The 72,089-nt window shown below is 44.9% G+C and overlaps 3 protein-coding genes across 4 annotated transcripts; 1 reads left to right on the forward strand and 2 right to left on the reverse strand.

Moving 5' to 3' along the window:
• The first annotated feature begins 14,750 nt into the window (after positions 1-14,750).
• Positions 14,751-21,180, forward strand: LOC123158979 (protein tesmin/TSO1-like CXC 5). Its single transcript, XM_044576787.1, has 8 exons — positions 14,751-15,264; positions 15,936-16,019; positions 16,769-16,946; positions 18,354-18,662; positions 18,887-18,975; positions 19,320-19,423; positions 19,924-20,301; positions 20,741-21,180. The coding sequence occupies exons 1-8, from the start codon at positions 15,134-15,136 to the stop codon at positions 20,923-20,925; spliced, it is 1,458 nt and encodes a 485-aa protein (XP_044432722.1). The 5' UTR covers positions 14,751-15,133; the 3' UTR covers positions 20,926-21,180.
• Positions 21,181-21,868: 688 nt separating this feature from the next.
• On the reverse strand, positions 21,869-29,149 carry LOC123158050 (glutamate receptor 2.7). Its single transcript, XM_044576192.1, has 5 exons — positions 29,050-29,149; positions 24,388-25,721; positions 23,711-24,014; positions 22,786-23,192; positions 21,869-22,425 (listed from the first exon to the last, which is right to left on the reverse strand). The coding sequence occupies exons 1-5, from the start codon at positions 29,147-29,149 to the stop codon at positions 22,030-22,032; spliced, it is 2,541 nt and encodes an 846-aa protein (XP_044432127.1). The 3' UTR covers positions 21,869-22,029.
• Positions 29,150-30,066: 917 nt separating this feature from the next.
• LOC123158978 (probable Ufm1-specific protease) lies at positions 30,067-49,841 on the reverse strand. Of its 2 annotated transcripts, XM_044576786.1 has the most exons (14): positions 49,561-49,841; positions 49,108-49,458; positions 42,713-42,966; positions 42,256-42,349; positions 40,842-41,017; positions 39,161-39,251; positions 38,932-39,054; positions 38,784-38,831; positions 38,626-38,702; positions 36,190-36,278; positions 35,951-36,060; positions 35,792-35,793; positions 34,883-34,985; positions 30,067-30,446 (listed from the first exon to the last, which is right to left on the reverse strand). In XM_044576786.1, exons 1-14 carry the CDS (start codon positions 49,769-49,771, stop codon positions 30,217-30,219), a joined length of 1,959 nt encoding a protein of 652 aa, XP_044432721.1. In that variant the 5' UTR covers positions 49,772-49,841; the 3' UTR covers positions 30,067-30,216. The 2 variants fall into 2 exon arrangements, 1 of the variants encoding a protein (XP_044432721.1); XR_006479415.1 differs by lacking the exon at positions 35,792-35,793.
• Between the last annotated feature and the right edge of the window lie 22,248 nt (positions 49,842-72,089).

A 72,089-nucleotide genomic window follows, 5' to 3' on the forward strand; every position in this document is an offset into this window, starting at 1 on the left:
CATTAAGACAGGGCGTTACTGGTAACACCAGCTATAAAGTGTATTCAATGATCTTTAGAGACTACGGAGTGAACGCCTGACCGTTGTCATCCTGAGTGGCTCCTGGTCTTCTATAGGTCGAGTGGTTTCTTCTATAGTCGAATGGCTTCGTCTTGGTTGAGTGAAATTAGGAGGGAGGGGTACCCGAGTGAGATGACTCATCGAGTGGATTTCACTCGACGACTTCAATTGATACTCTCTGCTGTCCTTTGAATGTCTTTGCTTCTAGGGTAGTGACCTTGGGTGGGGCGTATAGGTCAGGCCTATGACCCTACCCTAGGTCTATGGCATTGTCACCGCCCCCCCCCTTCCTTGTCCTATTTGGACTCAGGGGGAGGGGGCGTGCAGCCTGCCCTGGCCGGCCCCTCTCTCTCTCTCCATTAGGGCCCAATAAGGCCCATTCGTTCCCCGCGGGGTTCCGGTAACCCTCCGGCACTTCGGTGTTATCTGAAACTTCTCTGGAACACTTCTGGTGTTCGAATATAGTCGTCCAATATATCAATCTTTATTTCTCGACCATTTTGAGACTCCTCGTCATGTCCGTGATCATATCCGGGACTCTGAAAAATCTTCAGTACAACATATCACATAAACTCATAATACCAATCGTCATCGAACGTTAAGCATGCGGACCCTACGGGTTCGAGAACTATGTAGACATGACCGAGACACATCTCCGGTCAATAACCAATAGCGGAACCTGGATGCTCATATTGGTTCCTACATATTCTTCGAAGATCTTTATCGGTCAAACCGCATAACAACATACGTTGTTCCCTTTGTCATCGGTATGTTACTTGCCCGAGATTCGATCGTCGGTATCTCAATACCTAGTTCAATCTCGTTATCGGCAAGTCTCTTTACTCATTCCATAATACTTCATCCCGCAACTAACTCATTAGTCACAATGCTTGCAAGGCTTATAGTGATGAGTATTACCGAGAGGGCCCAGAGATACCTCTCCGAAACACGGAGTGACAAATCCTAATCTCAATCTATGCCAGCCCAACAAACACCTTCGGAGACACCTATAGAGCACCTTTATAATCCGCCATTTACGTTGTGATGTTTGGTAGCACACAAAGTGTTCCTCCGGTATTTGGGAGTTGCATAATCTCATAGTCTGAGGAACTTGTATAAGTCATGAAGAAAGCAGTAGCAGTGAAACTAACACGATCATAATGCTAAGCTAAGGGATAGGTCATGTCCATCACATCATTCTCCTAATGATGCGATCCCGTTCATCAAATGACAACACATGTCTATGGTTAGGAAACATAACCATCTTTGATTAACGAGCTAGTCAAGTAGAGGCATACTAGGGACTATATGTTTTGTCTATGTATTCACACATGTACTAAGTTTCTGGTTAATACAATTCTAGCATGAATACTAAACATTTATCATGAATTAAGGAAATAAATAATAACTTTATTATTGCCTCTAGGGCATCTTTCCTTCAGTCTCCCGCTTGCACTAGAGTCAATAATCTAGATTACATAGTAATGATTCTAACACCCATGGAGCTTTGGTGCTGATCATGTTTTGCTCGTGAGAGAGGCTTAGTCAACGGGTCTGCAACATTCAGATCCGTGTGTATCTTGCAAATCTCTATGTCCCCTTCCGACACTTGATGATGGATGGAATTGAAACGTCTCTTGATGTGCTTGGTTCTCTTGTGAAATCTGGATTCCTTTGCTAAGGCAATTGCACCAGTATTGTCACAAAAGATTTTCATTGGACCCCATGCACTAGGTATGACACCTAGATCAGATATGAACTCCTTCATCCAAACTCCTTCATTCGTTGCTTCCAAAGCAGCAATGTACTCCGCTTCACATGTAGATCCCGCCACGACGCTCTGCTTGGAACTGCACCAACTGACAGCTCCTCCATTCAATAAAAATACGTATTCGGTTTGCGACTTAGAGTCATCTGGATCAGTGTTAAAGCTTGCATCGACGTAAGTGTTTAGGACAAGCTCTTTTTAACCTCCATAAACAAGAAACATATCCTTAGTCCTTTTCAGGTATTTCAGGATGTTCTTGACCGTTGCCCAATGTTCCACCCCGGGATTACTTTGGTACCTCCCTGTTATGCTTATAGCAATACATACATCAGGTCTGGTACACAATATTGCATACATGATAGAACCTATGGCTGAAGCATAGGGAATGACTTTGATTTTCTCTATATCTTCTCCGGTGGTCGGGCTTTGAGTCTGACTCAACTTCACACCTTGTAACACAGGCAAGAACCCTTTCTTTGACTGATCCATTTTGAACTTCTTCAAAACTTTATCAAGGTATGTGCTTTGTGAAAGTCCAATTAAGCGTCTTGATCTATGTCTATAGATCTTGATGCCCAATATCTAAGCAGCTTCTCCAAGGTCTTTCATAGAAAAACTCTTATTCAGGCATCCCTTTATGTTATCCAAAAATTCTATATCATTTCCAATCAACAATATGTCATCTACATATAAGATTAGAAATGCTACAAAGCTCCCACTCACATTCTTGTAAATACAGGCTTCTCCAAAAGTCTGTATAAAACCATATGCTTTGATCACACTATCAAAACATTTATTCCAACTCCGAGAGGCTTGCACCAGTCCATAAATGGATCGCCGGAGCTTGCACACTTTGTTAGCACCCTTTGGATCGACAAAACCTTCCAGTTGCATCATATACAACTCCTCTTCCAGAAATCCATTTAGGAATGCAGTTTTGACATCCATTTGCCAAATTTCATAATCATAAAATGCAGCAATTGCTAACATGATTCGGACAGACTTAAGCATCGCTACGGGTGAGAAAGTCTCATTGTAGTCAACTCCTTGAACTTGTCGAAAACCTTTTGCAACAAGTCGAGCTTTGTAAATAGTAACATTACCATCTGTGTCGGTCTTCTTCTTTAAGATCCATTTATTTTCTATGGCTTGCCGATCATCGGGCAAGTCCACCAAAGTCCACACTTTGTTCTCATACATGGATCCCATCTCAGATTTCATGGCCTCAAGCCATTTCGCGGAATCTGGGCTCATCATCGCTTCCCAATAGTTTGTAGGTTCATCATGGTCTAGTAACATGACTTCCAGAATAGGATTACCATACCACTCTGGTGCGGATCTTACTCTGGAAGACCTACGAGGTTTGGTAATAACTTGATCTGAAGCTTCATGATCATCATCATTAGCTTCCTCACTAATTGGTGTAGGAATCACGGGAACTGATTTCCATGATGAACTACTTTCCAATAAGGGAGAAGGTACAGTTACCTCATCAAATTCTACTTTCCTCCCACTCACTTCTTTCGAGAGAAACTCCTTCTCTAGGAAGGACCCATTCTTAGGAACAAAGATTTTGACTTCGGATCTATGATAGAAGGTGTACCCAATAGTTTCCTTTGGGTATCCTATGAAGACTCACTTCTCCAATTTGGGTTCGAGCTTATCAGGTTGAAGCTTTTTCACATAAGCATCGCAGCCCCAAACTTTAAGAATCAACAACTTTGGTTTCTTGCCAAACCACAGTTCACAAGGCGTCATCTCAACGGATTTAGATGGTGCCCTATTTAAAGTGAATGCAGCCGTCTCTAAAGCATAACCCCAAAACGATAGCGGTAAATCAGTAAGAGACATCATAGATCGCACCATATCCAATAAAGTACGGTTACGATGTTCGGACACACCATTTCGCTGTGGTGTTCTAGGTGGCGTTAATTGTGAAACTATCCCATGTTGTTACAAATGAAGATCAAACTCGTAACTCAAATATTCTCCTCCACGATCAGATCGTAGAAACTTTATTTTCTTGTTACGATGATTTTCCACTTCACTATGAAATTCTTTGAACTTTTCAAATGTTTCAGACTTATGCTTCATTAAGTAGATATAACCATATCTGCTCAAATCATCTGTGAAGGTAAGAAAATAACGATACCCACCACGAGCATCAATACTCATTGGACCGCATACATCAGTATGTATTATTTCCAACAAGTCAGTAGCTCATTCCATTGTTTCGGAGAACGGATTTTTAGTCATCTTGCCCATAAGGCACGGTTCGCAAGCACCAAGTGATTCATAATCAAGTGATTCCAAAAGTCCATCAGCATGAAGTTTCTTCATGCGCTTTACACCGATATGACCCAAACAGCAGTGCCACAAATAAGTTGCACTATCATTATTAAACTTCAATCTTTTGGCTTCAACACTATGAATATGTGTATCACTACTACCGAGATTCAACAAAAATAGACCACTCAACAGGGGTGCATGACCATAAAAGATATTACTCATATAAATAGAACAACCATTATTCTTTGATTTAAATGAATAACCATCTCGCATTAAGCAAGATCCAGATATAATGTTCATGCTCAACACTGGCACCAAATAACAATTATTCAGGTCTAAAACTAATCCTGATGGTAGATGTAGAGGTAGCGTGCCGACCGTGATCACATCGACTTTGGAACCATTTCCCACGCGCATCATCACCTCGTCCTTACCAATCTTCGCTTAATACGTAGCCCCTGTTTCGAGTTGCAAATATGAGCAACAGAACCAGTACAGATACCTAGGCGCTACTCGAGCATTAGTTAAGTACACATCAATAAGATGTATATCAAATATACCTTTCACTTTGCCATCCTTCTTATCCGCCAAATACTTGGGGTAGTTCCACTTCCAGTGACCAGTCCCTTTGCAGTAGAAGCACTCAGTTTCAGGCTTAGGTCCATACTTGGGTTTCTTCTCTTGAGCAGCAACCTTTTTGCCGTTCTTCTTGAAGTTCCCTTTCTTCCCTTTGCCCTTTTTCTTGAATCTAGTGGTCTTATTGACCATCAACACTTGATGCTCCTTTTTTATTTCTACCTCCGCGGCCTTTAGCATCGCGAAGAGCTCGGGAATAGTCTTGTCCATCCCTTGCATATTATAGTTCATCATGAAGCCTTAAAAGCTTGGTGGTAGTGATTGAAGAACTCTGTCAATGACATAACCAACTGGAAGATCAACTCCCAGCTGAGTCAAGTGATTATGATACCCAGACATTTTGAGTATGTGTTCACTGACAGAACTATTCTCCTCCATTTTGCAGCTGTAGAACTTGTTGGAGACTTCATATCTCTCAACTCGGGCATTTGCTTGAAATATTAACTTCAACTCTTGGAACATCTCATATGCTCCATGACGTTTAAAACGTCTTTGAAGTCCCGATTCTAAGCCGTAAAGCATGGCACACTGAACTATCGAGTAGGCATCAACTTTGCTCTGACAGACGTTCTTAACGTCATTAATAGCATCTGCAGGAGGCCTGGCACCCAACGTTGCTTCCAGGACGTAATTCTTTTGTGCAGCAATGATGATAATCCTCAAGTTATGGACCCAGTCCGTGTAGTTGATGCCACCATCTTTCAACTTAGCTTTCTCTAGGAATGCATTAAAATTCAAAGGAACGGTAGCACGGGCCATTGATCTACAACAACATAGACATGCAAGATACTATTAGGTACTAAGTTCATGATAAATTAAAGTTCAATTAATCATATTTCTTAAGAACTCCCACTTAGATAGACATCCCTCTAATCATCTAAGTGATCACGTGACCCAAATCAACTAAACCATGTCCGATCATCATGTGAGATGGAGTAGTTTTCAATGGTGAACATCACTATGTTGATCATATCTACTATATGATTCACGCTTGACCTTTCGGTCTCAGTGTTTCGAGGCCATATCTACATATGCTAGGCTCGTCAAGTTTAACCCGAGTATTCTGCACGTGCAAAACTGGCTTGCATCCGTTGTATGTGAACGTAGAGCTTATCACACCCGATCATCACGTGGTGTCTCGGCACGACGAACTGTAGCAATGGTGCATACTCAGGGAGAACACTTGTACCTTGAAATTTAGTAAGGGATCATCTTATAATGCTACCGATGTTCTAAGCAAAATAAGATGCATAAAGGGTAAACATCACATGCAATCAAAATATGTGACATGACATGGCCATCATCATCTTGTGGTCATGATCTCCATCACCGAAGCATCGTCATGATCTCCAACGTCACTGATGCGACATCTTGATCTCCATCGTAGCATCGTTGTCGTCTCGCCACCTATTGTTACTACGACTATCGCTACCGCTTAGTGATAAATTAAAACAATTACATGGCGATTGCACTGCATACAATAAAACGACAACCATATGGCTCCCGCCAGTTGCCGATAACTTTGTTACAAAACATGATCATGTCATACAACAATTTATATCATATCATGCTTGACCATATCACATCACAGCAAGCCCTGCAAAAACAAGTTAGACATCCTCTACTTTGTTGTTGCAAGTTTTACGTGGCTTCTACGAGCTTCTAGCAAGAACCGTTCTTACCTACACATCAAAACCACAACGATTTTTCGTCAAAGGTGTTGTTTAAACCTTCAACAAGGACCGGCTGTAGTCAAACTCGATTCAACTAAAGTTGGAGAAACAGACACCCGCCAGCCACCTATGTGCAAAGCACGTCGGTAGAACCAATCTCATGAACGCGGTCATGTAATGTCGGACCGGGCCGCTTCCAACAATACCGCTGAATCAAAGTAAGACATTGGTGGTAAGCAGTATGACTATTATCGCCTACAACTCTTTGTGTTCTACTCGTGCATATCATCTACGCATAGACCTGGCTCAGATGCCACTGTTGGGGAACGTAGCATGCAATTTCAAAAAAGTTCCTACGATCACGCAAGATCTATCTAGGAGATGCATAGCAACGATAGGAGGAGAGTGTGTCCACGTACCCTCATAGACCGAAAGTGGAAGCGTTATGTTAACGCGGTTGATGTAGTCGAACATCTTCATGATCCAACCGATCTAGCATCGAATGTACAACACCTCTGAGTTTAGCACATGTTCAGCTCGATGACGCCCCTCGAACACTTGATCCAGCAGTAGGTCGAGGGAGAGTTTCGTCAGCATCACGGCGTGGTGACGGTGTTGATGATGTTGAAAAATCTTATCAAGCATATTGATCTATCTCTATAGATCTTGATGCCCAATATGTAAGCAGCTTGATCGAGGTCTTTCTTTGAAAATCTCCTTTCAAACTCTCCTTTATGCTTTCCAGAAAATTCTACATCATTTCCGATCAACAATATGTCATTCACATATACTTATTAGAAAGGTTGTAGTGCTCCCACTCACTTTCTTGTAAATACAGGCTTCACCGCAAGTCTGTATAAATCTATATGCTTTGATCAACTCATCAAAGCGTATATTCCAACTCCGAGATGCTTGTACCAGTCCATAGATGGATCGCTAGAGCTTGCACACCTTGTTAGTACCTTTAGGATTGACAAAACCTTCTGGTTGCCTCATATACAACTCTTCTTTAAGAAATATCCATTTAAGGAATGCAGTTTTGACATCCATTTGCCAAATTTCATAAAATATGGCAATTGCTAACATGATTCAGACGGATTTAAGCATCGCTACAGGTGAGAAAATATCATTGTAGTCAACACCTTGAACTTGTCGAAAACCTTTTGCGACAAGTCGAGCTTTGTAGATAGTAATACTACTATCAGCGTTCGTCTTCCTCTTGAAGATCCATTTATTTTCTATGGCTTGCCGATCATCGGGAAAGTCCACCAAAGTCCACACTTTGTTCTCATACATGGATCCCATCTCAGATTTCATGGCCTCAAGCAATTTCGCGGAATCTTGGCTCATCATCACTTCCTCATAGTTCATAGGTTCATCATGGTCTAGTAACATGACTTTCAGAATAGGATTACCGTACCACTCTGGTGCGGACCATACTCTGGTTGACCTACAAGGTTTGGTAGTAATTTGATCTGAAGTTTCATGATCATCATCATTAGCTTCCTCACTAATTGGTGTCGGAATCACTGGAACTGATTTATGTGATAAACTACTTTCCAATTCGGGAGAAGGTACAATTACCTCATCAAGTTCTAGTTTCTTCCCACTCACTTCTTTCAAGAGAAACTCCTTCTCTAAAAAGGATCCATTCTTAGCAACGAAAATCTTGCCTTCGGATCTGTGATAGAAGGTGTACCCAACAGTTTCCTTTGGATATCCTCTGAAGACGCACTTCTCTGATTTGGGTTCGAGCTTATCAGGTTGAAGCTTTTTCACATAAGCATCGCAGCCCCAAACTTTAAGAAACGGCAACTTGGGTTTCTTGCCAAACCACAGTTCATATGGTGTCATCTCAATGGATTTTGATGGTGCCCTATTTAACGTGAATGCAGCTGTCTCTAATGCATAATCCCAAAACAATAGTGGTAAATCGGTAAGAGACATCATAGATCGCACCATATCTAATAAAGTGTGGTTACGACGTTCGGACACACCATTATGTTGTGGTGTTCCAGGTGGCGTGAGCAGTGAAACTATTCCACGTTGTTTTAAATGAAGGCCAAACTCCTAACTCAAATATTCACCTCCACGATTAGATTGTAAAAACTTTATTTTCTTGTTACAATGATTCTCCACTTCACTCTGAAATTCTTTGAACTTTTCAAATGTTTCAGACTTGTGTTTCATTAAGTAGATATACCCATATCTGCTCAAATCATCTGTGAAGGTCAGAAAATAATGATACCTTCCACGAGCCTCAACACTCATCGGACCGCATACATCGGTATGTATTATTTCCAATAAGTCATTAGCTTGTTCCATTGTTCCAGAGAACGGAGTTTTAGTCATCTTGCCCATAAGGCACGGTTTCGCAAGTATCAAATGATTCATAATCAAGTGATTCCAAAAGCCCATCAGCATGGAGTTTCTTCATGCGCTTTACACCAATATGACCTAAACGGCAGTGCCACAAGTATGTTGCACTATCATTATCAATTTTGCATCTTTTGGCATCAATATTATGAATATGTGTATCACTACGATCGAGATTCAATGAACCATCAACATTGGGTGTATGACCATAGAAGGTTTTATTCATGTAAATAGAATAACAATTATTCTCTATCTTAAATGAATAACCTTATTGCAATAAACATGATCTAGTCATATTCATGCTTTAACACAAACACCAAATATCATTTATTTAGGTTCAACTCTAATCCAGAAAGTATAGGGGGTGTGCGATGATGATCATATCAATCTTGGAACCACTTCCAACATACATCATCACTTCACCCTTAACTAGTCTCTATTTATTCTGCAACTCCTATTTCGAGTTACTAATCTTAGCAATTGAACAAGTATCAAATACCCAGGGGTTACTACGAGCACTAGTAAGGTACACATCAATAACATGTATATCAAATATACCTTTGTTCACTTTGACATCCTTCTTATCCACCAAATATTTGGGGTACCTCCGCTTCCAGTGACCATTTCCTTTGTAGTAGAAGCACTTAGTTGTTTAATCATCAACACTTGATGTTTTTTCTTGATTTCTACCTTCGTTGATTTCAGCATCACGAAGAGCTCGGGAATCGCTTATGTCATCCCTTGCATATTATAGTTCATCACGAAGTTCCAGTAACTTGATGATGGTGACTAGAGAACTCTGTCAATCACTATCTTATCTAGAAGATTAACTCCCACTTGATTCAAGCGATTGTAGTGCCCACACATTTTGAGCACATGCTCACTAGCTGAGCTATTCTCGTCCATCCTTTTAGTCGAAGTACTTGTCAGAGGTTTCATACCTCTTGACACGAGCATGAGTCTGAAATACCAATTTCAGCTCTTGGAACATCACATATGCTCCATGGCATTTCAAAATGTTTTTGAAGTCACGGTTCTAAGCCGTAAAGCATGATGCACTAAACTATCAAGTAGTCATCATATTGAGCTAGCCAAACGTTCATAACATCTGCATCTGCTCCTGCAATAGGTCTGTCACCTAGCGGTGCATCAAGGACATAATTCTTCTGTGCAGCAATGAGGATAAACCTCAGATCACGGACGCAGTCCACATCATTGCTACCATCATCTTTCAATTTAATTTTCTCTAGGAACATATCAAAAAACATAGGGAAGCTACAACGCGAGCTATTGATCTACAACATAATTTCCAAATACTATCAGGACTAAGTTCATGATAAATTAAATTTTAATTAATAATATTACTAAAGAACTCCCACTTAGATAGACATCCCTCTAGTCATCTAAATGATCACGTGATCCATATCAACTAAACCATGTTCGATCATCACGTGAGATGGAGTAGTTTTCAATGGTGAACATCTCTATGTTGATTATATCTACTATATGGTTCACGTTCGACCTTTCGATCTCAGTGTTCCGAGGCCATATCTGCATGTGCTAGGCTCGTCAAGTTTAACCCGAGTATTCTACACGTGCAAAATTGTCTTGCACCTGTTGTATGTGAATGTAGAGCTTATCACACCCGATCATCATGTGGTGTCTGGGCACGATGAACTGTAGCAACGGTGCATACTCAGGGAGAACACTTATACCTTGAAATTTAGTGAGGGATCATCTTATAATGCTACTGCTGTACTAAGCAAAATAAGATGCATAAAGGATAAACATCACATGCAATCAAAATATGTGACATGATATGGCCATCATCATCTTGTGCCTTTGATCTCCATCTCCAAAGCACCGTCATGATCTCCATTGTCACCGGCTTGACACCTTGATCTCCATCGTAGCATCATTGTCGTCTCGCCAACTATTGCTTCTATGACTATCGCTATCGCTTAGTGATAAAGTAAAGCAATTACATGGTGATTGCATTTCATACAATAAAGCGACAACTATATGGCTCCTGCCAGTTGCCGATAACTCTGTTACAAAACATGATCATCTCATACAACAGTTTATATCATATCATGTCTTGACCATATCACATCACAACAATCCCTGTAAAAACAAGTTAGGCGTCCTCTACTTTGTTGTTGCAAGTTTTACGTGACTGCTACGGGCTTCTAGCAAGAATCGTTCTTACTTACGCATCAAAACCACAACGATTTTTTGTCAAGTGTGTTGTTTTAACCTTCAACAAGGACCGACTGTAGTCAAACTCGATTCAACTAAAGTTGGAGAAACAGACACCCGCCAGCCACCTGTGTGCAAAGCATGTCGGTAGAACCAGTCTCATGAACGCGGTCATGTAATGTCGGTCCGGGCCGCTTCCAACAATACCGCCGAATCAAAGTAAGACATTGGTGGTAAGCAGTATGACTATTATCGCCCATAACTCTTTGTGTTCTACTCGTGCATATCATCTACGCATAGACCTGGCTCGGATGCCACTGTTGGGGAACGTAGCATGCAATTTCAAAAAAATTCCTACGATCACGCAAGATCTATCTAGGAGATGCATAGCAACGATAGGAGGAGAGTGTGTCCACGTATCCTCATAGACCGAAAGCGGAACCGTTATGTTAACGCGGTTGATGTAGTCGAACATCTTCACGATCCAACCGATCTAGCACCGAACGTACAACACCTTCGAGTTCAGCACATGTTCAGCTCGATGACGCCCCTCGAACACTTGATCCAGCAGAGGGTCGAGGGAGAGTTTCGTCAGCATGACGGAGTGGTGATGGTGTTGATGATGTGATCTGCGCACTACGATGATACTATCGGAGGAGTAAACGATGGAGGGGGGCACCGCACACGGCTAAGACAATGTTGTACCTTTGGGTGCCCCCTGCCCCCGTATATAAAGGAGGGAGGAGGAGGCCAGCCACCAGGGGCGCGCCAAGGGAGGGGGGAGTCCTACTAGGACTCCACTCCTAGTAGGATTCGCCCCCTCCCCTCTTTTTTCCTTCTTACGGAGGTGGAAAGGAGGAAGGAGAGGGAGTAGGAGAAGGAAAGGGGGGTGGCGCCCCTTTCCCCAGTCCAATTCGGCCTCCTCCCTTGTGAGGGGCGCACCAGCTCCTTGTGGGCTGGTTAGCCTCCCTCCCATGGCCCATATGGCCCACTGGGGGGTTTCGGTAACCCTTCTGGTACTCCGGTTTGTACCCGATACACTCCGGAACCCTTCCTATGTACGAATACCACCTTCCAATATATCAATCTTTATATCTCGACCATTTCGACACTCCTCGTCATGTCCATGATCTCATACGGAACTCAGAACAAACTTCGGTCACCAAAACACATAACTCATAATACAAATCATCATCGAACGTTAAGCGTGCGGACCCTACGGGTTCGAGAACTATGTAGACATGATCGAGACACATCTCCGATCAATAACCAATAGCAGAACCTGGATGCTCATATTGGCTCCTACATATTCTATGAAGATCTTTATCGGTCAAACCGCACAACAACATGCGTTGTTCCCTTTGTCATAGGTATGTTACTTGCCCGAGATTCGATCGTCGGTATCTTCATACCTAGTTCAATCTTGTTACCGCAAGTCTCTTTACTCGTTCCATAATGCTTCATCCCGCAACTAACTCATTAGTCACATTGCTTGCAAGGCTTATAGTGATGAGCATTACCGAGAGGGCCTAGAGATACCTCTCCAATACACGGAGTGACAAATCCTAATCCCAATCTATGCCAACCCAACAAACACCTTCGGAGACACCTGTAGAGCATCTTTATAATCACCCAGTTACGTTGTGATGTTTGATAGCACACAAGGTGTTCCTCCGGTATTCGGGAGTTGCATAATCTCATAGTCAGAGGAACATGTATAAGTCATGAAGAAAGCAATAGTAATAAAACTTATCGATCATTATGCTAAGCTAACGGATGGGTCTTGTCCATCACATCATTCTCTAATGATGTGATCTCGTTCATCAAATGACAACACATGTCTATGGCCAGGAAACATAATCATCTTTGATTAACGAGCTAGTCAAGTAGAGGCATACTAGGGACACTTTGTTTTGTCTATGTATTCACACATGTACTAAGTTTCCAGTTAATACAATTCTAGCATGAATAATAAACATTTATCATGATATAAGGAAATATAAATAAGAACTTTATTATTGCCTTTAGGGCATATTTCCTTCACATACACCCACCCCTATGAACGCATGCACGCACGCACCCCCTACACCTACGAGCACCTGCGAGAGACTGAACCGACACATCATCTTGAGATTGACGAAGACCCCACAAACTTTCGTAGTCGACGGGAACGTTTCCTCCCATTGAGTGCATATCGCTGAAAGTCCTGAAATAAATTCAGGAAAATGCGAACAGCGGTATTAAGCTTAGGACTTCAACCCAAATGGGTTGGAAATACCACTGTACTCCTAACCATCCAACCACATAGTAGTTCACCATGGTTATATGTTTACTACTTTTTATACTTTATACTTTGGGCTTTACTATCTGTGCATGTTGACCCGACCTAGCGTCGATATATGAATGTCTGTCAAGGCAGATGAATCAAAGAGTCTTAAAAGTCTCCTATGAAAGAATTAATGTTTCAGTATCTTAGTGGTTACGACAATGGCACTTTTTCGATGTGGAATGAATCGAGCTCGAGATTTTGTGATATAACCTAATTAAGATTATATTTTTGGACTGAGTCTACCGTATCTTTGGACTAAATTTACTATATTTTGCTTGAGCCTACTATTATTACTTATCGATGGAGTGTATTGCGGGTTTTAGAGGGATTGTACGAAATATTTAGGAATGCCAGAAAAACCATGGAATTACCTAAATGGAAACAATAAAGTATATGACATAAAAGGAAGGAAGGAAGAAAAAAACTAATAGTAGTAAGCACTGCCCCAGAGCTCCATTTAGCAATATGTTGGATTTTTTTAGGGTTAACAGTATGTTGGATTATGATAACCTATATTTTGTTATTTTTGTTGTTAGGCTAACAAATTTTTGCATGCTTTGTGGCCATTTTTCTATAAAAAGGTTCTAGCACAACACACTTCAGCAAGCACAAGCGGGCCTATGAGCATATTTACTTGTTTCTTATCTTGTTGTTAGGGAAAAAAACTTGTTTCTTATCTTTCTTTAAGATAACTTGTTTTTTTTCTTATGTAGCAACATTACTGAAAAGACGGTCCGAGATGAAACAACATTTCGGGGCGTTATTAGTTTTTCACCCTAACCTACCGAATTACTCCCTCTGTTCCAAAATAGATGACTCAACTTTATACTAACTTTAGTACAAAGTTAGTACGAAGTTGGGTCATCTATTTTGGAACGGAGGGAGTAGGTAGGTGCGGGAAAAAATGAACAATGATGCATAATGGCAAAAAATGAAGCATGGAATTTGTTGTTCGTTTCTGGGAAATATAGTGAAGTTGAGCTCTATTCGACGTTATTGATGAAAAGCAATTTTCTCTATTCTTACCAAGGATCTAATAATATTTATTTTGAGTAGTATCTATCCGATTATCGATGGATGGGAAATCAATGGCCAAGATCCATATACTACAACGAGATTTGAAAGTTTCAGCGGAAAATTTTAGGGCAATATCAAAACTAAGCGTATATCGGTTATCTCTTGAATAAAGAAAGAACTTCTACCGCTCAAATGCACAAGTAAGTTGAAAAAAGGAAGAAAATTAAAAAAATAAATTTACAGCTGACAATTCATACGTGTAGATAATAAATAAACAAAATAAAGGCCGAAATAAAACCCGCTGGTATAGTAAAAACAGTAAATAAGCAGCATCGGCACGAAAGAAAAAGGAAAGTAAGTCGGAATATAACACATGAGATTCAAAAACTCGGGAGAGACCAAACAGACCTCCTCCTGCCTGCGTTGCCCATCAGCTCTTCCTCCACCCTTTGCCCCCCTCCTCCTCCTCCCCCTCCCGAATCCGCCCGCGGCACGAATTCCTCTCCTCCAAATCCTCCTCGCGCCCCTCCCGGATTCAGCTCCCTGGATTTGATCCCTCCTCTTGGCGCCCTTCATTTCTCCGGCTTCCTCCTCTGCTGTTGAGTCCGGAGTCGCCCAAGAACTCGGGTTCTTGGCTTCTTGATCCAAACCCTGCCAATTCCGCGGGCCAGCGCGCGAGGGCTCGGTTCCGAGGTCCCCTGGGGCTGTTTGGGCGCCTCAATCGGAGAGCCCGCCCGGGGAATCCGTTTCCCTGACCTAAACGGGTGGGAATTTCTTTGATTCGCGATGGAGCCGGAGAAGCAGCACAACGCCCAGCCTCCGGCGCCCCCTGCAGCTGCGCCGCCGCAGCCGAGGGCAGTGGCCCCGGCGCATCCTCTGATGCACTCGGCCAGGTGGCCAGTCTCCTTCACGCCTATGTAAGCAATTACTGTTTTGCTTTCACAATTTGAAATCTGCCTCTGTTCTTTGCTCACGTGGTGGCATGAAGAACTTGGCTCGATTGAGGCGTTTTGAATTTTATTTTGCCAGTGTGATTTTCAAGCAAAAATTGCTGTCTTATGGAGCCAGGAAGGATTTTTTTTTTGAGGTTAGAGAAATTTTGGTAGTTTGAGATTTGATATGTTTGTGGACGTGATGCTAGTCTGCACTGGCCTGTAGTATATTGGACACACTAGCTAGTGACAAGGCTGTGGTTACTGAATTTGCTATCTGACTTTTAGGGTTTGAATTTAAGTACAAAAATGCTACTACTTGAAGTGGTATGCATTGAGAAGAACGTTGGCTATATATCATTCACCATGATGCCATGCTTTGCTTGCTTTTTTTTGCCTTGATGGGTCTTGTACCTAGAAGCGCTGATGGAAAGAATCTGCTAAAATCTCACTGTTATAGTAGAGCCATCTCCGTATCTCCATTCTTAAGGGAAACAAAATTCCGTGATGTTATTGGTACTTGTAGAACCACTTTGTTGCTTGTAACTCATGAGTCACTTTATTGCTTCTTTGGTCAGATATAACAAATGCAAGCACAATACTGCATCTATAAAAAGTTCGTTACTAATGATCTGTTTTTTACTTGTATTTTCCAGAAAGCCAGTGGTTGAAATTAAGAGTGTTACTCCACCAAAGAGAAAGAAGCAGTGCAATTGCAAAAATTCACACTGCCTAAAGCTGTGAGTTTTCTAGCACATGAGTATTTGTCTTTACAATGCACATCAAGTAATAGAAATATTCAGTTTAAGTGAACCTTTGCAAATGCATACTATAACATTCTATTGTCATGCAAGGAAATTAGCGTTGTGTTAGTGATTAACTAAACTGTGTGGTGTCATTTGAAAAAAAAGGAAACGTCCTGTACCTTTTAAGATATCAACTACTCCCTCCGTCCCATAATGTAAGACGTTTTTTGACACTAGTGTAGTGAAAAAACGTCTTACATTATGGGACGGAGGGAGTAGATAGGAATAAGATGATCAATTACAGTAACATAGCTTCCTCCATTTCCCTTGTCCTCATTAATGGAGAATTTGCAGGTAGCATATCACATTGTGATGTGTGTAGAAACTTTGTGTTTCCTTTTGGTCCAAAGTGATGTTCGTAGTCATTGGCAAAAATATGAAGCATAAAATACATTGAGCTTAACTAGTAAGATCAGTTTGTTTTGAAAACAGATTCGTAGGTTCAACTTTCATGCTCTTGTTTTATTTTGGGGGGTCTATGGTAATGTTGTATTCTCAAGTTTATACCAAACTACCACTTTGGCAGTTTTATTGTTTTAACACATTCATGTAAAATTTAAGGTTTCTTGTTCTATATGGTTAGTTGACTAATCCCATCCAATTTATAAATGAACTCATTTATTATCAAATTTAATATCTTTTGAATAGAAGGTGCAATCACTGACTTGATATTTATTTATTAGGTACTGTGAGTGTTTTGCAGCAGGACTTTATTGCGATGGCTGCAATTGTAAACAATGTGGAAATAAAGTTGAGAATGAACATGCTAGGCAGGAGGCTATTAACAGTACTAAGCTACGGAATCCAAAGGCTTTTCAACCTAAGATCGAAAACGTTCCAAGTACTCTTAGTGTTCGGAAGGTACATTCTTTCCCCTTGTAGAATAGTTTAAATGCATCATACAACAGTAGAAGTGAGGTTATATAAAATGGATAACTGAATTTTGACACATAAGAAACATCAGTTCTGCACTTCTACCATCGTTTTTATGATGTTCCTACACGATTAATAATTATGTGTTACAACTTACAAGGTATGCTTCTGTACACGCCTATTAAGCATGCCGTAAGGCTGTAAGTTCGAAGGAATCCTAGAATTGATGCCAAGGACAGTCCATAAACCATACTTAAAGAACCTATTCAAGAACGAGTAACATGAGATTTTTTTTTTTGAACCGAACATGAGCATATTTGTATGAACTGAACTTGATGATTTTGTACTAAACATTGATCAACAAAGCACATTGCATGATTATTTGAAGACTATTCGGTATTAACAGTTAGTTTGTATGAAATGTGTCACAGTAGGCTTCTGAATTACGTGGTATTCATGCAGAAACTCTAGTGGACTATCTGTATCTTAAAGATCATATATTTCCAATTAGCGCGTAATGTTTTTGGTTATACATATAGAACATCCAATCTCTGCCAACTATTAACCAAGTGCAGAAACTGATTTCTCAAGTTTTATGTAAAGATGTATTCGGTTGTTTTTAGTTGCTGCACATGATTTGTTTTTGCCAATCCGATAAAAAGAGGCTGCAGAACAAAATTTATTTATGTGAGGAGAAAAGTACAGAGACTGGAGGCCAGAAGAAGGAATACTATTCTTGGGTTATAATTCAAATCCAAGAATTATCTCACTGTTTTATCTCTCAACTCAATACATCATTATCATTTTGAAAACCGGCTCCACTTCCTCCTTGTTTGGCACATCTGTGCCAGACGTTTTATTCCTAGTGCCACGCAACGGTCTGTTTGATGATCATTCCCGTGCCCAAAGGTGTGTAGGCGACCAGTAGGCAGATTTCATTGCAACAGTCAGTAACAGGGACATGTTCATTTATGCCTTTTGGCTTAATCTTAGGCCATGAGTCACTTTCCATGGACGAACCTTGCGGGTAAAACCTTGGGTATTGGGGCATTATACTCTACCAATTTCTTCATTACCGAAGCCCAACATTATCAGTTCCGCTTCATTGGCTCCGCTTTCATGATTGCTTCCTTTCAGATGGAAACGCCAATAGCTCACATTAATTTTTGCATTATATATTGATGCCTGAACCGGAATCCCGTTTGTCCTGCCCATCTAGTTAAATTGACTATCTTATGTTCCATATTTTAGTCTGACCTGCCTCTCCTTTTGCATTATTTATTTAATTGTCTTATTAATAAATAATAATTAATTTTACTGCATTTAAATAAAATAAAATAAAATATTTTCTTGTGATTCTTTTTCGTGCATTTAACTAATCTTCGCTGCCATCAGGATGCTGGAGCACCTTCAGTTCCAAAACATAATAAAGGTTGTCACTGCAAAAAATCAGGGTGTCTCAAGAAGTACTGTGAATGCTTTCAAGCAAATATCCTTTGTTCCAAGAATTGTAAATGTATGGATTGCAAGAACTTCGAAGGAAGTGAGGAGCTACAGGCTATAATTCAAGGGGATAATGCATCTGATAAAAATAACGTTCAGCAAGCAGCTAACGTCACTCTGAATGGTGCCATTGGATCCTCTGGGTATAAATATTCACCTGTACGCAGAAAAAGACACCCAGAAGACCCCCTTGGTCCAGAGGTAATTTCAAGATTAGCTGGCTGACTGGTTCTGCAACTTCAAATAATCTGACATATTAAATTCTGATCTTGTGTAACACATCTATTTCGTTGGTAGTATCCTTTTATTTCTGCCTGGTTGTGTCAAAATCCAGTTGGGTGTACATCCACTTGATCACTGTTACTGATTTTTATCTAACTTCATCTATAAATTTTGATGGCTGGTAATTGTTTCATGTGTTCTAGGCTAACCACTTGGACGCTTCACAAGTTGCTTCTTCTAGTGGACTTGAAGGCTGTATTGGTTATCAGAGTAGATCTAAAATGGTCTATAGGTAAGTAAAAAATGCTGGACTGGTTAATTTGCATACTGGATAACCTCCTTGCAAAAATAAATAAATGAATAAAACCTTAGAACAAAACTGATCCAACTAAACTCCTAGCCAAATTAATAGCAACAATGTATATGTCTTTCACTAAAATATTGTTTTCATTAGACCAAGCAAGATAGTTTTACTTGTCAATAGTTGAAGTTATTTTTTTTACTGCCCGCTCTATAGCTTATGAAAGTAGGTAGTGCCTTGTAAAATTATCGGTTACGAAAGAACAGATGTCAATGCAGTTATACATTGATGCCTCTTTCGTGCATTGCTTATTAATAAAATATGCACTTTTATAGGTCTCCGCTAGCAAACACTATCCATCCTACGGATGTTAATGATCTTGCAAATCATTTGGTGATTGTATGCAGAAAGGCAACAGAAACATTCCTGACAATAGCTGGTAACTTCTTTTATCCTTTTCATTTGACTTGGTTATTTTCATAAATTCCGTTAGCGAGCACTCAAATTAGGCGAACTATTCAAGTATTCTTGGTGAAAAGATAAAACTACCTTTGTGTTCAGGAACAGAACATCTTTTCGTTTGTATTGATTTTTCTTATAACCAAACCTGGCACCTAAACTAACATGTTAATTGGACATAGATATAGTATTTCAGATTCTTCCATAGTTGTTATAATTAATAAAACAAGAGTATAAATATTATTATCAGAACTTCTGAGATATCATTTGCATTAGTTTGGCTACCTGTTTTCTGGTTTCTCATTAACTAAATGCCTGCATGTAGAAGAATAACTTTGCTTCATCAAAGATATATCTAGTTTGAACGATCACTTTGTTGCAAATTTCAAAGGAATAACATTTTTGTTTAAGCACCTAATGCAGGCAGCAGTGCTGTCGATCCAGATTTATTTTGAGCTATAGTGTCATTCACATTTGCAGACAATAAAGTCGAGATGGAAGTAGAGAGGGGAATTTACACAAATGCTGACCTAAACAATGATAAGATGAAAAACCGTGAAGTTCAGAATGGTGGTGTTAGTCAACCTGATGTTGCAACCCATATAGATCAGCGGACTGCTGGTGATCTCGAATCACCTTGCAATAACACCCAAGAGGATTATAGACCTGCCTCTCCAGGAACACAGGCACTATTGTGTGACGAGCAGGGCACCGCATTTGGATCAGATTATAGGACTTCATTTCCATCAGCATTTTATGATCAGGACACTCCAGAGCTAAGCGCTCTGCAAGAAAAGACGGTGTTGACAGGGTTTCGAGACTACCTCCGGCTGCTTATCACACGCGGGAAGATAAATGGTGAGAATAATTTTGCTAAGATCTTTCTACCCTTCCATATTGATGACTTGACACTGATCTGAGATATCCAGCTTGTTACAGTTGGGTACATTGCAAGTAAATTCACCCTATGCTATTGCACTTGGTTTTCAAATTGGCCATTCTAAAATAAATGACCTTCACAAAGAAAAATCAACATAATGAGTCTCAGTTATGACTTTCCTGATGAAATCAGAACTACACACAGTCTCGATAACAGTTGATAGTGAGCAGATATCATGACTCCAGGTGGTGAGCTCTTGTCGAGTGCAGGCGCAAAGAATAATACTAGTCGAGTAGTTCATATCGACTGTGAACAAAATATTTAGCATCCCATTCTTGTCCAGCATGATGTTTCAGCCCAGACCAGATACACTGTAAACCCTAACGTTTTATTCTGTTGCCTCACATGTACTTGCAGCCAATAATTCAGCCGGGATGACAGAAGCCAACACATCATCCGAGCCCGCTATGGAGCTGGATGCTCGAAGAAACCATGGAGCAACCACCGGCCCCGGTGTGAGTTCCCTTCCATCAGAAGCTGTGGAAAGGCCAAAAGCCCCCGGCGGCCCCGAGAATCCGAGAACAAGTGACCCCTCTGCATAGATTGTTGATTAGAAGGCCAGAGTCAGCGTGACTGCTAAAGCAGTAGGTTCACCCACGAAATTTGTAATAACAAAGCCACCCTATTCATGTGTATATGTGGATAGTTATAGTCTCTGTTGCCGGTTTCCGGCAACCGGCCCGCATTGTAGCATCGGTCAGTCCCGAGGTGTAAAAGTAGGCAAAGATAGATGTGTCCCTTGTGATTGTGTAATTAATTTGATCGATACTAATGATTTTCATATTCTTTTCTTCTTATTTTTGTTACTTGTAACGTTTGGAGTTGGTGGTGAGCACGGTCCTCCGCTCTTGCTAATATGTGGAACCAGTGATTACCACATGCCTTCGACAAGTTTGTTCTTATACCTGTTTCTCTGCTAGAGATATTGGAGTTAATTTTTTCGTGAACACGCAAAAGGCTTGCGTGGGTAGATGATGAAGCTGTTTCGCAAATTAAGTTATCTATACACTAAGATACTGAACGTCTTTTTTTCCTGCTATAAGCTTCTGTTCGATTACTGTTGCATTGACATGTCGGCGTGAACGTTAGCATGTCAAAATAGACCCGGTAGCCTCCAAGCCTCGCACAACACGCCTAACATGTATACTGGCAACATGAGAGCCTGAATTACGCTGGCTTAGCACAAAAATTGCCTGTTTCCACTGCACATCCTATACTCGAGATGCGTTTTCTCTGCTTAAGAAGAGACATGATTTATTTTTGAAAAGAACCATGCATGAACATCATGCTGTAAAAAGTATCCTTCCAAAATTTGGTGCAAAAATATGACCATATACGCGTCCTGCACGAAAAGCCAAGTTGTTACGGTTTGAACGGCATACTAGTACTTATTTCATGCTGCACCGAATTTTTTTCCCTTTTTTTACAGAACATGCACGGTTGTATTTTTGCACCAAATTTTGTATGAATAGTTGTCATAGCAGCATGATGTTAGGCATCTCGAGTATAGGGCGAGAGTGGACTCGGGTGGAGAATATCTGCTTCGGATTTAGCGTGTGCTGCAAAACTGTTGCTTGTCCCCTGAGGTTCAGAATCTGAGCTTGTTTGGACCTCTGAACATGAGCTTGTGTGTTCTGTGGATATTTCTATCTCTTTCTGGCAGGTGTGGTCATCTGAATCATTCGGCGCAGTATGTCGGAATCTGCTGCGCGTTCTTGAATCCGTTTGGTTACGAGCTCAGTTCCATGTCCCCGCTGAACCTGATCACGGCCTATGTTGATCCCCATCTTGTGCTTGTTCTTGTAGAGAAACATCACCAGTGTTATCAGAAGGGCAGAAGTTGAAGCAACTCCTGTGACTAGAAAGAGCCCTAAAAAGCTTTTGAAGTCTAGACTGCTCGGGCTGATGATGGTTTCGTCGTTCTTACAGGCATGTTCATCTCCAATCCATTTCTTTTCTATCTGAATGATAGCATCTCCCTCTGTTATCTTGAGGATCGCCCTTGAGAAGTCGTCAACCACAGGGGATCGCTTGGGGAACGCCTATGCAAAAGTATGACATATTCAAACTAACTGGTTAAGTGATGGCTGTTCATTTTATAAATGAAATGAATATTTCATAGTCTTCATAAATATAAAAATAAAATATGTTCAAGATAAATAAATGCTAACTTTTTGCAAACAAGTGCCTATAGTTTTAACAATATTTCATGATTCATAAAACAAGTGCCTATAGTTTTATGACAGTCGTTCTAATTCCATGGGACTAGCCGTATTCTGAGGGACGGTTGTCATAAAACAGATTGAGAGCAGCTTTCTAGTTTATGATTCCTAGATGTCTGTCCTTAACAGTTGAGAGAGGTATATAATGTGCAAAGTGTATTTTGTATATAGGTTACTTACAAAGCCAAAACCTTCAGACTTGTAAATTGGTCCAACCATCGTGTAACCTTTGCAATGCTTAGCGAGGAATAATTTGATGTATGGTACTTCATGTATGGCGGCTGCGATTCCACCATTTTTGCTCCCTTTATCAAGTGCATCAGCAAAATCATCTGGATTAGTGTACGCCCTGATCTTACTTCTCTCAAAACCAAGTTGTTCTAGTAGTTCCCTTACATAAGAACTAGTACGGTACCCTACATACTCTCCTCTTTTCAGGAGTTCATGAACATCTGTTTCTGTGGGTTGAAGCTTCTGCACTGTCAGCATCGATGACAAATTGGCCGTATAACTTGATGTAATTACGAGAAGTACAAAGACCCATACAACAACAACCAATCTAGCCAAAATACTTTCTACCCTTTCCCCTGCAAAATGATGAACAACCCATTTATCAGCAACTTCAAACAAAACATGAATACTGGATCACTCTTAGTATGACAGTATTTTTCCCATTCATATACTATGAAAAATCAAACAATCCTGGGATAAAATTTATGGTAAAATACTGCAGCTAAGAATATATTCAGGTCTTTCAGACTTATATACCAGTTCCTGCTCACTTTCAATAATATGTAATTCAGGTCTATTTTCTTCTCCTAAATAAGAATCAGTTATTAATTCACAAATTTGTGAAATATCTGGTTATAATCTATCATATACGGCAAATACTCCCTCCGTCCGAAAATACTTGTCATCAAAATGGATAAAAAAAGATGTATCTAAAACTAAAATACGTCTAGAAACATCCCCTTTTATCCATTTTGATGACAAGTATTTCCCGACGGAGGGAGTACAATATTTTAAAAATCTGGCTGGATAATCTGCTGTCATATAAAAATGCAATATTTTGTCTGGAAATGATAAATCTGATATCACCACTCACTGTCTGCAAAGAAGGAGAAATATATTGCTGTCCCAAGCTGGTGGAAGAATGAACCAGTCAATTCTGCATTTCTTATTCGTCTCTCCAATAGCCAGATAACAATTCCTGTGTAGATGAGAAATGCGATGCTTGCAAACCACAAGTCACCAGTTAATGGCTTCAAGAAAATCCATGTGTTCTTATTCGTATCGTCTTTGACTGGCACGATCATTGCTACCCCAGATTCAGTATAAGGTAGTGTAAAGTCAGCATAAGATGTTCTGTTGTGCCTGATGGTTATATCCCCAATTGCTGCGTCATACACCTGCAAGCATGTTGTTTACTGATGTGTGAGTACAAAGCCAAGTTACTTTTAATCAATGACGTATACTACTCATTGCTATATGAGGATTGTGGGAGCCATACTACCAGACAGTGGCTTCAGTTACATGAAGCAATTCTACCATAGCTGAGAAGAAACATTAGTACCAATCACATCTAGTAGGAGTATTTGGTGGAGAAAGTTGTTTAGAGTAAACAAAGGAGGGTTTTCAAACCCTTTTTTTTGCTAAAACATTATCATGTCGTACCAATGGGAAAAATGTGCATGCGCATAAAAAAACTATCACCTTAAAAATCGAGCATATGCAATTTCTTCAACTTAGTAACGTAAGATAGTGAGAAAAAAAAATTCTTACCCCAAGAGGAACTTGGTAGACAAAATCATTATAGCTCCCATAATTTACTCCGAGTGCATCAAATGATACATATTCATAAGGTACTGCATACGGGAGTTTCTTTATCGCCTCTTCAAATACATCTATCGCATATCCTGTTGCCGTTATCGCATTGGTGACAGGGTCCCTCTGCACCTTCATAAACTCAGGATATCCACTTGTCCGTACACCTACTCGGAGCTTCTTCCGATTAGTAGGAATTTGCCATCCTTTAGGCACTATATGTGTTTGTCCTGGCCAAACCACTGGGTTGAGATCAGGCATAGGGTTTAAGTATGTGTGTGCTGATACATCTTGATTCAGGTTCCTGAATATTCCTTGCTTTGCTGTCCAGTAACCTATTTCTTTTGATTCTCTTCTAACCACATTAATTATCTGGAATGTGGAAAACTGGAGCTGTCTGTTTCTGAGGTCAAAATCACCACTCAAGCCTCTGAACTTGCATTGCAAGATTGCATCCAAGAGTTTTGGACCAACTGTAGAAACACCCAAAGTTCCAACACAGGTTGAGTTCTTTCTGTATTTCTGCTTCTGAAATGTGGGACTGGTCATTCTAACTTTCGCTGCTGCTTGTGCCAGGGCCCAAACAGCATCGTAACCCCAGAGGCTGTAAATGCTTAGTTGCGATAGTGAGTCATCTGGGTAGTCTTGTCTGTACCTCTTATTCCATCTTGCAGTGAAATCATCAAGTTCCTTTGATCTAGGTACATGGAACCTCACACCCAATGCACCATCCATTGCATCAAGAACTGAAGGGCTCAGCGAGTTGACGACATTTGCGATTCCATCCGTCAAAATCCACACATAGGCTTCGGTCATCATTCCGATCTCCTTGGCCCTTTTGAAGAGGATGGAACCAGTGGTTGGTAACATATGCACAATGTAGACCCTTGTCTGCATTGTCATTAGCTTGTATAGTTCTTGCTCAACTTGGTCACTGCTTGCTGACTGAGCTATCACACTCCGATACGGCATAGAAGCTCCGAACTCTTGGAGTGCATCCACCAGGTACGGTACGATGCCTCTACCGTAGTCCGTATCTTCGTATATGGGCACAACTTCCCTCCAGCCAAATGCTTTGATGAGAGCAGCAATACTATTCACTTGGGCAGCATCACTTAATGTTGCGCGCAAAAAATATGGCACATTGGCAGATGAAAGGGCGGGGTTCGTTGCCGTGAAGGAGATAACGGGGACTTGACTGTTATTCCCAATATCAGACACAAAAGTGGCCTCCGCGGATTTTTCTGGACCAATGATAGCTTGGACATGGTGATTCTCCAGCAGATCAATAGCTGTGCAATCAATGCAATTACGAGAAATATTAATTATGAAAGCATTTTTCTAGATTACAGTAGCAACATATCAAGTGCAAGTAGAAATGCTAATGTATTGACCTGGGTTGTATTGTCATTTCTTATGGTACCGGTGAATTTAGGGATTGAGCGGCATAAAATCCTTGTATAGATCTGCAACTTGTAATTTTGGGGGGACTCCTTTTATATGCATTTAAAAACCCAGAATGGTTTAAGACTTGCATTGGCAGTACACAATAATAAATGCAAAAGAGACACTAAAGAACAAGGATACTTACATCCAGTATTTGTTTTCTTTACACTAACCCCCAAAGTGTTCTTTACAGTAAATGCAAAAGATCAAATACTACCAGAGATCCAAAGCCGATTTCATTTTGATGGGTGATAATAATACAAGATACTTCCAATTGGTTGCTAATGGGCGGCATAGGAAGAAATGTATTTATAGTCTCCAACAAGATGAGGGGCGGATTGAAGGTCAGGAGGAGCTCAAGAAGTATATCACCACCTACTACAAATCTCTGTTCGGAGCGCCGGCTGAAGGGAATTTCACCCTTGACGAGACCCGAACAGATGACATTCCACAAGTCACGGCAGAAGAAAATGATATCCTGACGGCACCATTCTCGGAAGAGGAGGTGAGAGCTGCAGTGTTCCAAATGGAACATAACAAAGCTCTAGGCCCAGATGGTTTCCCCGCAGAATTCTATCAGAATTTCTGGGATATCATCAAGGCTGACCTTATGGAGTTATCCAATTGTCTTCATGCCGACCAACTTGAGCTATTCAGGACTAATTTTGGCGAGATTGTCTTGTTGTCAAAGATTAAGGAGGTTGAACGGATCCAGCAGTTCAGACCCATATGCCTCCTTAATGTAAACTTCAAGATTTTCACCAAAGTGGCTATGAATAGGCTTAACTCGGTAGCTGACCATGTTGTCCGACCATCTCAAACGGCTTTCATGCAAGGAAGGAATATACTTGATGGCGTAGTAATCCTGCATGAGACCGTCCACGAGATGCACCGGAAAAACCTGAGTGGAGTAATATTCAAAATTGACTTTGAAAAAGCCTATGACAAGGTCAAATGGTCTTTCCTCCAACATGCCCTAAGGATGAAAGGTTTCTCTGAAAAATGATGCCAGTGGATCCAAAATTTTGTAACTCGAGGTAGTGTGACCATCAAAGTTAATGATGATGTAGGTCATTACTTTCGGACAAAAAAAGGACTACGGCAGGGTGACCCCATGTCCCCAATGTTATTTAACATTGTGGTTGACATGTTGGCTATTCTGATTGAGTGCGCCAAGCAGGACAGCCAAATCGCAGGGGTAGTGCCACACCTTGTGGATGGCGGCCTCTCTATTCTGCAATATGCCAATGACACAATTCTTTTTATGGAACATAACTTAGACAAGGCTCGAAACATGAAACTCCTGTTGTCAACGTTTGAGCAAATGTCAGGTCTTAAAATTAACTTTCATAAAAGCGAAGTGTTCTGCTTTGGAGAAGCCGTTGAGGCGGCGGCCGATTATGCAGACCTGTTTGGTTGCGCACTTGGCCAATTCCCGATCAAATATCTGGGAATACCGATTCATTATCGACGTCTCACCATTGCAGAGTGGAAGCATGTAGAGGAGCGGCTAGAGAAACGGTTGAGCAGTTGGAAAGGCAAGTTGCTCTCAATTGGAGGACGACTGGTTTTGATAAACTCTGTCCTCACAAATATGGTTCTCTATATGCTTTCTTTCTTCCAACTCCCAAAAGGGGTCTTGCAAAGATTGGACTATTTTAGGTCCAGATTCTTTTGGCAAGGAGATGGTGAAAAGAAAAAATATCGGCTGACCAAATGGAGCGTGGTTTGTAGGCCGAAAGACCAATGTGGCCTTGGAATTCATGACCTGCAGGTCAAAAATGAGGCCCTACTTAGTAAATGGTTGTTCAAACTTCTTACTGAGGATGGTGTTTGGCAAACCATGCTGCGCAACAAGTATCTAAGCCAAAAGGCGGTGTCTCAGGCATATTGAAAATCTGGCGACTCACACTTTTGGGCTAGCCTAATGGCAGCAAAGAAACAACTCTTCGCTTTGGGTCTTTCGCGATAAAGGATGGGTCGGAGATTCATTTATGGGAAGACATCTGGCTAGGCAATGCCAGTCTCCGAGAACAATATCCAGCTTTGTACAACATTCCTCGCGATAAGAACAATACTATTGCGCAGGTGCTTAGCTCATCCCCGCCGAATATTTCGTTCCGGCGGGATTTGGTTGGCGCCCGACATATGTCATGGCATAATCTCTTATCCCGTCTGGATCTGATTAACCTGACGCAAGGCCGTGATGTGTTTCTCTGGAACCTTACTACATCGGGGTCTTTCACGGTAGACTTTATGTATCGTGCGCTCGTGCATTCTGGGGTACCGATGAGCAATAACAAGAAAAATCTGGAAGGCGAAGATTCCACTAAAAGTTAAAATATTCATGTGGTATCTTCGTAGAGGTGTTGTGCTAACCAAAGACAACCTCGCACGACGCAACTGGCCAGGAAGTAAGAAGTGTTGTTTTTGTACTCATGACGAGACAATCAAACACCTCTTTTTTCAATGCAAGTTTGCGCGTTCTACGTGGTCAGTCATCCAAATAGCGTCAATTTTGTATCCACCCACAAGTGTTGCCAATATTTTTGGTCATTGGTTGGACGGTATTTCAAATAGGTTCAAAACGCTAACAAGTGTGGGAGCGTATGCCTTAGTATGGTCGCTTTGGCTATGTAGAAACGATTTGGTTTTTAATGACAAAAATGCTTCTCCTCTACAGGTTATCTTCCGTTGTACGCACTTGCTTCATATGTGGTTTATGCTACAACGTGCGGAGTACCAACCGCTATTCAAGGCGGTGTGTACGCGGTTGGAGCAGGTGGCTACAGAGGTTTTTACCCAACATGAATGGCAGCATAATCTCCGGATTGGTCCACCAACCGTTTCGATATGGGCATAGTGTCGGTCTATAGGACTCTACTGTTGCCGAATTGTCGTTTTTTTCTTTCCTTTTTATCAGATTTTTGGTGTTTGGCTGTGTGCATCCTAGTTATGCAGAGGCCGAGTGATACTCCAAATGCTTTGTATCGGCTTGATGCTACATTTTGAGATAATAAAAACGCCGTTTATGAAAAAAAAAGTGTTGTGTTATATACTGTATGCTATGAGCCAATATTTGCATGATTTGATTTCACCTCATCATACAGACCCAAATCTTACAGCTGTTTCATATACTTCCTAGTTATATTCAGTGTAAAATCATATACGTACCTGCTGATGCAGCTTGGATATTGCCACCACCATTGGAATCCCTGATGTGGAGAACCAGCTTGGTCGCGTAATCTCTGTGGACAGCATAGAAATCCTCCATGGCCATCAAGATGCTAGTACGCGACATCTTGCCCAGCAAAGACCGCATATTCAGGACCGCACCGACTTTAAGCGTGCCCGCTTCGCCCTCTGCGGCAGTCTGAGCAAAACTCAGACCGAGGAAGAGGAACAAAGACCACCACAAGGTGATCCTTGCCCTTGCTGCCGTGTCCATCATCCTCGGAGTCGGAGCTAAAAAAACGTTGCGCAGAGTGAGCGGTGCCAATGCTTAGCCTTATAGCACTGGCTTTCAGCTCCCGGTGCAGTGGAGATTAAGCCGGGTATTATTCTGAGAAGGTCAAACTGCACTCGGTTCAGTCAGCTCTCAACTAAAATGTCAACCTCCCCGTTCTGGTGTACTTTCTTGTTATACAAGTATATATACTGGGAGATGCCTGTACTTTGAAGTGATGGCAGACGCCAGTGAAAAATCAGGCAAGTTCCCAGTGACAACCACAAGAAGCATGAGCCGTGTGCCAGTGCAAACTCGAGGAAATTCCCGGTGGCAACCCCAAGAAACATGAGCTGGTCATGTCCCTTCATCTGGCTAGTCTCTGGTCCTTGACGAGTGGGGTCCCGAGGAAAAAGTCAGAACTCGCATCTGGCACTGACAGAGGATCGTACTTGTTCTAAGATAACTCTAGTTAGTCAATGGCCATCGGGTATTGCGAAATTGCTATATGGAGCAAGGAGCTTATTTATATGCAAGTAAAGCGGAGTATTTTTCTTCAACACGCATGAGCTCAAATGCACCCGCTACGAAAAGTAAAAAAATAAATTCCAAATGCGTGCTATATACATACGCGAATGCGTGAAAGATGAGAGATTCATGCAGCCTCAATAACGATATTGCTGGATATTTTATTCATGCTGGAATGGAGTCGGCCAATGCCTGTTGTTAGTAATGCACTCCATTCGGAAATAAGTAACGCTGTTTTAGTTCAAAACAGAGGTAACAAGGCACAACCCAATCTCTGTCTGTGAATAATCAGATGATACACGGTTTACTGATCTGTGATCTCCCCCTTGGATCTTACATACACCAACACCACTAAAATTACCTGGTTCTCACACCATATTGGGCCTTTGGGGCAGAAGAAGGTTGTAGAACTTGTCCTTCAAGAAGAAGCTCCGACCCTTGCTGTCGACGGACTTCTTCCACGCGCACCATCCACCATTAACTATCTTCTTGAGGTCATCAGCGCCAGTATAGTGTGGATCGAGGATAAGAAAAGCACAATCACCGCTGGCTTCGTTGTAATCAACTCCCAGAAGGGTATAAGCCAAAACTCCACCACCTGCATTCATTACCAACAATAAAAACAGGATCAGTGTAAGAATAGGTTCTTTTATGCAACCAAGTGTAGCCACTTTGCATGAATTATCCAACTCTGATTAATCTATCTGTGTCTTCCACAATTTTGATTAATCTTGTTGCCATTTCTTGCTTATCAGGAAGTGTTATGCATGGACGGTCTAGAAAATGTAGGTGGCTAAAATAGATGAGAAAACAGTGATTGTCATCAAGATGACCGCACATTTGGAACACATCTATTGTTGGTCAATCAGCACAAACATTGCCACAAGTTGAAAATGAACATTGAAGCAACCATGATCTATGATAAGTTGATAACACTCCATCCATTAGGGGCCATTTGGAACAGAGGGAGAAAAAACTACAGGAATTGGTGAAAGCAAAGAATTGCTGTTGTAAAACCATGGGAATAGAAAACGGAGGACAAAAACTGAAGATGGTGTTCAGATCAGTAGAGAGAAGACCACAGGAAGCTGGCACTTGAGCTGATAATTTTTTTCGAAATAATGCATTGTGGTAGTACTCCCTCCGTTCCTCTATATAGTGCGCCTTGTTTATGGTGTTTATAGCAACACATGTGCTGGCACTTTTATCTCGACTAGAAATGTCTTTGCTTAAACCTGGGACTGGTTTGGACTCAAACTGAAGTTTCAGTTCGGTTTTCCCATCGGTTTGCTTTGGGTTGGATTAAATGGGCTGAGCACCTGTGGTAATTTGGTCTAGTGTGGGCTGTAGCAATTATAGTAGATTGGCTTGGTTTGGTCTGGACAGAGACCGAACGGTCATAGCCTGTTTCAATCCATAGACAAAAACTGGATCAAGCGACCAATTCGACTCTACATCTGTACGAGACCAGCGATTCCATCCGCCCCAGGTTAGGTGCCGTTGTCACCGGCTGTACCCTGTCCTTCCTCCTACACTCTCCCTACTCTTTGGTCCTCCTGGCTGCGTCGACGGCGGGGGCGTCTGGATGACGCCAAGCTTTTGTTGCAGGTGGGTGGGCCCTCTCTCTCACCCACGACCTCTCGCCTTTGTAGGTAGACATGCTACCCGTCACAAATGCCCTGACAGGTCGTCGGTCACTGACTGGTCAAAAAAAAAAACGACCTACCGGACCTCTCAAATTGCGGACAAAAGCCCGGGCCGACCGGCGCCCCTCATATCTAGCCCAAATATAGGGCAGATATGGGGCGGCCCTGGAACGCCCGCGTGCGTCTGCCTGGCTGGCCTGACCCACCACCGACCCCACAACTGTCTCACAAAAACCCCAATTCTGGCGCCTCACTTCGAACCCCAAACTCACTCTCTCTTGCTTCGTCCTCTCCTCTCCCTCTCTAATTCCGTTCTCATCAACTCCGATGTCCAGCTCCTACAGCGACCCCAGCTCCGAGCTCGAATACGAGGAGGAGATGGCCCTCCGCATTGCGTTGGAGCGGTCCAAGGTGGACACATACGGCAGCTCCGGATCTGGAGCGTCGTCGCAGCTCCCACGCCAACGCAACGCGGACACCGGAGTTGGACCCTCCTGGCCCATATGCAACGAAGCCAGGACATGTAGTCCGCACCGCCCTCGCACCGTCTCCTTCCCCCGCCGGCCACTCCATGCGGGCGGCGGTGGGTGCTAGTGCCCGCGCTGTCGGCCCGCACACGCATTCCGGAACCGGAGGTTCGCGCAGCGTGCATGGGAGAGGGACAATGCGGAGAAGTCCGTGCACCGCCACCGCGGGATGCAGGCGGAGCCCGACGAGGACGCGCGGCTCCTCCGATGGGTCTACCGTCGGTCCCTCACGACGGCGAGACGGACGCTCGCCACCTCCGGCGGAACAACGCCAAGGCGCTCCGGCTTGCTATTGAGCAGTCGGAGTGCGAGGCAAAGGATGCAGCGGCAGAGAAGGCTCGGGTCGCCAAGTTGAAGCGGGAGCAAGACACGGCGGTCCGTCGGATGACAGGGCTCATCGTCCTCTCCGACTCCGACGACAACGACGGCGACCGCGACAGCTTCACCTCCTCCTTGGACAACCAAGACCCACCACCAGCCGCGGACGCCTATATATGCACCGGCGACCGAAAGGGCAAAGGCTCGGTGAGGAAGTGGTGAAGCTCCACCGTCTCCGTCTTTAATTTCAAGTTTTTAGTAATCCAGTTTAAACTTGTCCGTCATTTATATGAATTATGTGAACTTTGGCGATCTTTTGGAGAACCGTTGGTGATCTTTTGGTGATTGGAATGTGCATTTCTATGTCCGATTCTATGTGTGTTTGATGATCTACGTTGTTTAGTTCCACGTTGCATGCTTAGTAAGGATATAGGGACCGAATATGAGATGCACGGATATGGACGATAGGATTTGAGAAGTGTGCGGTCAGTGTCCGCGGACGCGCCGGACGCGGCCGTGTGCGTTTGAGGGCCCAGATTTGCAGGTTGCGGCTGTAGATGCTCTTAGCTTGGTCTGGATTGCCCATATCACTTTAGAAATTATTATCCCTGATTGGGCTTGGTCGTTGACTGCTTATGCCCTTTTCACGTTAAGGGCTTTGTCCATAGTTCGAGTTTGTGGTTTCAATCCAAAAATCAGAAACAATCTGGATGTGGTTGGGTTGAAAAAACATACAATTTGGTTTGGTCTGGGTTCTAGCTTATTTGGTTTGGATCGGTTTGGTTTGAATCCTGGGCGTATAGTGCTATGGGCTGGACTAGCTTTGGTTTGGATGTGAAACTATTCCCAGGCTTATCTTTGCTTTTGTCAGACTCATGCATGTGGCTGCAAGCATCTTCGCTGCAGTGGTCCAGCAGAGGGATATCTTCGTCCAAAGATGTTAATGCGCACTACATTCCGGAATTTCATCCAAAACCTTATACGCACTATAATATGGAACTGAGGGAGTAGAACAGACAAGGAAATGATTGTTTATTCACTAGCTTCTCCCTACTTGCCTCGGGCCTACGCGAAAAAAGAGGTGGAAGCAAATGTTTCGGTTCCTTTGGAATCTGACGGATAGGGGTACTTTTCCTCTGGTTTACTATTTTCATTTCCTCTGTTCCGAACGCAGCTAAGGTAAAAAAGACTGCAGGAACTCCATTCCTTCGCTTTCTCCTGTGAACTGAACGGGCCCTTAGTACTTGTATACACTGCGTGTTATGCATAAGGTTTTGGAGTGATTCTTGGCACTCTCCTCTCATAGACTTCAAATTTCAAAGAATACACTCCTTTGACACTCCCATCTTATTTCTGTCAATGAGGTCCTCAACTCCCAGGAGCTTTTTGACCTCTTTCATCTGCCTTTATCGCCCCAAGCCTTTGACTTGTCCCATGAGTTCAGGCAGATCGTTACTCAGCACGCTCCTAATCCTACGGGTGCTGATGTTTGGAGTTCATTTCTGCCACCAAGGTTTACAATCCGTCCTTCACCTCCATCAGTGGCCCTATCTATTCTAGCTGGATTTGGAGTTCCAAATGTCCGTCTAAGAACAAAGCATTCCTTTGGTTACTCCCCTTGATGATCACCACAATACTAAAGACATGCTTGAGAGGAGGAGCTTCCACATTGACGTCTTGACGATGACGTTTAACTGTGTCCTTTGCAATGAGGTGCTACCTGAGTCCAGGGATCACCTCTTCTGGGACTGCACTTTTAGCAAGCCTTGCTAGAGAGTCCTCAACCTCTCCCCCCAAGGTGATGCTGGAATGGAACACTTGATCTCCTCTGCAAGGGTAAGAGGAGAGCATATGAAAAATGTAACCCATTCTTCCGGGTTTTTTAGCTCGCCTCCTTCAATAAGCCTTTCTTCATGAAGACCTTCGTTGTGGCTGCTTGGAATATCTTGGAAGGAAAGGAACTTGAAAGTTCTTTATAACGTTAACCCTAGCCTAGGCTCCTGGTCCTTCTCAAAAAGGATCTTCTCCTTTCTTGGAGGATGAAGGAGTGTAACAGATCCCCTCTTATTTCTTGGTTAGATAGTCTGGGTTAAGTCTCAGTTTCCCCCTCCCTGTCTGTATATTCCCCATATTCTCTCTCTGTAAATATTTTGTTAATAAGGAGCTGCCGATGGAAATAGAAGACAGCGACCGATAGTCTCATTAAGATAGCAGAACAGAAGGTGACTTTTGGGAGCAGACGCGAACCTCCCATGAAGATAGCAGAGAAGATGACTTTTGGGAGCAGACACAAACCAACTCAAGATATGCACCAAGTTTTAAAAAGATCTCAAGATATGCAGTAGGTATGAAATGTCAGTATGAATCTGAAATGCTGACAGAGTGAGGTTAATTGACCAAAAGTCCTCAGGAAGATAGCATCCATGAAACTAGGTTTAAGGGTTTTATAACAACTTGAGATGAATGGAGAACCATGGTTTTCATCTATAATGCTTAATAACTTATTGCTGCTGTAAATAATGGCATCAAACACAAGTACGTACCAATCATTACAGGAGTTCCCTGGGTTTCAAAATGTATCGCGAGTTCTCTGCATTTCTCAGGAAGCTCATCACCAGATCTCACATTAATTATCTTGCAACTAGCCTGCATGACCGAATTCTGTTAAGCGATATTGATACAGGAATAAGACACATGAGTGTACTGAATTAACTATCTCCTCTCATATTTATAACACAACTAATGATAATACAAAAGCACATCAACTACACACTGGTGTATCCCTAAAAATTGCTACGTACTGGTGTAGTCCTGTGTGCAAGAGATATTGGGGTCAAGTCCCAGTCCTTGTGAAAGGACATTTTGATGCTTTTACTATTTTATTCCAATCGAATAGAACAAATGCACAAGAATTCCAACTCAAGATCGTTCACATCCCAAGGCAAGGGCATTTCCAGTGCTATCCACTGGTTTGTGCACCAAACGATTAGGACCAACAAACCTGGAAGACTTAAAAGGTACTCCCTCCGTCCCAAAATTCTTGTCTTAAATTTGTCCAAATACGGATGTATGAAATCACGTTTTAGTATTAGGTACATCCGTATCTAGACAAATTTAAGACAAGAATTTTGGGACGGAGGGAGTACATATTTGGAGAAAAAAATGACCTACTCAGAAATTCAGTTTCTTCCAAAATTATTTTCTGTGGATCAGACACAACATCTGAATTCACAGAGCAAAATGGACCACAAGAACATCTAACAAACGAAAAATGTTCAAAAGCTTGAGTTATAACTCAACTATTCTGTTTCTAGGTTTACAGGCAACACTGCAAACAAGCTTCAGGATATGATATTAGAACTTATACAACCTATAGTCCTGCATTGATGCCCTCCAGCAATTCACAAAAATGTACTTCGAACAATGAACATTGTGAGACCATTTGGTCATACCCCTGGATTGATGATGCTTATGTTAAGATGCTGGTGCTCGGGTTTGGGAGCAAGATGCCAGTAAGTTGCTAACTAACCGTTGCCATTCTTAGAAAAGAAAACCATCATCAAATATGCACAATTATTCATCAAACACAAAAGAAATATATAAACTCATACCAAGCAGTTTGTCAAGCACAAAGCTTAATTCTATCGCTCCAATCCATTCCCGAGATCCAATAAATGATGGATCCTTATCACCAATTTCAACAAGAACTTGCTGGATCTCCCTGATTAAGAAGTTGGAGCAAATATATTAATCAGCCTGGCATCTTAATTTCTGCTATACCATTGTAGAAAGAAGTTACTGTTAAACAATTGTAGAAAAAATAGGCATGATAACATCTAGTCTGTCAAACCTGTGTGAAGGAACATTTATAGATGAATACTGTTGTAGCCTGTACCAAGACATGATTGTTTGTAGAGAACGGTAGGCACATCCCCATCCCTGAAACAGGAGGATAACAAAGACTTGTCAGTTGTCACCACTGGCCACGACAGAAACTCAGAGACATAAAATCATCCTGAACCATATGTGAGGTACACCAAAAATGGGTAGCATTCTGAAGCAGCACAAAGTTGTGGAGGAACAACTCCACCTTGCTGCTACAATGTGCACAGCACAAGTGTTGAAGGAACAACTTCAACGTTCTGTACTAGATATCGCTCGAGGCTGAGATAGGGCTGATATGGCAGCAGGAGTTCAATCCAAAAATCCTAGAGCACAAGATCTAGTCCAAGATCTTAGATAAGAACAACAAGTTCTCTTATAGGTAGTGGGTCTGATTACAAATTAGAGGTGAGGACCTGTATTTACAGGGCTTTGGGAAGCCTTCACATCTCACTTCTACTTATGGCTAGAACACTCCAGAGAACATTACTTAAGATTCACCATTCTACTCATAGCTAGAAGACTAGAAAACAGTAGCTAGGGTTGAGAAAATAAAAGAAATACTAGACTACAATAGAAGTATCTAGAACTAGAAGTATAGCCAAACAGATTTGACATATGATTTTATTTTCATTTTCCCCATCTATTGTTCCTCATCACATTCTCTTCCGGGCATGCAGTATGCACTAAGTTACCCAAATGTACCCGAGCAAAACATAACATAGTCCCCACAGATTGCTATTATAGCAGAAGGCAAGACTCGTATCAGTTCAATTTATTGATCAACACAAAAGAGCAATTACATGTTTGGAAAGGCAAAACCTATCAGCCTGGAAAATATCCAAATCAGAAATTTTAGCACTAATCATTTCACACCAAGTGGTATAATGCAAAAGTACATGGCACAAAAAATAATTAAAAAAAAGTCCACCCTGTAATACCAACACTTGATTTAGTGCTACAGCAAGCAGTTTGACCAATTTTTCGAATTATAACAATGCAGTTGCAAGGCTTAAAGCAAATGCCAACTACAATCTGCCCTTTGATAATTCGTCATAGCTCTACTCTACATGAATGGGCAGAAGACACCTATGTTACTACAGAATTATAAACAAAACCAAAACATGGAAGAGGAACTAGCAGAGCAATTTCAGGTAGAAGCTTTCCAAATGCAACTCATGAAATGCCATTCTCTATGTCCTCCTCAGATAAAGAAAGGGGCGCCAACCAAGCATATAATAAAGCCTATAACAGGAAATTCTCTGACAAATGTTTTAAAACTAAAGTATGATGATTTATTATTTCAGTTACAAATTAAAACCCAAAAACAGGTATATGTGAAGCATTAATTTCAAAGAAAACGAATATCAATTAGAATTGTCTGGTAAAATAGCAGTCATCAGGATAGGTGCTACCGCAGTCAGATAAGGTACACAATAGGTTGGTTTGAGAAGATTGCAAGTCGAGTTGTATACAGTTTGGCAAGCAACAGTTGAAAACGGGGGCACATGGCAGATATATAGTAAAAATATACTCCCTCCGTCCCATAATGTAAGACGTTTTTTGGCACTACACTAGTATCAAAAAACATCTTACATTATGGGACGGAGGGAGTATATAACAGTAACCCAAGGCATGACACTAAGAAAACCTCCAATAGGTTGTTACTAAGGTGGTCATTATGTGGGCATGATGTTCATTGTTCAGCCACATCCATGATAAGAACCTCTCCATTAAGCTTGTTCCTAAAACCAGGAAAATATATATGTTGGTGAGCTGGCATGGGAGGCAGGGCTCTTCCTGTTTCCTCTACCACTTCCAGATCACATGAAATCCTGTGTGGCACCATTTTAGAACAAGTGACATGCACTAGTGGAGTTACTCTAAGAGTACTATTTTCAAAGAATTTGATAACACAATGAATAAATATTTGTATATTTCAAATCAGATATTTGAATTTCAAACCTCTTTACAGCTGCATTTTGTATGTAAAACAGATAACCTTTTTTGTAGCTTCTGTTTTAATTTTCTGGTAAATATAAAATGTATTCAAACTGAGCAAAATATACTCGTTGTTTGTGCAGTAGGCTTATGTGTCCCATCTAATTCCATTAAATGGACAGGTTTGATTGTCTATCATCTTACTGAAATAGGACTTCAGAGCACCGACGAAAGAAATGCAGAAACTAACATCCAGCCATGGGGTGGGAATCTACAATCTGTTATGAAGGTAAATGATCTATACCTGCTGTCTAAGAACTGAATAAGATACTCAAATAAACCCTAGATATTATTTAACATATGTAGACATCAGACAATAGAACACATATATATGAAACAAACTGTCAAGAAGAGAGGTAAGAATTAATAGAAAGAAATACTGAAGTATAAAAACAAACATTACATTGTCATCGATACCATCATGTAGGTAATGGTAATACTCATATGAACCATCAATCAATGACATGATTCCTCCAGATACTGCAATAAACATGAAATTAAAAACTATTATCCCCTAAATTTGTTAATGTTCTCAAAGTAAGAACCAATGCAACTACTAACCACCACTAGATGGAATTTCTTTGTGGACATCTCGAAGCAATGAGGAACCTGATCTCAATGATAGATCACGGTGGGTGTAAGGAAAATATTTTCTAACTGGAAGATAAGGAACAGAACAACTAAGAAGAATACAAAATATAACTGATACCACTTTTAGATGAGCTTCTATCTCGCCTTTCCATGGCACCAAAAGTTAGTGCATTAGAAGTCCGTAATAAAGGACGATCCAAGGGCAGACCAAGCCTGAAGTGCAGATTTCTTCTCAGTTCACCTACAAATTTATGATGCAAACTGTAATAATACACCCAAGTACACTGTCAAGCTAAGTTAAAACAATAACTACCAAATACATCAAAGCATCACAGCAAATTTCATACTCTGCTTTTCCTCAATCTCCCCGTATCTTGTGTCGTATATAGCTGTTAGAGGAATAAGCAACCCAGGAGGAACAAGATGGTATGGACAAAGCTTCAACAAATTAAAGAAACGATGTTAGAGACAAAATTCCATAACATTTTGCACGCAATCAGATACTCCCTCCGTTCGGAATTACTTGTCTCGGAAATGGATGTATCTAGAACTAAAATACATCTAGATACATCCATTTCTACGACAAGTAATTCCGAACGGAGGGAGTATATATTAAATAGCAAGAAAACCATGGCTAATGATGCAAATAAATTATGTTATTGTATGGAAATTATGACAACAAAATATCAGAACAAGAAAACTACCCTATCCATGGAGCTATATGTTACTCCCTCCGTTCCATAATTCTTGTCGTGGTATGAACTAAAACTACCACGACAAGAATTATGGAACGGAGGGAACTAAAACCACGACAAGAATTATGGAACGGAGGGAACTAAAACCACGACAAGAATTATGGAACGGAGGGAGTAGTTGATTGTTCTTTTTTTTCCTTTTTTATTGCATTAGAAGTAGTGAATTGCAAATTTCATGCTGCTTTTCACTAGATTGACAAATATGGCAACAGTACACATGTGCTGTACATTTCTTCACGACATAATTGTGAAAACTTGGTAGCACCTGATATTATTGTGTGGATTGACATTTGAAAGTTGGGTAAAGCCGTAAAGGACACGTGGCCTCATCTACCTACTGGCAGGGCCTAATCATATTCCACTGCTTCATTCGCAACAAGGAACCTGCCCTTTAACAGGGGGAAATGACTATACACTATACCCTTGGAATAGAACCTCTGCATCCTAACAAACCCTACCCTTAGCATCCTAAACTAAAGTGCTCTCTGGCCAACAAGATGATCTCTAGGATTCACTGCTGCTATGTGCGTGGTGCATCAGCCAACCAACTACATATTAGCACACAATAATATTCAGTTCAGAAATGAACTAATAATAATCTAGAACCTAGTGAAGTCAAGGACGCAATGGCTGATAAAAAGGCCTTAGAATAAGGAGCATTTGCCACACCACCAGCATCCATCTGGAGCTCAATCTACTACGTTCTTACAGGTGCATACATGCCCCAAAACTCACAACAGTCCAACCAGGGCCTATTCAAGCATCGATGCTCAAGTGTTGATTCCATTTCTCAGTAACAAGGGCAAGAAGACAACATTTAAGCACCTGTCAACTTGCAGAATTGGAGATGTGACCAGAGAATTCATATTAATAACCTCTTTTTCTAAGATTAATATTACCTCTTGATTCTAAGTTTCTAACAAGTCCCACTTGTAGTTTTGATATAGCTTTCGGTATGTTGTAAAGAACCTTTGCAACTCTATAACATGCTGCCACTTTTCATATCATATCTTAAGATTTTGGACCTAACTAGCCCTTTTCTACTTTTATCTGAATTATTAGGTTTTTAAAAGCGTTCAAATAATAATCTATGAGTTAAGAGTTGGTGACCTTATACATCTCTATGGCAATATCTAGGCAGCATGCTTCATGCTGTTCATTTGTAGTTTGTAGTACAATGGTAGCTGATAGGTATCAGTTGCCCTTCCATGTGCATATACTAATCGATTTAGCGATGGCATCATGGCAATCAGAAGACTTATGAATCACATACCTGAGGCTGTTGAGTTAAGAGCTCTGAGACAATAGCCTTCTTCATAATGCTTAGCTGATCAGCTAAACCCGGAATAACTAGCTCAGACACAGCAACGGTTACAGGAAGATCCATAGAACTGTAGCATAATATATCTAGCTTCAGGTCGATTACTCTCAGGCTAGCTGGTGCTGGTGCTGATATAAAATATGAAAAATACTTTCAGTGAGGAAAGTGAAAAGTGATTCAAAAATGAAGGGGGCAAAGAAATGCACTCCATCCGACCTGTTGCAGAATACTTGTACACGGCAGAGTGAACTCCCTAGAGTGAATATGTGAAATGCCAGGCAATGTGTGTACCATCCCCGGACCGAAAAATGGACTTGACGACTAAAAAGTGGACTTCCCAACAAAAAGTAAACTTTCTGCATGGACAAAGTGAACTTCTGTTTTCTCTTTTTATACAGCGGGCTGCTGCAGTTCAAATAGTGAACCACTGTGGTCTGAAGAGCAAACTTCTATTTTATATCGCGAACAACACCAGTTTGCAGTGGACTCCTTTTTTTGCTTAACATAGTGAATTGTTTGTTGTTCTCACCGAATGGACTTCTGCCCGTTGATGCAGCGAACTGCGGCAGGAGAAGGGAGCGGGAGCCGGCGTGGTAGCGGGGCTAGAGGAGGGGGTGGCGACAGAGGATGGTAGTTCACGGTGGTGCGCGACCTCTCACCCGGCGATGGTGATGCTGGAAGATGATGCCAAGTTTGGAGCTCATGGCAGCGACCAGACTGCAGGGTGGCGAGCAGGGGAGGGGGTGGTTGGGGAAGTGGTGTGGCAACAGGAGCCAGGTCGCAGCGGGGGAAGGCTGGCGGGCACCGAGAAAGGGGAGGGACGCTGCGGCAGCATAGAGGTGGGCGTGGGTGGATGGAGAAGGGCGGGGAGGAAGCATACCAGCAGCGTGCGAGAGGATTGAGAAGAGTGGCACAGTAGTAGATCGGCGGCACAAGGGAGGAAGCAAAGGGGTGGCGCGGGAGGATGGTGAGGTGGGCAGTGGAGGTTCGGGGATCAGGCTATTTTCACGGGGTGGTGGTTGTAGAATAGGTATTCTATAACTAAAGGGGTGGTTGTATAATAGATCCACGACCATGTTGAAAATGTAAGGTGTAGTTAGACCGGCGTCTCATATGTTACATAGTATATTTAGGGAAAATACTTTCTACTACCAGGTGTAAGGTGTACTTAAACCCACGTTTCATATGCTACGGTGCGAATATATACTACTTTGTCATTCTAAATATATTCAGCACAATGCCTGTACGTTGGTACGAAAGGCATTGCTGTCCTACGGCCATTGCGCAGTTCACTATAAAAAAAGGAGCAAAAGGGCGGAAGTTTTATTTTTCAAGAAGCAGAATATTTTTATAAGAAAATAGTTACCTGGAAAGTACTTTAACATAGGGACAGGGGAGGCAGCCTTTGAGATGTTGAATGATTGATTGGATAGGACAGTTATCTGAATTGCATCTGCATTCTAGAAAATAAGGCATTCAGAGATTTGTGATTAAAGATTGTCACATGATATAGGAATACAAATCAATATCATCACACTATACAATAGGAATTAAATCTCCATTCGGCAGATGCCTTACGACTTCCCATATATTCCTTCAAACTTCATACAGTTTATATTTCCAAACAAGTCATACATAAAACTGAAAACAAATTTTCATGAAATATGTGGCTCCCAAAATATTAAAGATAGGTATACTGAATTTCATGACTGAATAACAGAAGCAAGAGAGGTAAGTGACCGAAGATGACAATGTCTCACAATTGACATTGGTCATTAAGAACTACAAAACAAGTAGAGCAAGTTTAGTTTAGTACAGCTTACCTCCCTTATTGAGGAGAGGTCATGCCTCTTTGTCGGTAAGAATTCTGAACAAGATACAATTTTGGCACTGCACTTGTTTGTGTTTGGGTTGATGGGTAGTTGGGAAACAGAATTCAAATTATTGCCATGTAAGATAACTGAATGGTGTGATTCGTCAAATGTTGCAGTCGGGCCTTCAACTAGGTAAGAAACATGAGGACCTCTGAGGTTAGCAGCTGCAGATTCAATGAGTGAAGAAAACCTGGCTTCAATGCCTACAAAGGTAAGAGATAGTAAAGAATTATGTCTTCCGTTCAGTAGAGAACGGTTTATAGTTCCTGCTACAATTCCCTTTTGCCTTTATAAGAAAAAATACCATTTCAATAAAAATTGGAGAAGTGCTGCAAACTGTTGAACCGGTATGGGCCCAAGCCCATCATATGTATCCTTAGGGCCCAAGCCCATGAGGATAAGCTGACCTAGAAGGGGCATCCAGTCCTCCCGTTCCCAGTGAGAGCCGCCACACACACTCACACTCACGCTGCAGGTACTCCTCTCTCCCTGAATCAACATGGTATCAGAGGCCAGGTTCGGTGGGGCCTGACGGACGGTGGCGCCCGCCGGCGAGGCGGCGGGGATCCGGCGAGGCGCGGGCGCGGGCCAGTGCCTGGGCGACGACGGTCGCGGCGTCAACGCGCTGCTGCGCACGAGTGGTCGGGCGCGGCGCTGCCTGCGTGGCCGTGCACGGGCTGACGCGGCAGTGGACGGAGGGACTCGCGACCTGAAGGCTGCGCAGGTGCTGTCCATGCGAAGGAGGAGTGCTTGCGTGAGTGCGCGAGGTGCTGCTGGAGTTTCTGTGCTGCTGCTGCTGCGTGAGGCAGCGGGAGGAGGTAGGAGAGGTGGTCCTGGAGCTGCCGTTGCTGCTGCTGTTCCTTGGGAGGAAGAGGTGTTGCTTGCTGCTACTGGTGGTGGTCAGTGCTACTGCTGCTGTGGGCTGCTGTTGTTGGGTGTGTAGAGGCTGTGTCCGTTGCTGCTACTGAGTGTTGCTGCTTCCACTCCTCCTGACCGAAGATGGCTGAGCCAACAGGCCTTGCTGAGGCTTTCGAGAAGCTTGCTAAGATCTTCGAGGAGTCGAAATCTGGGGCCATCGTTCCTCGACAGGAAGTGGCTCAGAAGATCGAACTGTCGCCCATGGACATGAAGTTAGAGGGGGCTACCAATTATCTGAGCTGGTCCCGGAGGGCGTTGCTGGCTGTGGAACAGAAGGAGCTTGATGGGCACTTGTTGGGTGTTGTTGCTGAACCAGGAGACAAGACTACTGTGGAGGGAAAAAGATGGAAGGTCATAAACTCTGTGCTCATTGGCTGGTTGTTGAACTCGGTGGTGCCCCCCATTGGACGCTCTGTGGAGGGGCTCGATATGGACGACTCTGTCCACCTTGTACTCAGGTAAGGGCAATGTCATGCTAATTGCTCAGATTGAGGGGAAGATCAATCGGCTGCATCAAGGCGACGACATGTCAGTGATGACATATGTGGCAGAGCTGCAGGCTTTGTGGGCAGAGCAGGATAACTGCGACCCTCTGGAACTCTACGATGCGGCTTGCATCGAGTCAGGGCGCAAGTGGATTGCACGCAGGCGTGTGCTGAAACTGTTGGAGGGGCTTAGAGGTTGTTTTCATGGCAGGAGGGCATCCCTGTTGCACCAACCTCTCCTGCCCTCTCTTGAGGAGACTATTGCTACTATGTCTCAAGAGGAGGTGCGGCTATCTCTTGAGCATGCAGACATGAAGGTTGTGCCGTCTTCGACATTTGCAGTCACTGAGCGCATGGAGTGGAGCGATCCCAACAAATGTCATATCTGTGGGGAGGCAGGTCACTGGAAGTGGGCGTGTCCAACTCGTGGCAGAGGCAGGGGATACAACGGAGGGGGAACTGGCAGAGGCAGGAGTGCTAGAGGCAGAGGTGGATACTCAGGGACCTCAAGGGGCCAGGCTTCTAGGGGCAGAGGTGGCTACTCAGGACACTCAGGGGATCAGAGGGCTCACATGACAGTGGCAGGAGACACTGGGACGTCAAAAGGCAAAGATGCAAATGATGTTGACTATGGAGACTTTGCTCTCTGGGCCTCCACTGATGAAGGTAATCCAGAACAGGCATCTCTTGCTTCTAATGGGAGTGCTCCAGAGTGGGTTCTCGACTCTGGAGCATCTAAGCATGTTGCTAGTAAATCTTGCGTGTTTGAGTCTTACACTAAGCACCCTCCGTCTCACACGGGCACTATGCAAACTGTTGATGGCACAAACCAGCCTGTCGTAGGGGTTGGCACAGTCAAGTGCACTCCGACCATCTCCCTATCCTCGGTTTTACATGTGCCAGCTTTTCCTGTCAATCTGGTCTCCTTCAGTGCCCTAATTGATCAAATTGACTGTCGTGTGATCCTTGACAAATTTGGTTGCGTGATTCAAGAGCGACAGACGAGCCAGACAGTTGGGACTGGCACCAGGCGTAGGGGGCTCTGGTACATGGACCAGGAGGTGCAGCCGGACTTGGTGTGTGCTGCGACCATGGAGGACAAGGAGAAGGAGGCGATGATCCATCACTGTAGGATGGGACATGTATCTTTTGATAAGATGAGTAGAATCTTTCCGGATGTTATGTGTGGGATAGGCAAGGGCAAGTTGACATGTGATGCTTGCGAATATGCCAAACACACACAAGCCTCATATGTGAGTAAGGGGCTTAGGAGCATATCTCCTTTTATGCTTATTCATTCGGATGTATGGAAGAGCCCAGTTGTATCAATGAATGGAATGAAATACTTTGTGACATTCATCGATTGCTATTCTCGTATGACCTGGATTTATTTGATGCGTCACAAAGATGAGGTGTTTAGCTGTTTTCAGAATTTCCATGCCTTGGTGAAGAATCAGTTTCAGGTGCAGGTGCAGGTGATCAGGACTGACAATGGGACAGAGTATGTGAACAACACATTTGGGGCCTACTTGTCTGATCAAGGTATTCTTCATCAAACTTCGTGCCCAGACACCCCTCCTCAAAATGGAGTGGCGGAAAGGAAAAATCGGCATATTCTTGAGGTTGCTCGGTCATTGATGTTTACGATGAATGTGCCCAAATTCTTGTGGAGTGAAGCAGTGATGACAGCCACATACCTGATCAACCGGACACCATCAAGAATACTAAGCATGAAGTCTTCGTGTGAGCTAGTATATGGAGAAACTAAGTTTGTTGTTCCCCCAAAATTGTTTGGCAGTACCTGTTTTCTTCGTGATCACCGTCCTTCTGTTGGAAAACTTGATCCGCGAGCAGTGAAGTGTATTTTTCTGGGCTATTCTTCTAGTCAGCAGGGATATAAATGTTGGTGTCCCTCAGAGAAACGCAGGTTTGTCAGTATGGATGTAACCTTCAGGGAGTCTGAGCCATTCTATGGTGAGCCAACAGATCTAAGTGTGTTGTTTCAAGAGCTTGACCATTTACACTCTGTGCAGGATGGTCAAGAGGGGGAGAAGGTTGTGTCTCACACTCAGGAGGATTCTGTGGGCACTAACATTGATGATGTGCAGGTTCAAGTCCAGCCAATTGTGGGTACAATTCCGGTTGGTACTCTCACTGATGGTGATGTGCAGGTTCAGGTCCAGCCAACAGTGGGTTCCATTCAGATTGGTAATCTCCAGCTCCCTGTTCCAGATCGGTGGCAGAATATTCCCCTAGTGTACTCTCGACGGCAGCCACAAGTGCCACAAGTGCATAGCTCATCTGACACACGTCTGGTCTATACACGGCGGCAACCACTTGTGCAGGAGGAGCAGCAAGTGCAGGGGGAGCAACAAGGCAGTGGTGCAAGCTCATCTGACACGGTGGAACTGCCTATTGCGTTGCGAAAGGGGACACGTGAAGCGGCACAGAAGGCTTTACCACCGAAGTTTTTTGATGATCATGACATTGGAAATTGTGTGTCTTATGAGGCTTTGTCTCCTTCCTATAGAGTGTTTGTTGCCTCTCTTCAAACTGTGTCAATCCCAAAGGATTGGAAGGCTGCAAAGCAAGATCCGAAGTGGCGTGAAGCGATGATAGAAGAGTTGGAAGCACTGAGGAAAAACAAGACGTGGGTGCTAACCACATTGCCGGCAGGAAAGAAAGCAGTGAGTTGTAAGTGGATCTATATAGTGAATTAGAATCCTGAGGGGAAGGTGGAACGGTATAAGGCCAGATTGGTCGCCAGAGGATATAGTCAAACTTATGGAATGGACTATGACGAGACGTTTGCTCCAGTGGCAAAGATGAACACAGTAAGGATATTGGTTTCCTGTGCTGCAAACTTTGGGTGGAAGTTGCATCAATTAGATGTCAAGAATGCCTTCTTGCATGGTGAGTTGAGGGAAGAAGTGTACATGGAGATACCACCAGGTTTTGGTACTTCACAGACCACGGGGAAGGTATGCAGGCTGAAGAAATCCTTGTATGGTCTAAAGCAATCGCCGAGGGCTTGGTTTGATAGGTTCAGATGTGCTGTCTGTGCTATGGGGTATGGTCAATGTAATGGTGACCACACGGTGTTCTACAAGCACTCACTCTCTGATCGGAAGATCACCATCCTTGCAGTTTATGTGGATGACATTATCATCACTGGAGATGATAAGGAGGAAATAGAGAGATTGAAGGGGTGTCTAAGCAAGGAGTTTGAGGTAAAGGATTTGGGCAACCTAAAATACTTCCTTGGCATTGAAGTGGCTCGAACAGAGAAGGGAATATCTTTGTGCCAACGGAAATACACCTTGGATCTCTTGAGTGACATGGGCATGATGGGATGTCGTGCAGCCCCTACGCCGATTGAACAAAATCATCGAGTGACAGCTCAATCAGGTGAGCTGGTGAATAAGGAAGATTATCAGAAATTAGTTGGGAGGTTATTGTACTTGTGTCATACCAGGCCTGACATTACGTATGCCGTGGGTGTGGTGAGCAGATACATGCATGAACCAAGGAGTGGGCATCTTGATATTGTGCACAGAATTCTGAGATACTTGAAGGGGACTCCGGGTAAAGGGTTGTGGTTTGCGAAGAGTGGACATCTTGAGGTGGATGGCTATAGTGACTCTGATTGGGCCAGTTGTCAAGATGATAGAAGATCAACTTCTGGCTACTGTGTGTTTGTGGGAGGAAATTTGGTGTCATGGAGAAGCAAGAAACAGACAGTTGTGTCTAGATCAACAGCAGAAGCTGAGTACAGAGCATTATCTCAAGGGTTGTGTGAGATGCTCTGGGTGAAGTACCTACTGAGCGAGTTGAAACTTCTGAGGAAGGGCCCCTTGAAGGTGTGGTGTGACAATCAGTCAGCTATAGCCATTGCTAATAACCCAGTTCAACATGATAGGACAAAGCATGTGGAAATTGATCGCTTCTTCATTAAGGAGAAACTTGATGCTGGGATCATCAGCCTTGGTCATGTCAGTTCTGGGCAGCAGTTTGCAGATTGCTTGACAAAGGGACTAGGAACAAAGGACTGTAACTTGGCATGTGACAAGATGGGAATGATAGATATCTACCACCCATCTTGAGGGGGAGTGTTGAACCGGTATGGGCCCAAGCCCATCATATGTATCCTTAGGGCCCAAGCCCATGAGGATAAGCTGACCTAGAAGGGGCATCCAGTCCTCCCGTTCCCAGTGAGAGCCGCCACACACACTCACACTCACGCTGCAGGTACTCCTCTCTCCCTGAATCAACACAAACATTATTATTATGTCTTAGAAAATCTCTCTACATATGCTTGCAACACTTTGTCTGCAAGTGCACATTCGCCAGGCCCAAGAAATCACAAACAATTTGGTATGTAACAATGGTTTTGTTTACAAATTGGGGTAAAGAATTGCATGGAAAATAACTATTATTATGCAGCTATTCAAGTATAAAGGTCAGAGCATTATCCTAACAAATGCAACCCAAGAAGTAAAAACGAATCAGTTGCTGGGTGACCAAATTACCAAAGGGTACATATACTCAAAATCATCCATATGAGAACTGAGAGCAAAGGAATTGCATCTTACATATCAACCCTTAGTTGTTTATTTCGTAGTTCCAAAGTATAAAATAAAAATGCAACAATTCTGGCATTTTACCAGTATCCAAGAAAATCATGGAACTGGAGATAATACCAGCATGATATTTAAGTACGGCAAAGTTCACTTTTCAACACTCAACCATGTGAAACCAAAGCATAATACGCACTAATGAACACGAAAACGACGACAATTTTACAACACGAAGGCATTGCATACTTCAGATATATGGCTTCACACTCGACACATGCAAAATTAAGCTAGAGACTTGCACAATGAAAATTCAGAAGGACGGCAGTTTGACATTTACAGCTGAAGAAGAGAGGGGGGAACTTACCAGACATCGTCTCATCCGAAGGAAGATAGAGTGGCAGCTGCAGCTGCAGCTCGCAGCGCAGAAGGCAGCCCTTCTCCAGCAGCGACCTCCCCGGCTCATCCCCCCACAGAACCTCCTGCCCTTCCACCACTTCTGACCCTTCACTCTCCGAAACAAGAAACCGAATGTCCCCAGTGGACGCATCCACGCAGCCTCCAACCATGCCATGGCTCGCCCTTTCGCCGAACAACCGCTCCCTCAGCTCCCCAGCCAGTTCCAGCGCTCTGCCGGCATCGGACTCGAAATTCGCGCTCCCGAGGAACAGGCCCCCCACGATGTCAAACCCCCTCACGAGTAAACCACGGATTTCGTCTGCACGCAACACCAGAGATTGTCAGGTGAGGAAGACCATGAGTGGGGCTAGCTGCAGAGGATGGAGGACTCGAAGTTAGGGGGTAGGTGTGAGAGACTTGCCTGCTTCGTGGGGAAGATCGGGGGAGAACGGGCCGTCGTCAGACAGGAAGCGGAGGCAGCGGAGGGCGGCAGCGACGGTGACGGGATGGAGGAAGCGAGGGGAGCCGACGAGCCAGAGGAGGGACGGGAAGGGAGAGGAGAGGACGGACTTCTTAGGGCAGAGGAGGCGGAGGGCCGGCGGGCGGCGCGCACCAGCGGCGGCAGTTTCCATCGGCGGCGATCGGGAGGATGGAAACGCCGGTGTCTATGCTTCGCATAAGCACTGGGCAAGACCCATTTAGGCCTTCTTCAGTTGGGCCGGGGTTGGGGCCCAATCCCCAGGCGCGGTTTGTTTCCCGGGCCAACGAAAAGCGGAAATCAAGATCACATCCCACACAGGCTTTTCACAAAAAAATAAAAAAAAATCCCACACAGGCTCACAAGTGGCATACTGCATATGCGATCACTTGTGGTAACCTGTGAGTTTTTTCCTCTTACGAAAGTGTCTTTTTTTCCTGCGAAAGCTAGGGTTTCTTTTCTCCCGGCGGCGATATTTTCGCCACCGTCGAGGTCTTCACCTTCCCTCCTCCAATCGCCCCAAGCTTTCGATTCGGGCCGACTACGGGGTGATCCTGCATCACTACCCGGCCTTGATTGATCCCCTGGTGGTGTAGGAGAGTTAGGGCTAGCTTCAGAAGTCCGATCGTGTTTACCTCGGGCTAGGGTTCTGGTTTTTGCGGAGATGGGATCGACGGGAGCGTCTGGTTCGTCCTCCGTGGCTGAGGTAGAGAAGATGATGGCTGAGTTGGGTCTCCGTGAGGAGGACCTCGACGATGTCGTCTTCGATGAGAAGGAAGCGCCTCCAGAGGCAACTAGATGGACAGCGGTGGCTAGGGTTCATATCGACAAGCCTTACAGCCAATACTGGTTCTTCAAGAACATGAGGTCGGCCTGGGATCTGGCTCACGACGTCAAATTTCGTCCCCTCGAGGATAACCTCTATACCCTGCGTTTCCAATGCCTTGGTGATTGGGAACGGGTGATGCAGGAAGGGCCATGGAACTTCAGAGGTCATGCGGTCATCATTACCCCATATGATGGAATCACGAAGCCAACCGAGGTCAACCTTGACACTCTCAATATCTGGATTCAGATCCATGATGTGACTGATCTCTACGCACATCTGGTTCAGCCCCTAGCGGCAAGAGTTGGGGAAGTCTTGTTCACGGAAACCATGACACAAGACTTTGCCGGGAATTTTTATCGGGTCTGGGTCAAGATCAATGTGCACAAGCCTCTAAAAAACACGGTCACCATGGTCCGTGATGGAAAGCGACAGATTTATCGTGTGAAGTATGAACGCCTGCCGGACTGGTGTGCAGTATGTGGGCATCTTGGACATGTCTACAAGGAGCATGGCAATGGAATCCATCCCCCATCTACGCTGCACTGTTAGAAATATGCCCTAGAGGCAATAATAAATTAGTTATTATTATTATATTTCCTTGTTCATGATAATCGTTTATTATCCATGCTATAATTGTATTGATAGGAAACTCAGATACTTGTGTGGGTACATAAACAACACCATGTCCCTAGTAAGCCTCTAGTTGACTAGCTCGTTGATCAATAGATGGTTACGGTTTTCTGACCATGGACATTGGATGTCGTTGATAACGGGATCACATCATTAGGGAATGATGTGATGGACAAGACCCAATCCTAAGCCTAGCACAAAGATCGTAGTTCGTATGCTGAAGCTTTTCTAATGTCAAGTATCATTTCCTTAGACCATGAGATTGTGCAACTCCCGGATACCGTAGGAATGCTTTGGGTGTACCAAACGTCACAACGTAACTGGGTGGCTATAAAGGTGCACTACAGGTATCTCCGAAAGTGTCTGTTGGGTTGGCACGAATCGAGACTGGGATTTGTCACTCCGTGTGAACGGAGGTATCTTTGGGCCCACTCGGTAGGACATCATCATGTGCACAATGTGACCAAGGGGTTGATCACGGGATGATGTGTTACGGAACGAGTAAAGAGACTTGCCGGTAACGAGATTGAACAAGGTATCGGTATACCGACGATTGAATCTCGGGCAAGTACAATACCGTTAGACAAAGGGAATTGTATACGGGATCGATTGAGTCCTTGACATCGTGGTTCATCCGATGAGATCATCGTGGAACATGTGGGAGCCAACATGGGTATCCAGATCCCGCTGTTGGTTATTGACCAGAGAACGTCTCGGTCATGTCTGCATGATTCCTGAACCCGTAGGGTCTACACACTTAAGGTTCGATGACGCTAGGGTTATAAAGGAAGTTTGTATGTGGTTACCGAATGTTGTTCGGAGTCTCGGATGAGATCCCGGATGTCACGAGGAGTTTCGGAATGGTCCGGAGGTAAAGATTTATATATGAGAAGTCCTGTTTTGGTCACCGTGAAAAGTTTCGGGTTTTATCGGTAACGTACCGGGACCACCGGGAGGGTCCCGGGGGTCCACCAAGTGGGGCCACCATCCCCGGATGGCTGCATGGGCTAAGTGTGGGAGGGGACCAGCCCCAGGTGGGCTGGTGCGCCCCCCCCCCCCCACAAGGCCCAAGGTGTCGTGGTTCTAAGTCTGACAGTAGTGTAGGGGGGTACTAAGGAGAGGCAAGATCCTAGCTATGGAGTAGTTGTGCACACAAGTGTTTTACGAGTTCAGGCCCTTCTCAGAGGAAGTAACAGCCCTACGTCTCGGAGCCCGGAGGCGGTCGACTGGATTATATGTGTGAGAGTTACAGGGGTGCGAACCCTTCTACCAGTGGAGGGGGGTGGCTTATATAGAGGACGCCAAGACCCCAGCCGGCCCACGTAGCGGAGGGTTAAAGTACATTAAGGTCCGACGTTACTGGTAACGCCCTACATAAAGTGTCACCGTGACCATAAAGACTACTTAATTACAGACCGTTTCGGTACATAGTAGATCTTGAACTCCTGGTGGTCGAGTGAGTCTTCATGGTCGAGTGTCTTCATGTTCGTCGAGTGTCTTCTAGTCCGTTGAGTGGAGTTCCTCTTGGTCGACTGGAAGACGGCTTCTTCTTAAAAGATGTCCTTGGGGGGGTACCTTGGATAGGTCCATGACCCTACCCTAGGTACATGACTTCATCATTAGCCCCCAAATGGATCGAGGTTTGAGTGAGGAAGGAGTTGGCAAATTTTCCGACCTGTTTCCTGGTGTTGTAAAGGTGTTTTGCTCTGGATCAATGACTTTCAAGTGAGGATGTCAACTTTCTTTCAGACGCCTTGATCCATTCTTCATATCTGTCGAGTGAACTTTATGAACTTGGAGATTTCTGAGCGACGGATCGCAGGAGATCTTCCGTCTGACAAGTTGCCCTGCGGTTAGCGGAATTAGTGGGATCTGAATTTTGGGAAGCGCACGAAGCGGAGAAGACCGCGGTACTCGGATGGGATAAGGCAGCAACGCCTCGATTCCTGCGCCGCCTTTTTCGCCACGTATCGCATGTGCGACTGTTTTGGGATTTGACAGGATTGCCCGGGCCTACCCGTCAGCCACTCGGAAGCGACTCCATATAAGGGACCGGGCGGAGGTTTCTGAACAGTGCTCCCTCATTTTCCCCTCCCTCGTCTCCAGATTCCCCCGCTGCGTTCGCCAACTGCTCAGCACCGCTGCTCCGTTCCATCCTTGTCGGCAACAATGGTGAAGGAGAGGACAGCGGCTTTGGAGCGGGCGAAGAAGGCGACGGCGAAGGTGAAGGGGAGAGAGACCAGTCGAGGCGGATCCTCGTCACGGTCCCGTCTGCCGCAAGGTTGGATCCAGGGTGATTGGATCCGCTCGACCATCACCCAAAAGGATCTCGACGACCTGGCCAACGAAGGCCTGATTGCGCACGGGGCGGCGAGGCTCCCGGGGACGGAGTGGCGGCCGCAGCCTCAGGAGGGTGAGTGTGTCCTCTTAGCGACTCATGTAGATCGTGGGTTCTCTCTGCCGTCGCATCCTTTCTTTCGAGGGTTTCTGAATTTCTTCGGGGCTCAGCTTCACCACTTTACACCCAATTCCATTGCCTATCTCGCCGCTTTTGTATCTTTGTGTGAAAACTTCTTGGGTTGTCGGCCGCACTGGGGCCTCTTCAAACACATATTCACTTGTCGCTCTCAGACGGTGAAAAAGGCCAACCCAAATGACGAGAGAACTCAGGTAATCCAGATGTGTGGGGGTCTTGGGGTCCAGATGAGGAGTAAGAGTGCTTTCCCGGCTATGAACCTTCCCGAGTCAGTCAGAGGGTGGCAGTCGACCTGGTTCTACTGCCAAGACCAGCCGACGCCAGGGAAGTCGACTGGGCTCCCTCCCTTTTCTATGAGTCGAGTGAACAAGCCATCATCTCTGAAAGTAGTTCCGGAGGAGAAGGCTCAAGTTAAAATGCTGATGGAGCGGGTAGTCCAGTTGATTCGCGACGGTGTGACTGGCATGGATCTTCTGGAGGTTTTCCTTCGGCGGTGTATCCAACCACTCCAGTACCGGGGCCACCCGATGTGGTTGTATTCTGGTACTGAAGACACCACTCGGGTCCACCCAGTGGAGGTCGACGATGCCACACTGGAGAGGTGGATGACTGTCATCACGGGGAACAAGGACAACCCTCGTGGAGCCAGGAGGATCCCGCCACTCGACCAATCTTATGAGGCAGACAAGGTATGATCACTTTTCTCCGATTGTACTCACGTTCCGTCCGTTCTGTTTTGTCGCGGACCAGTTGATCGACTTTTGTCTTGCTTGTTGTCTTTCAGGAGACCACTGAGTTGTATTCAATGCCCAACGGGGCGCAAGTGCAGGCCGAGGAGGAGGAAGGAAGTGGAGGTGAAAGTCAAGAGGAGTGGGAATAGGATGGTGATGAGGGTGACGAAGATGCAGGCTCCGATGAGGAGGAAGAGGAGGAGGAAGTTGTGCCTCCCCGTTCTGAAAGAAGGTCCAAGCTCGCCCACGACCCTGCGGTCGAACGCGGCAAGGGAGTCGTGTCTGCTGGTCAATCGACGAAACGCCCTCGGACGACTTCACCGGCGCCGACTGAGAAGGCGTCGAAGCAACCCTAAGCGACCCCGACGAAACCGGCGAAGGCCCTACCGAAGATCAGGATGGAGATTCCGACCGTTTCTGGGTAACAGCATAACTCATGTTTTTCCTTTTATCATGGATATATTTTTGGTCGACTCAATCGCTGACCGACTGATTTTTGGAAATTGCAGTGCTGCTACTTCTGAAACTTCAGCCAGGCATGAGGATCAGGAAATGGAAGATGCTGCTACTTCTCATCCTGGTATGATCTGCGCAGTGTCGCTTTCGGTCGATTGGATCTTTATTTTTGACTTTGAACTTCTTCTGCGGCTCCACCTAGCGTTATCATCGAACTCCCTGACGATGACGATGAAGCGCCACTGAGGCAGAGGAGGAGCAGGAAGGCGATTGTTGGCAAGGCTGCTCAGGTTGTGTCAGCACCTGAACCGCTGATTCCGGAGGGGAGCAATGTTGCTCGGGCTACCGTGTCCTTTGCGGAGCCGTTGACGGTTGCCCGCCCTTCGTCGTCGAGTGTTGATCCACCTTCTCTCTTCTCCATGTACCATGTCCCGGAGGACCAAGCGAGCGCTGCCAAAGAAGCCATTTGTCAAGCAGGGATCATGATGGAGCAGGTGAAAGCGATCCAAACCGCCAGCCAAGCAGCTTATGACGCGAGTTCAGCTCTTCAGAGCAATGTCCAGGTTAGTTGGACGCCGACTGAAAATCTTAATGTTTGTCATGCACCCAGTGGGTGTGTCAATTGGAATGTCAGGATTAGTGGGGGCACGCTGAGTGCACCCACTGGGTGTAGTCCCCGGGACTATGGTGGACTGCTGGCAGTCGACTGTAGTCCCCTTGAAATTTCTCACTTTTACTTGTTTCACTCGAACTGGTCGAGTGGGATCATGGAACCGGTGGGGGCACGCTGAGTGCACCCACTGGGTGTAGTCCCCGAGACCGTGGTCGACTACTGGCAGTCGGCTATGGTCTGAATAATTCTTCATTTTTTTTGTTTTTTATATATAACTGCCGACAGTTAGCTGCTTCCGGTCAACTGATCGACTCTGGGTCTAGCTGATAGAACTAGTGGGGGCACGCTGAGTGCACCCACTGGGTGTAGTCCCCGAGACTACAGTTGAATGTTTAGATTCAGTTGTAGTCTTAGAAATACTACAATTTTTCTCTTAGACACTTTGAAGTGACCTGTCTTTGATGTCTGTCGACTAAACTTTGCAGAAATCTTGTGACCTTGTTTCTCGTTATACCGAGATGGAGAACAAGTATATCCAGCTTGAACTTGACCTAAAGCTTGTCCAAGAGAACTTCACGAAGTCGAAGGAGGAGGCAAAAGGTATGTTTGTTGAGAATCTTGACGACTGTCTTTGCTTCTTGCCTGTCTCCGAGTCTGATCTTATTGCAATTTTGCAGAAAAACTGAAGGATGCCCTGAAGAAGAAGGACCTTGACCTCGCCGAGGCGCAGAAAGTGGCTTCGGACAAGACAAAGCTTGCAGAAGAGAAGTTGGCTTATGTCAGCAAGCTTGAAGAGGAAAACGCTAATCTGAAAGCTGCTCTCGACATGGCCAACCAGGAAGTCACTCGACTGAAGAATGACAATATGGTCCTGAGCGACAAAGCTGGCGAACTGGCGGGAAAGAAGAATGACTTGGAGGTTTATCTGGGAGGACTCGCCAAGAAGCTATTCCTCATGCTCGAAGGTAACCTCTTATATCCGATTGGTAATTACTGACTTGCTGTAGGAACATTAGCTTATCCTTGAGTCGTGTCCACAGAATTCTGCCAAAACTTTGAAGAGGAGACTAGTCGAGTGGAGACTGGCTTGGATCCCATCAACTCTCTAGTGAAATATGAAACCGCTATGAACGTGCTCCGCCTCGAGTCTCGCGTTGCTGCAGTGGTCGACTATCTTGCAAGACTGAAGGCTGCAACGTCACGCATCGACACATCACTCTGGCCAGAAGAAACGCTCCAGAACGACCTTGAGTCGCTGATGACTCGACTGAACGAAGTTCCAAGTCGAGTGCAAGAATGGAAGAAATCTTCTGCCAGGTGTGGTGCTGACGTCGCTCTGTCCTTAGTCCGCGTCCACTGCAAGGAAGCGAGAGAAGACAAGCTGGTGTCTCTCAAGGTGGCTAACACCAGGAAACATGACTTACATTCTTTCATGGAGACCTTCATTGCTGCCGCCACTCGGATCACAGATGGGATCGACCTGGACGAGTTTGTTGCGCCTTCCAGCCCTCCGCGGGAGGGGTAAAAAACTTCTATGCTTGATGATTTGAATTTGCCTCGGAATGCCGAGTGACTTTTGTAACCGATAAACTTTAACAGGCTTGATGCCTGAGCACTTCTGGATCCGTAGGATGTTATCCAAACTTGATTTGCCGTTGAAATACGTTTGCTTCTGCTTTCGAACAACTATCTTCCTTGGGTTGGAATATATACTAGTATCTGTAATGCTCTTTTGCAGGTAGAAATGAAGCACAAATTGCAATCGACTTATGCTCGTCATGTATGGGCGAGTGCTGGGCTGCAACGAAGCCTCCGAGTGGGAAACTTGTTCTCCACTCGACCGGATTTAGAAACTTAGGCGAGCACTGGGCTGCAGCTAAGCCCCTGAGTGGGAGGTTTGCTCTCCACTCGGTAGGATTTTTAGAAACTTAGGCGAGCATTGGGCTGCAGCTAAGCCCCCGAGTGGGAGGTTTGCTCTCCACTCGGTAGGATTTTTAGAAACTTAGGCGAGCACTGGGCTGCAGCTAAGCCCCCGAGTGGGAGGTTTGCTCTCCACTCGGTAGGATTTTTAGAAACTTAGGCAAGCTCTAGGCTGCAGCTAAGCCCCCGAGTGGGAGGTTTGCTCTCCACTCGGTAGGATTTTTAGAAACTTAGGCAAGCTCTAGGCTGCAGCTAAGCCCCCGAGTGGGAGGTTTGCTCTCCACTCGGTAGGATTCTTAGAAACTTAGGCGAGCACTGGGCTGCAGCTAAGCCCCCGAGTGGGAGGTTTGCTCTCCACTCGGTAGGATTTTTAGAAACTTAGGCGAGCACTGGACTGCAGCTAAGCCCCCGAGTGGGAGGTTTGCTCTCCACTCGATAGGATTTTTAGAAACTTAGGCGAGCACTAGGCTACAACTAAGCCCCGAGTGGGAAGTTTACTCTCCACTCGGTAGGATTTTTAGAAACTTAGGCGAGCTGTGGGCTGCAGCTAAGCCCCCCAGTGGGAGGTTTGCTCTCCACTAGGTAGGATTCTTAGAAACTTAGGCGAGCACTGGGCTGCAGCTAAGCCCCCGAGTGGGAGCTTTGCTCTCCACTCGGTAGGATTTTCGTGGCGCGGCTTTGGAGGAGAAGGTAGCAGTCAACCTGCGCTTCGCCCTCCTTGCGGAACGCACGTTGTATTTATGGCGTAGCTTGGAAGGAGGAAGCAGGGGTCGACCTGCGCCTCATCCTCCTTGAGAAGCGTACGTCGTCTTTTATACTTAGGCGAACACTAGGTTGCAGCTAAGCCTCCGAGTGGAAGGCTGGCTTACCACTCGGTAGGATTTTCAAAAACTTAGGCGAGCACTGGGCTGCAGCTAAGCCCCCGAGTGGAAGGCTGGCTTACCACTCGGTAGGATTTTCAAAAACTTAGGCGAGCACTGGGCTGCAGCTAAGCCCCCGAGTGGAAGGCTGGCTTACCACTCGGTAGGATTTTCAAAAACTTAGGCGAGCACTAAGCTGCAGCTAAGCCCCCGAGTGGAAGGCTGGCTTACCACTCGGTAGGATTTTGTTTAACTTAGGCGAAACGGATTCGCAGCTAAGCCTCCGAGTGGAAGGTTGGCTTACCACTCGGTAGGATTTTTTTTACAAACTTAGGCGAAACGGGTTCGCAGCTAAGCCACCCACTGGGGGATAGATTTATGAGAACAAAAGCAATAACAATCACTGAGAAAATTATGAAACTCTTGTCTTTGATGAATACACTACAAAAGTACTTTTATTATAACTCATCCAAGTGAAAACTTAAGTATAAAAGGGACGGAGCAGGTCCGCATTCCAGGCTCGTGGCTCGTCAATCTGGCGATCGACGTTGTAAAGGCGGTATGCTCCGTTGTGGAGAACTTTGGTAACAATGAAGGGGCCTTCCCAAGTAGGGGCGAGTTTGTGCGGCTTTTGTTGGTCGACTCGGAGGACCAGGTCTCCTTCTTGGAAGGCTCGGCTCTTCACGTTTCTGGCGTAGAATCGACGCAAGTCTTGCTGATAGATGGTCGATCGGATCATGGCCATCTCTCTTTCCTCTTCTAAGAGGTCGAGTGCATCCTGCCGGGCTAGTTCTGCTTCGGCTTCAGAGTAGAGCTCGACTCGCGGCGCGTTGTGAAGCAGGTCGCTCGGCAGAACTGCTTCAGCTCCGTTGACCAGAAAGAACGGAGTCCTCCCGGTCGACCGATTCGGAGTAGTCCTCAATCCCCAAAGAACTGATGGAAGTTCGTCGACCCATGCGCCTACTGCATGCTTAAGGTCGCGCATCAACCGAGGTTTCAGTCCTTTGAGAATCAGGCCGTTTGCTCTTTCTGCTTGTCCATTCGACTGAGGGTGGGCGACTGAAGCGTAGTCGACTCGTGTGCCTTGAGAAGCGCAGAAAGTTTTGAACTGATCGGAGTCGAAGTTTGACCCATTATCAGTGATGATACTATGCGGAACTCCATATCTGAATATTAATTCTCGGATGAAGCTGATGGCAGTGCCTGCATCAAGATTTTTAATGGGCTTGGCCTCGATCCACTTGGTGAACTTGTCGACTGCCACCAATACATGGGTGAAGCCGCTCCTGCCAGTCCTCAGTGGTCCAACCATATCCAAACCCCAAACAGCGAAAGGCCAAACGATCGGGATGGTCTTCAAGGCTGAGGAAGGTTTATGTGACTTGTTGGAGTAGAACTGACAACCTTCGCATCTGTCGACTATCTCTTTCGCCATTTCATTTGCTCTGGGCCGGTAAAAACCCGCTCGGTATGCTTTAGCCACGATGGTCCGAGAAGACGCATGATGGCCACAGGTTCCCGAGTGGATATCATTGAGAATCAATCGACCCTCTTCCGATGTTATGCATTTCTGGCTGACCCCAGTCGCGCTCTCCCTGTACAATTGTCCCCTCATGACAGTAAAGGCTTTGGATCGGCGGACGATCTCCCGAGCCTCTTCTTCATTCTCTGGGAGCTCTTTCCTCGGGATATAGGTGATATAGGGCACCGTCCAGTCGGGAGTGATGACCAGAACTTCCATGATTAAGTCAACCACAGCTGGGACCTTGACTTCAGTCCGATCTGTGGCACTTTTTGGCTGTGGGGCTTCCTCAGTGAAAGGATCTTCTTGAACCGATGGCGTGTGAACATGCTCCAAAAACACGCCACTCGGAATGTGATGCGGAGCATCCCTCACTCATCCCCATGGATGTGCCTACATCTCCATCAACACCACTTGGACCCATGACAAGAGCCCGAGCTAAGGCTATCGAAGATAAGGTGAACTCGCTCCTCTCCGAACTCCCTCTTTCTACTCACGAGACATGGCTACTACCTTAGTCGGAGACTCTATGTGTAATCAGGTACATGGAGGTGAGCCAAGACGGCGAGGACCCCAAGCATGTTGAAGAAGAAGAAAAGATGCTGCTGAAGCTACAGGCTTCGGACGTCCGACCAAGCCCGGACGTCCGACGACTCCCAGGCCACGGACGACCGACGCCCTCCGGACGTCTGACAGCTGAGCACCCGAACCAAATCTATGGACGACCGAGACCTCCGGACGTCCGACCGATGCACGCCCGAACCGAATCTACGGACGACCGACGACTTCCGGACGTTCGGACCGTCACGAAGCTCCGGACGACCGACCCCCTCCGGACGTCCGACGCGCCCATGACAGAGTTGATTCTATGGACGCCCGAGCCCGACCGGACGTCCGGACCGTCCCGAGCCTCCGGACGTCCGACACCTTCCGGACGACCGACACCTGAGTGACCGCGCATGCGGGCTGGAGCCCTTGTACCCCTTCGTTTTGACTTCCATTTGCACTAAGACTATAAATAGGATGCCCCCACCTCCTGGTACGGGTAGCATAGGTTTAGATCATATTTTGTGTGAGAGCCTTGCTCATCCACTTGGCTACTTCTCCTCGGAGCTCAGGACCTCTTCGGAGAAGATCCCCCAAGCGGATTCAAGACCCCTTTTTAGGGAAGACCATCAAGACCTCCGTACGGAGAAGAACTGTTCCTATGTATCCTTACCTTAGTTGATCGTGGATCTTATGTTACTCTATGTTATCGGTGATCTAGCACTCCTGTGATTGATTCTATGTCGGTTTAGTGATTCTCCCTCTCGTTTTCCCCGTGTTTCCCCTTTGTGCTTCCGTGTGTTCTTCGTGATTCCCCATAGGATCCCTCCAAACGTGAAAGATCGTCCACATAGGGTTCCACCCTACATCATCTTGGTATCACGAGCCACGTTGATCACGTTTTTGGAGCCCCTACCCCGTGTTTTCTAGCTTGATTTTGTTGTTTTCGTCCTAATTCCGAAAATTACCCACCAAAAATAGCCCCAATTTTTTTTTTGTGATTTGTTTGTGAGTTGAGATTTTTTTGGATTTGGTCCATGGATTTGTGTTGCCGCATGTGGATCTAGCTTTCCCCACCCTCCCCACCCTTTTCCATCCACCATATCACTCGATTTCGACCTCACCATCTTCTTCTTCCCCGGAAATCTCGCAGTTCTTCTTCCCGAGCCCGATTTTCGCCCAGGCTCCGGACGACCGAAAAAGGTCGGACGTCCGACGAAGTCCGGACGACCGTAAAAGCCCGGACGTCCGTAAAACCCTGACGAAACTGAACTTTGACAGTTCAGCCACCACCACAACCCCACATTCCACCACATCTTCTAAACCCAAATACACCAACATCTTCCCCGCTACCTCCTATGACGATTTTGACACAATTTGGTCTTTGAGATTTTGAGTTGTGGCTTCCGTATCCTTTTGTGTTTCGGCTATCTAGGTACGGTTCGAGTTCATCACCACCACGGCTCAACTTCGCAAGGGTCTCATCATCGCATGGACGGTAACTTCGATGACATATTTGTCATAACTTGCAATTGCATTGATACCCACATTGTCCCTACTTTTGCGTAGCTTTCCCATCGAGACTAGCCGTTGAGTATTGCAGGTAACGTGACTTGTGCACATTAGTGATCATACTCCATAGCATACATACCATACAATAGTGGTGCATATCTTGAGATCAACTCGTGCGTCACAAAGTTGTCATCGTATACACAATTGCTACCTTGGTTCGTGAGTTTTGCATGAGAAAAGAGCTCAAAAGTGAAAGAGCCACCCAAGCTTTTAAGCAAAGAGGAAAGATAAGCGAAGAGCTTATAAGCAAGAACCATAGCATCATACAACATTAAGATTGTCATATTGGATCATCTTAGATCATTGCACCGAAATATCATACATATAGCATACTTGGGATAGAGATAGTTGCATTTTTGCCTAGTAGGTTGTGCACAAGTTTGCATATCCGCCTATTTTGCAATCGTGCTAGCGTCTCTCTAGTATTGTGCAACAAGAGCATTTTGTGGTTTCCACATTTAGGCTCAATTTTGGATTGCACAATTCCATTTATCTATTTGCGTGTGTGTTTCCGTGTACCCATACTTGCTTGGTCTACTTGTTGCATTTGCAAATTTGTGAATCTTTTCCAACATTATTGAAGCTCACTTACTATTGCATCAAATTTCGTGCCACCATCCTAACCAAGCTCCACCATAAGCTTTTACGTGTGTAGGTGTGAGAACCGACAAGAATTGGTACCAACAGTGCTATTTCATTGTTCGCATTTGAGTGGACTTTGATCCATCTTCAACTTCGGTCAAGGTACATTTGGTACACGTTCTTTTCCTTCTACCACTTACATTTTATTGAAATGATGGATAGGCCAAGTTCTTCTACAAATCCACCTCTCATCGAGAATGGCGACGACATGTCATCATTCGTCACAAAGAGCCACCTCTTTGGTGCTCAAAGGGCGTTACACCAAGAGCAACAAACTATGAGCGACCACATCGACAACCTCGCCACCGACTTGCGACTCTCCGAGCAACATACAAGAGACTACTTCGACAACAAGTTCGACTCTCACAAGCAAGAGAATGATGCAAGAATGGACGAGATCCGCACCTTGATGAGGAACCGGCATCCTTCCACTTCTTCATCCTCAAGACGGAGCCGCTCAAGTTGACACTCCGACGACACCTTCTCCGACACAAGTACACCGTCATCGACCATTCTTCGACGAGCCGCGCGTCAAGACCGTCATGCATCTCGCAACCCGCTACATGACAAGCATTCACAAGAACAAGTCGACGAGCAAATCCCTCCGCTTCAATCAAACCAAGTCGCTTTTCCTCAAGCTCAAGAACGGCAACGACTACGGCTCCAAGAGGAAGAACGAGCGCGTCTACACCAAGAGGAACAAGACGCCGAGGCTCAACGTCTTCAACAACAACAACGAGAAGCGCAAGCTCTTGAGGCACAACGTGCCCTTCAAGAATCAAGTCGAGCCATAGCTAACCGCAATCGCAAACGGCGCAATCAAGAGGAAGCCCTTAGAGAAGAAATTCAAGAGAGGAACTACCAACCGCGTGTGCAACGTCAAGCTCCTCAAGCTCCTCCACAAGCTCGTCAAGCTCCACTTCAACCTCAAGTTCAACAAGAGCAAGTTGATCATGGACTTCCTCCGCGCCAAGAGCAACATGAGGATGATTATCCTCCACGTCAAAGACGTCATCATCACCATCGCCAACAACACAATGAAGAGCAACGCTATGGCAAGCTCAAGTTCACAATGCCCAAGTTCAATGGAAGCAATGATCCGGAAGAGTACCTCTCATGGGCATTGAAGATCGACAAAATTTTCCGCTTGCACAACTATGAGGAAGAGAAGAAGATCTCTATGGCATCACTTGAGTTCCAAGACTATGTGCTCATATGATGGGAACAAGTCCTTGAACACCGTGAAGCAAGAGGTGAACCACCTATCACCACTTGGGCTCAAATGAAGGAAGTCATGCGAGCACGTTTTGTGCCAACCTACTACAACCGCGATCTCTTCAAGAAGCTACAACTCCTCAAGCAAGGGACAAAGAGTGTTGAAGAATACTACAAGGAAATGGAGATAGCCATGATTCGAGCCAATGTCAAGGAAGATGATGAGCAAACAATGGCACGTTTCTTGAATGGACTCAATCATCCCATCAAGAAGATTGCCGACTTCCAACCTTATTCCAACCTCATTCAGCTCGTACATCAAGCAACCAAGGCGGAACGTCAAGTGCAAGATGACTTCAAGTACGCCAAGTACTCATCCAAGACCTACGGCTTCTCCAACACCCAAGCTTCAACGACTCCTCCAACATCTACATCAACCAAGCCTCCTCCAAGCAACGACGACAAGTCAAGTTACAAGAAAACTTCGGCAAGTTCAAGTCGTCTTCCTCCTATGACAAGCAACTTCATGCCGCGTGCTTCATCATCTACTCCAACCGATGAGACTGTCAAAACAAGCTCCTTCAAGCGTTTCACTTGCGGCGGTCGAGGCCACAAGTCATACCAATGCACGAACAAGCGCACCATGATCCTCAACGATGACGACACATATGACTCAATGAGTGAACAGGAGATGGAAGCCCTTGAGCAAGTGGCCATGCACTGGCACGTGAACGAGGATGAAGATGATCAAGTCTTTTGTGATGAGGATTCGAGCCCCGCTCTCGTTGTCTCCACGGTCTTGACACTTCAACATCAACAAGAAGAAGACCAATGATGCCACATCTTCCACACTAAGGCCGGCATCAATGGAAGGTCCGTCAAGGTCATCATCGATGGAGGTAGTTTTCACAACTTGGCAAGTGAAGAACTATGTTCAAAGCTTCAATTGGTCAAGAGGAAGCACCCGCACCCCTACAAGGTTCAATGGCTAAGTGATTCTGGCACTATACGAGTCGAGCATACGGTCCAAGTATCCTTCAAAATTGGTGCTTATGAAGACACTTTGGAGTGTGATGTGGTCCCAATGACCGTTTGCCACCTACTTCTTGGTCGACCATGGCAATTCGACCGTGGTGTCATCCACAATGGGCGCACCAATCATTATAGCTTCAAAATGCAAGGGAAGGAATATGTGCTACGACCTATGTCTCCTAGTCAAGTGATAGCTGACAAGCAAGCCACGAATCACGGAAAGACGAGTGAAAAAGTGACACACCCAAAAGTGAGTGAGAGCCACAAGCCAAATTTGAGCGCCTCTTCGCCTAGAGAGAAAAACCTCATCCTATTTGCCACCAAAAGTGAGATAAGAGAAGTGTGTGAGAACCCATCGAGTGTGATGCACTTCGTCCTTGTGTGCAAAGATGGAGAGCCAACAACTAACACCTCTCACGAGTTACCTTTAGTGTTTCAATCTCTTTTGCAGGAATTCATAGATGTTTTCCCCGATGAGATACCTCTGGGTCTACCTCCACTACGAGGCATTGAGCATCGAATCGACCTCATGCCCGGAGCGCCACTTCCAAACAAAGCTCCATACCGTGTCAATCCCGAAGAAACCAAGGAGATTCAACGGCAAGTACAACAACTCATCGACAACGGTCATGTACGTGAAAGCTTAAGCCCATGTGCCGTTCCCGTTATACTTGTGCCTAAACCCGATGGAAGTTTCCGCTTCTGTTCCGATTGTAGACCCATAAACGCCATTAACGTTCGTTATAGGCATCCCATTCCTCGCTTAGATGATATGCTAGATGAACTTAGCGGAGCCAACTTTTTCTCCAAAATTGATCTTAAAAGTGGCTATTATCAAATCCGCATTCAAGAAGGTGATGAATGGAAAACCGCTTTCAAAACAAAATTTGGCTTATATGAGTGGTTAGTGATGCCTATGGGTTTGTCGGAAGCACCCGGAACTTTCATGCGTCTTATGCATCATGTGCTTAGACCTTACATTGGAGTCTTCGTTGTGGTTTACGTTGATGATATCCTTGTGTTTAGCAAAACCATGAAAGAGCACATTAATCATGTTAAATATGTGTTGCAAACCCTCTGAAAGGAAAGCCTTTATGCGAACTTGAAAAAATGCACTTTTGGCATTGACAAAGTGGTTTTCTTGGGTTTTGTTGTCTCTTCCAAGGGTGTCCATGTTGATGAAACTAAGATTAAGGCGATTAAAACTTGGCCCCAACCCACCAATTTGCAACAAGTGAGAAGTTTTCTTGGTCTTGCAGGATTTTACCACCGCTTTGTGAAAGACTTTAGCACAATTGCCGCTCCTTTACATGCTTTGAGTAAGAAGAATGCTCCTTTTGTTTGGGGATCTTTGCAATCCACCGCTTTTGATGAGCTCAAGTCTTTACTTACTCATGCTCCGATTCTTGCTTTGCCCAACTTTGACAAAACTTTTGAGGTTCATTGTGATGCAAGTGGTACCAGAATTGGCGGAGTTTTAATGCAAGAAAAATGAACCATTGCTTATTTTAGTGAAAAACTCTCCGGTGCTCAACTTAATTATCCCATCTATGACAAAGAATTGTATGCTTTAGTACGTGTGCTACATGTTTGGGAACATTACCTTAGACCTCATGAATTTGTCATCCATACCGATCATGAAACGCTTAAGTACTTGAAAGGCCAAACTAAGTTGAAGAAGCGTCATGCCAAATGGAGTGAATTTATTGAATCTTTTCCTTATGTGATCAAGTACATTAAGGGTAAAGAAAATGTAGTTGCGGATGCACTTTCACGCATATGCACGCTTGTCACTAAACTTGAGTTGAATGTTATTGGTTTTGAGCATATAAAAGACTTGTATGAGCATGATCCTTCTTTTGCTACTCCTTATGCTAAGTGTTTGACACACACGTCTTGGGAATGATACTACATAAAGGATGATTATCTTATGAGAGCTAACAAACTTTGCATTCCCGAGTCTTCTCTTCGTTTGCTCCTTTTGCAAGAGGCTCATGGAGGCGGACTAATGGGACACTTTGGACGCGACAAGACTTTCGCCACGCTCTCCAAGAACTACTTTTGGCCCAAGATGTTTCGTGATGTCTCACGCTTCACCAACCGTTGCTCCACATGTCGCAAAGCTAAGTCAAAATCTCAATCCCATGATCTTTACATGCCCCTTCCTATTCCTTATCAACCTTGGGAAGACATTAGCATGGATTTTGTACTTGGTTTGCCTAGAACTCAAAATGGCAAGGATTCTGTCTTTGTTGTTGTGGATCGATTTTCTAAGATGGCACATTTCATTCCTTGCAACAAGATAGACGATGCTTCACACGTTGCAAATCTCTTTTGTAGGGAAATCCTGCGACTTCATGGAGTACCCAAGACGATTGTCTCGGACCGAGACATCAAGTTCTTGAGTTACTTTTGGAAGACCCTATGTGCCAAGCTCGGAATCAAGCTATTGTTCTCTTCGGCATACCATCCTCAACCCGACGGCCAAACGGAGGTGACGAACCATACACTCTCCACTCTACTTCACGTGTTGATCAAGAAGAACATCAAGGAGTGGGAGGCATGTCTACCCATCGCCGAGTACGCCTACAACCGTGCAAGACATTCCACGACCGGCAAGTCCCCTTCGAGGTCGTCTACGGCTTCAACCCTTTGTCCCCATTGGACATTCTACCTCTTCCTCTACAAGAGGGAACCAACCTCGACGCAAGTGCTCGTGCAAGCTACATCAAGAAGATGCATGAAGATACAAGGCACACCATCGAGCGCCAAGTACAACGACTAGCGACCAAGCTCAACATCAACAAGCAACCCATGGTATTCAACATTGGTGATCTAGTGTGGCTACATCTTCGCAAGGACCGCTTCCCCGACGAGCGCAAGTCCAAGCTTCTACCTCGCGCTGATGGACCTTTCAAGGTTCTAGCACGCTACAACGACAACGCCTACAAGATCAACCTACCACGAGGCAAGTACAACGTGAGTGACATCTTCCACGTCGAGGACCTCGCACCTTTCCATGGTGATGCACCTTTTGATCCGAGGTCGGATCTCTCCCAAGGGGGAGGGAGATGATGCGGAGCATCCCTCGCTCATCCCCATGGACGTGCCTACATCTCCCTCAACACCACTTGGACCCATGACAAGAGCCCGAGCTAAGGCTATCGAAGATAAGGTGAACTCGCTCCTCTCCGAACTCCCTCTTTCTACTCACAAGACATGGCTACTACCTCAGTCGGAGACTTTATGTGTAATCAGGTACAGGGAGGTGAGCCAAGGATCTACTACTTGCAAGAGCCAAGACGGCGAGGACCCCAAGCATGTTGAAGAAGAAGAAAAGATGCTGCTGAAGCTACAGGCTTCGGACGTCCGACCAAGCCCGGACGTCCGACAACTCCCAGGCCACGGACGACCGACGCCCTCCGGACGACCAACAGCTGAGCACCCGAACCAAATCTACGGATGACCGAGACCTCCGGACGTCCGACCGATGCACGCCCGCACCGAATCTACGGACGACCGACGACTTCCGGACGTCCGGACCGTCACGAAGCTCCGGACGTCCGACGCGCCCACGACAGAGTTGATTCTACGGACGCCCGAGCCCGACCGGACGTCTGGACCGTCCCGAGCCTCCGGACGTCCGACACCTTCCGGACGACCGACACCTGAGTGACCGCGCATGCGGGCTGGAGCCCTTGTACCCCTTCGTTTTGACTTCCATTTGCACTAAGACTATAAATAGGATGCCCCCACCTCCTGGTACGGGTAGCATAGGTTTAGCTCATATTTTGTGTGAGAGCCTTGCTCATCCACTTGGCTACTTCTCCTCGGAGCTCAGGACCTCTTCGGAGAAGATCCCCCAAGCGGATTCAAGACCCCTTTTTAGGGAAGACCATCAAGACCTCCATATGGAGAAGAACTGTCCATATGTATCCTTACCTTAGTTGATCGTGGATCTTATGTTAATCTATGTCATCGGTGATCTAGCACTCGTGTGATTGATTCTATGTCGGTTTAGTGATTCTCCCTCTCGTTTTCCCCGTGTTTCCCCTTTGTGCTTCCGTGTGTTCTTCGTGATTCCCCGTAGGATCCCTCCAAACGTGAAAGATCGTCCACATACGGTTCCACCCTACATCAAAATGGCTTCTCTTTTGGAACCTATCTTCGCCAAGTCATCGGCTGCTTGATTTTTCAGTCGGGGGACGTGATGGAGCTCTAATCCCTCAAATTTCTTCTCCAGCTTTCTGACTGCATTGCAGTAACCAGTCATGGCTGGGCTTCTGACATCCCACTCCTTCATCACTTGGTTGACCACCAAGTCCGAGTCATCGTAGACCATGAGGCGACGGATGCCGAGTGAAATGGCCATACGCAACCTGTACAAGAGTGCTTCGTATTCTGCTTCATTGTTGGAGGAATCAAAGTGAATCTGGAGTACATATCTAAGCTTATCTCCTCGGGGGAAACCAACACTACCCCGGCACCGGAACCATTCAGCATTTTGGATCCATCGAAGAACATAGTCCAGTGCTCCGAGTGAACTTGAGTCGGTAACTGCTGTTCATTCCACTCGGCAAGGAAATCTGCTATTGCTTGGGACTTGATAGCTTTCTTTGCCTCAAATCTGATATCCAGGGGAAGGAGTTCAATCGCCCATTTTGCCACTCGACCAGTTGCGTGTCTGTTGTGCAGAATCTCTGATAAGGGGGCGTCGTTGACGACTGTGATGATATGGTCAGAGAAGTAGTGAGCAACTTTCTTCGTGGTCATATAAATCCCATATACGAGCTTCTGATAGTGAGGATATCGTTGCTTGGATGGGGTAAGGACTTCGGAAATGTAATATACTGGGCGCTGAACTTTGAAGGCTTTCCCTTCTTCTTCCCGCTCGACCGTAAGTACAGTACTGACGACTTGTCATGTGGCTGCAATGTAAAGCAGCAAAGGCTCTTTGCTGATCGGGGCAGCGAGCACCGGCTGGGTGGAAAGCAGGGTTTTCAGCTCTACAAACGCTGCGTCAGCTTCAGGAGTCCACTCGAACTTGTCTGACTTCTTCATCAGTCGGTAAAGAGGCAATGCCTTCTCACCGAGACGAGAGATGAATCGACTTAAAATGGCCAAGCAACCAGTAAGGTTCTGAACATCGTGCACATGCACAGGTCGTTTCATTCGGAGAATAGTGCCTACTTTCTCTAGGTTTGCATCAATTCCTCGTTCGGAAACGAGAAAACCGAGTAACTTTCCACCAGGAACTCCGAATGTGCACTTGGATGGGTTAAGCTTGATATCGTACCTCCTGAGGTTGGCAAATGTTTTAGCGAGGTCAGTCAGCAGGTCGGAACCTTTCCGTGACTTGACCACAATGTCATCCATGTACGCTTCCACATTCCGACTGATTTGAGTGAGCAAACACTTCTGAATCATCCTCATGAACGTGGCTCCGGCATTCTTGAGGCCGAATGGCATGGTGACATAACAGAAGCACCCGAATGGGGTGATGAAAGCTGTTTTGATCTCATCGGGTCCAAACAGACGGATCTGATGGTACCCGGAATAAGCGTCTAAGAAAGACAGTCGCTCACATCCCGTAGTCGAGTCGACTATCTGGTGGATGCGGGGAAGAGGAAAATGATCTTTCGGGCAGGCCCGATTGATATGCTTAAAATCAATGCACATGCGAAGCGAATTGTCCTTTTTGGGGACATGACGACATTGGCGAGCCACTCGGAGTGGTAAATCTCTCGGATAAACTCTGCTGCTAGGAGCCGAGCCACTTCTTCGCCAATAGCCTTCCTTTTCTGGACGGCGGACCGTCGTAGATGTTCCTTCACAAGTTTTGCCTTTGAATCGACTCGCAGACGATGCTCAGCCAGTCCCCTGGGTACACCCGGCATGTTAGAAGGTTTCCATGCAAAGATGTCCCAGTTCTCACGGAGGAACTGGATGAGCGCTTCTTCCTATTTGGGGTCGAGTGTTGTGGAGATATGGGTCGGAGCAGCGTTAGGGTCGGTCGGGTGGATGTGAACGGGTTCTGTCTCACTGGATGACTGGAACGCTGATTCTGTAGCAGGCTTTTTGGCTCGCAATAAATCACTCGGGTCTGCATTCCTCTGGTGTTCCTGCCACTCTTCTGCCACCATCTGAGCATCGGCGATCTTTGAGTCTTTCTGGAAGCACTCTTCTGCCTTCTTGCGGTTACCAGTGACAGTGATCACGCCTTTAGGGCCAGGCATCTTTAGTTTGAGGTACACGTAACATGGTCGAGCCATAAAACGTGCATAAGCTGGCCTGCCCAAAATTGCATGGTAGGCACTCTGGAAATCCACAACCTCAAATGTCAGCTTCTCTTTGCGGAAATTCTTTGTATCACAAAAAACCACATCAAGGGCAATCTGGCCGAGTGACGCGGCCTTCTTACCAGGGATGACTCCATAGAAACTCATGTTGCTTGTGCTCAGTCTGGAAATCGGAATGCCCATCCCTTTGAGCGTCTCAGCATACAGTATATTCAAACTGCTGCCGCCATCCATCAACACTTTGGTCAGTCGAGTGCCCTCAACGACTGGGTCGACCACCAACGCTTGCCTCCCAGGGGTGGCTATGTGCATGGGGTGATCAGATTGGTCGAACGTAATGGCAGTCTGAGACCACTTCAGATAATTGGGTGTTGACGGAGCAGCCATATTCACCTCTTGGTTTATAACTTTCAATCAGTTTTTGCTCTCAACGTCAGCAAAAATCATCAGGGTGGAATTGACCTGAGGATATTCCTCGTCACTGTCCTCCTTGTCCTCAACCTTGTCCGACTCTTTTTCTTTGTCCTTGGACTGCTTCCCTTGGAATTGTTGTATCAGGAGTCGACACTGTCGAGTGGTATGCTTAGGGTAAATGAAGTTACCCTCTTCATCTTTCTTGGTGTGGATGTGACATGGCAAATCCATCACGTCATTTACTTCTTTATCTTTTACTTTCTTGGGGTTCCAAGGCCCCTTGGGCTTCCCCTTGAACTTTCCTTGATTCAGGGCCAAGGCTTCTCCAGGAGCGCCTGGCTCGGCTTTACGCTTTTGCTTCCGACTGGAATTTCCGCCTCCGGTGTCCTGGGCGACTGATTTGTGCTTGCCGCTCCGGAGCCGATCCTCTTCCTCACCATTGGCATATTTGGTGGTTATTTCCATCATTCGACTCAGAGACATGTCTCCGGTTCGACCGAATTTCAGGCTTAGCTCTCTGTATTTTACGCCCTCCTTGAAGGCGCAAACTGCCTGGTGATCAGATACATTCTCTACTGTGTGATGCAGTGTGATCCATCTCTGAATGTAATCCCTCAGAGTCTTATTCGACTTTTGCACACAAGATTGCAGCTCTGTCAGTCCTGCTGGTTGCTTGCACGTTCCTTCGAACGTCCTGACAAACACTTGGGAGAGG

The sequence above is a fragment of the Triticum aestivum genome, chromosome 7B (genome assembly GCF_018294505.1).
Source record: "Triticum aestivum cultivar Chinese Spring chromosome 7B, IWGSC CS RefSeq v2.1, whole genome shotgun sequence".
Taxonomy (NCBI): Eukaryota; Viridiplantae; Streptophyta; class Magnoliopsida; order Poales; family Poaceae; genus Triticum; species Triticum aestivum.

Bases quoted from the DNA above. Each gene is read 5' to 3' on its own strand.
- LOC123158979 (XM_044576787.1), top strand. From the start codon at position 15,134: ATGGAGCCGGAGAAGCAGCACAACGCCCAGCCTCCGGCGCCCCCTGCA. The intron at 19,424-19,923 runs GTAACTTCTTTT...TCACATTTGCAG, and splicing joins AACATTCCTGACAATAGCTG to ACAATAAAGTCGAGATGGAA. The intron at 20,302-20,740 runs GTGAGAATAATT...ATGTACTTGCAG, and splicing joins CACACGCGGGAAGATAAATG to CCAATAATTCAGCCGGGATG.
- LOC123158050 (XM_044576192.1), bottom strand. From the start codon at position 29,149: ATGGAGGATTTCTATGCTGTCCACAGAGATTACGCGACCAAGCTGGTT. The intron at 23,193-23,710 runs GTGAGTGGTGAT...ATCATTTTGCAG, and splicing joins TTTCTCCTTCTTTGCAGACA to GGGAAAGGGTAGAAAGTATT. The intron at 22,426-22,785 runs GTAAGTAACCTA...ACTTTTGCATAG, and splicing joins AGTCTGAAGGTTTTGGCTTT to GCGTTCCCCAAGCGATCCCC.
- LOC123158978 (XM_044576786.1), bottom strand. From the start codon at position 49,771: ATGGAAACTGCCGCCGCTGGTGCGCGCCGCCCGCCGGCCCTCCGCCTC. The intron at 49,459-49,560 runs GCAAGTCTCTCA...TGTTGCGTGCAG, and splicing joins CGATCTTCCCCACGAAGCAG to ACGAAATCCGTGGTTTACTC. The intron at 41,018-42,255 runs GTAACTATTTTC...ATTTTATATCAG, and splicing joins TATGTTAAAGTACTTTCCAG to CACCAGCACCAGCTAGCCTG.